Source organism: Nomascus leucogenys, chromosome X, assembly GCF_006542625.1.
Source record: "Nomascus leucogenys isolate Asia chromosome X, Asia_NLE_v1, whole genome shotgun sequence".
Taxonomy (NCBI): Eukaryota; Metazoa; Chordata; class Mammalia; order Primates; family Hylobatidae; genus Nomascus; species Nomascus leucogenys.
The window spans coordinates 98,822,731-98,894,819 of NC_044406.1; the positions used below are offsets into that span (position 1 = coordinate 98,822,731).

At 39.6% G+C, this 72,089-nt stretch overlaps 1 pseudogene; it reads left to right on the plus strand.

The window, feature by feature from the left end:
- The first annotated feature begins 40,557 nt into the window (after positions 1-40,557).
- LOC100597864 lies at positions 40,558-41,960 on the plus strand (annotated as a pseudogene).
- Positions 41,961-72,089: the final 30,129 nt, after the last annotated feature.

Below are 72,089 nucleotides of genomic sequence, written 5' to 3' on the forward strand. Positions count from 1 at the left end.
TGACCAAGTTTTCCTTTTATTTTTAATAGTTATTGTTTTACTTAGTTTTGTGCATACTAGTTTGTGCTTTTTACCATTGCTCAACATCCTCCTAATTCCGTCTTGTGCATTAAATCTCACATTCCTCTTGTTTGATATTTTGATTGCCAGTTATGCTTTTTCATTTTATCACTACAACCACTACAACCATAATGCCTATGTTTTGCCTAAATTGTTTATTGTTTTTTTGTTCTAAAACTGTACTGTGCAATACAGAAGCCAGTAGCCACAGATAACTTTAAATTTAAGATAATCAATTAAAATAAAAATTCAGTAACTCAGTCTAGCCACATGTCATATACTCAATAGCCACATGTGGCTAGTGGCCACTCTACTGGACAGCACATATATGGAACATTTCTATTATCACTGAGAAATTCTATTGAATAGCACTACTATAGAACAGGGATTGGCAAACTTCCCATAAAGAGCAAAACAGCAAATATTTTAGGCTTGACAGGGCTTGTCCCTATTGCAGCTACATAGCTCTGCTTTTCCCATAAACCAGAGATAATACATAAATGAATGAGTATGACTAGGTTCCAATAACATTTTATTTATGGATTCTAACACTTTAATTTTCTATAGTGTTCACATGTTATGAAATTCTCTTTTTAATATTTTTCCACAATTTAAAAATGTAAAAAATTTCCTCACTCACAGCCCACACAAAAACAGGTAGCAGGCCAGATTTGATCTGTGGGCTGAAGTTTGCCAGCTCTTGCTTTAGCCTGTTACAAAATTTCTCTCAAAGTATGTCACTTTGATTTTGAGTCCTTATTAAGCATTTTAAACATATTCCCAGTCTGCCTATCCTAATGTACATATACCAATTCATATAATAATAGTAGCCATCTTCTTTTTCAATTCATTTACAGAATTGGAAAGATAGAAAATAATTATTTATTTCATTTTATTTTAATTTATTTTTTGGGATGGAATCTGGCACTGTCACCCAGGCTGGAGTGCAGGGGCATGATCTCAGCTCACTGCAACCTCTGCCTCCTGGGTTCAAGCGATTCTCCTGTCTCAGCCTCTCGAGTAGCTGGGATTACAGGCACCTGCCACCATGCCCAGCTAATTTTTGTATTTTAGTAGAGACAGGGTTTCACCATGTTGGCCAGTCTGGTCTGGAACTCCAGACCTGAGGTGATCTGCCCGCCTTGGCCTCCCAAAGTGCTGGGACTACAGGCGTGAGCCACCATGCCTGGCCAAAAATAATTATTTTTTTTCCAGAAAACATTTTCTGTGATGCACTTGAATCTCCTTCAATGCTCTTGTTTCTTATTCAAGTTTTCATCTGTCCCTTCTAATAGTTTTAATTCTCTAAGAATGTATTCAGTTTGTTCTGCCTTATCTTCCTCTCTCTGGCTTCTAGGTACCCTGATATAGGGTTGTTTCTTTCTACCGTCAGCTCATTGGGATTTCAGTAGATGGCATGTCCTATGTGTCTGTAGTCCTATAGTGCATGCAAAGTGCTCTCTATCCCTGTAAGTCAAGAGTATGGAAGTAGGTAGGGCACTAGTCTCCCACGGAGGCACTTGGACAAATTCTCTAGGCTCTCTTATTTCCTTCTTATACTTCCTGTCTCAGAAAGGAAGGACTTGGATCACTTCTTTACTGTCTTTTTAGATTTTTAGGAGGCAGAGTGACTTGGCAATCTTATGCAAGTCCAATATCAACCTTCTCTATGAGGATTCATAAATCTGTAAAAGTCAAGATTTACCAATTTACAGTCTTCACCTAGAAGTTCCATGATAATCATTTTCATACACTCACACAATGGGCAGGGAAGAGATGAAATCCTATTATCACTTTTCTCACTAGGACCTAAGAAAGCCCAAGGCCTTACTTGCACCCAGTTGCCCGTGGGCACCATTACCCATTTGGTTCAGAAAAACAAATAGCTTGTAACTGGGAATTAAGGGAAAAGGCATGATATTCAGTTCACCATATTTTCAGAATCTCCCGCTCCCAAAATTTAATTAACCAGATCAGTTCATTATCAGAACATATGTATTTATTACATGCACAGTCCTGTGCACTCTAAATAAAATTTTTCTCTTTCAGAAACACATTTTGGAGTAAACTAAAAGTGACTGACAAAAAAATCAGTTTGACGTTGATAACTGAGGATGAATTCAGGTAGTTCTATGGAATATATTATAGTACTTATCCTAATCTATGTTTTACAAATCATCTATTAATTATATTAATTAATTATTTGAGTATGATATAGTTAGCTCTGGAAGTAAGCTAGTCCAATCTTGTTTCTTTGACAGATGAGCAAACCTGAGGCCTGAAGCATATTAGTAATTGTGATGGAGCCAAGAATAGAAACCCTAGTCCCATGATTTCATTGTCATCCCCTTTCTACTACACTCTTCTGAGAATGAAAATTGTCAAGCCTCTCTAGTTGAATGGGCAGGCCTCAAAAATCATTTGAAAATTAAAGATTTGTCAATAAAGTAATAGCAGAGAAGGGTTAATAGAATTGCATAAGCTATCATCATTTTAGATTATAAAGAATATAACTCCTTCTTTCAAGATGCATTTCCCATGTCATGATTGCATGACATATATATATAATTATATATAAATCAACGAGCAAATAAATATATGTACAGAAATAAATTTTATGTATGTGAGAGATAGTCTAGGAGCTAAATAAACAGGTACAAAATGTATGACATGGCTCCTAACTGAAGAGAGTGTATATTCTAATTGAGGGTCAATATTATAAAAGTAAAAAAAAAAAAAATCTAGTCTGAGACTCCATACCGTAAGTAACAGTGAGTGTTCTACATGCTAATCTTAAAAAAGAGAAAGAGCTCTGTCAGTTGAAGACATCATAGGCTTCATGGAATCAGTGGAGTTTCAAGTCATCCTTGAAGGAAGAATATAGCTGGGATAACTATGTAATTTGTTGTTCAAATGAGTACACTTCTGAGAGTGAAATGAGGCATCGTTAATAATTACATTAGGGTAACGTGTGCAAACTGAGATTGTCCCAGGTAAACAGGGACAGACGATCTCTGTGTTCATAAAGGCAGAAAGGAAGGTTCAGAGCATTCCAAATTAGAGAAATGGTTTAAAGGGAAAGGCAAAGATAAGAGTGAATTGAGTGTCTTCTGGATACAGAAAAGGTGGTTCATAAGAAAGAACAAATGAGAAAGGATTAGAAAGTATCTTGGATGTTAGGCTAAGGAGTTTTATTTTGTTCCGTGAAAATAAGAACCATTTAAGCATGAGTGATTCTCAAAATATTTAACAACCACCACGTCATGGGCGCTAACAATGAAAAGACTAAAGCCATAACAGTGTATAATAGCTGAATATCAATTGTGCATTAAGTTTTTTTGTGCAGGAAAACTGCAGGATTAAATTGGCATTTTAGAAAAGTAAAAATGGCAGTGATGTGCAGAATCAATGAGAAGAGACAAGAGTAGGTAATGGCAAATTAGTAATATCCCAGGTAGTGAATATTTTAGGCTTTGTAGGACATAAGGTCTCTGTTGCAACTATTCAACTCTGCTATTGTAGTCTGAAAGCAACATTAGTTAATATGTAAACAAATGAGTGTGGCTATGTGCCAATAAAACTTAATTTACAAAAACAGACAGCAAGGTGGATCTGGCCTGTGGGCCATAATTTGCTGACCCTTGAGCTACAGGTAGAGAGACTGATTAAATGGCAATTTCAGTAGTTCAGCCTTTAGCCAGGGCTAGGTTTGTCAGAGGGAATCAAAAAATAAAAACAGAAATATATAAATAAACCTCAAAAATATTAAATATTAAAAATATTAAATATAAAATATAAAAATATTAAATACTAAATATTAAATTTGTAGTTTACTGGGTAATTTAGGCAGAAGTTTATTTTTAGTAGTCTGAAGAGCCAAATAATTGCAAACAAACTGTTTTTACTTTTGTTATCCAAATCTCCCCTTTGCTTTCTCTCCATGAACACAGTCCTAGCCTTCAGAAAGGATCTGTTTATGCATATACCAAAGAGATTACCATGAATATAAGCAAACAACGAACCCAGTCACTTAAACAGATGCCATATAATCAGTTTAGCTGAAATTTTCACTACAGTGGATTATGAATCCAATTAGGATTATGAAAACGCAACCACAAACAGAATGAATCAATATATTCAGAGGGATTATTAAGTACCAAAAATTAGCCAGAGAAGGTGAATGAAATATCTGAGAAGCTAAGTCATCTTTGAAACAAAGACCCACGGAATAGTAATGCTATCTTTATCTTTTCATTTTTTCGGCAGGGGTGGGGGCGGCGGGGTAGGGAAACCTGTTTAGGCCGTTAGGACAAAAAAAAAAAAGCTCCCAAGAAGCTTTTGATGTCCTCAATTCACAGAGCATTTTTCCTCTGTTAAGGAGGAAATAAAAGCATTTTATTTTATTTCTGAGACAGAGTCTCATTCTGTCACCCAGGCTGGCGTGCAGTGGTGCGATCTCAGCTCACTGCTATTTCTGCCTCCCAGGTTCAAGTGATTCTTATGCCTCAGCCTCCTGAGTAGCTGGGATTATAGGCATGCACCACCACACCTGGCTAATTTTTGTATTTTTTGGTAGAGATGAGGTTTCACCATCTTGGCCAGGCTGGTCTCAAACTCCGGACCTCAAGTGATCCACCTGCCCTGGCCTCCCAAAGTGCTGGGATTGCAGGCATGAGCTACCACACCTGGCCTAGTAAAAGCATTTTGAACACGACTAATTGAGCATTATGTGACATGAAATTAACTAAAAAAACTTATTTATGAAATGCTTGATGTGGGCAAATGGAAATATTTAGAGGACAGAAAAAAATGATATCATTGAGACCTGATTGCATCCAAAAAAAAATGCAATTGTCAAATGACAGTTAAGTGTGGCTAACGAAGTTAGTGGTAGGAAGGAGGGAAGGTTGACTCAAGAGACTCTGGCAATAAAAGAAGTTCATTAATCATCCCTACTCATCCAGGATCCAGTGGACATCTGAAACTATCCCCTAAGATGTTAGAGCACCAAATCTTTAACCAGTTGTTTAGTCAGTGAATAAGCAATAAGTTGAGGAGATGTCAATGAGACTGCACCAACATGGTACCAGAACCTCTGTTCATTTTGGTCAGTTCCCTCAAATAGTTGGTCCTTTTGTGAGTGGGACCAGGGGATCAAATTGCCTTTTGGTATATGCTAAAGTTCACCATGTTGGTTTTATTAAATTGACTGGCTGTATCATCGGTTTGGTAGTTGGGTAATTTGGTGGCCTGTATAGATACAACCTATATTCTGACTTCATTGTTTAAGGTAGAAAATGACTGGAAGAAATTATTAACATCAAAAAATAGCTCTCTTATTCCAGTTCCTTTTAAGATTCCAAATATATTATCACATTTATGTACAAAATGGATAACAATGACTCACAGTTAGTTCACAAGCAGCAAATGTAGAGGGTCAGATGAGTAATCTTAAAACTGGAAGGGGAGAGCAATAGAGGAGTACATGAAAGGAAGACAGTAAACTTTTGATGCAGTTCTTGGCACAATCTCTATGTAAGTAATGTTTCTTTTCCTGTACCCTCCCTACTCCCTCCTGGCCTTGGTAGGTGACAGGCTGATCCATTATAGTACACGGTGCCAGTGACTAATGATAACTTTAATGTACTGCTTCTCCAGAGGGTATTCGCATTTTAAGAGGACTCCAGGGGCCTAACATAAAAGAACACATCTCTAAAGGGAGAGTTTCTAGCACTGTGGTTAGTCTGTAGAGAATTTAGGGGCACATGAGAGGTAAATCTACTGAGGGCCTCAAATCACCTCGTGTTGGCAGACACCTACTCTGGTTGAGTATAAATTCAGTGTAGAATAATAGAGTCGTGGTAGCTACCATACCAGGATCAACACTTTTAACAAAGGGTTAAAAATATCATCTAACTCAGCCATTCTTAACTCTGGATGCGTATTAGAATCATTCTGGGGCCTTTAAACAATAAGATGCCTGGGACCCACCACCACAGATTCTGATTCTGATTTTATTGGTCTGGAGTAGATCGTAGGCATTGGAATTTTCAAAAAACTTTCCAGGAGATTTTAATGCACGGAGATATTTGAGAACCATCCACCTAATTCTAGATTCTTAATGTTGGAAGAGACCTCACAAGTCATGAAGACCAATCTCTATCTCTATGACAATCTTGGCAAGTGATTGTTTACTTTTTGCTTGAACATATTCAGGGAAAGCATTCCTCCAGGAAGCTCTCCATCTCTAAACATGATTGTCATCATCAGCTACAGCCACGACAGTCTTCTGGAAGGCAAGAGAAACCATGGGAATGTTTCTATTTTTGAAAGCCAATGACAGATACACTCCAATCCTCAGTAACCAGGAATCAAACAAATTCAAAACAAATCCCACAAAATCCTTTCTGACACAGTTGCAAGAGAGCAAGTGGAGGGGTCAGAAAGTGAGTTTTACTATCAGGAGTTCAAATAAAAAGGGTACTTTCAGCCGGACGTGGTGGCTCATGCCTGTAATGCCAGCACTTTGGGAGGCCGAGGTGGGCAGATCACAGAGTTCGAGACCAGCCTGGCCAATATGGTGAAACCCCATCTTTACTAAAACTACAAAAAATTAGCCAGGTGTGGTGGCATGCGCCTGTAGTCCCAGCTACCTGGGAGGCTGAGGCAGAAGAATCGCTTGAACCTCAGAGGTGGAGGAGGTGGAGGTTGCAGTGAGCCAAGATCGCACCACTGCACTCCAGCGTGGGCAACAGAGTGAGATTCCGCCTTAAAAAAAAAAAAAAAAAAAAAAAAAAAGGTACTTTCATGTCTGTCTATTCTTATACTGTAGCTGAAGTGGTTATTTGCTCATCATACCTAACAAGTCTAAATGTCATTCATTGTAACCACCGCTAAAAAGATTTGAAATAGATATTGGCTTACAACAATGTTTTCCAACCATGATTCTGTAGATAATCCATCTTTTAAAATGCTTTGTGCCTGTTTCTTTTCTCTTCCACTCTTTAGTGATAGTAGTTGGAGCCTAACTCCTGAGACTCTTACCCTGTTTCCCATCTTATTATCCCTTACTTTTCGGGTTCTTGATAGAGGATTTAAATTGTTTACTCTTCTATAATGGTGTCTTCTATATATGTTCAGTAGCACACCAGCACCATGGAATGTTCATAATAATTTTTTCAAACAAAAGTTTCCATAGTCAAGTTGTTTGGAGAAATGCTCGGTTAGGCAAAATTAGAACTGATTTCTTTATTGTAGGACTTTTTGGACAGTTCAATATGCTAATATACTTGTGAATCTCCAAGAGGAAATTGCAGCATTTTCCAACTTGGACTATGAGAATCTTTTAAAATGAAGCAGGAGCCCAGGACTAGTGTATTGAAGAACATTCTTCAGGAAAACAACCTGGTCACCACTATAATCTGGTTTAAGGAATATTAGTTTGGAAAACATGGTCAGAAGTGGGAGGAAACTTGGTGCTGAGAGGTACCTTGTCCCTTTTCTTGTGTTTTATATACAAACCTTTCATATTCTTGATTTTTTCCTCTACCAGAAAGGCTTCTTCAGCCCCTCTAGCCAATACTGATCTCTAGATTCTCTTTGAATTCTTAAATGCTCACTGGCTATGGTGCTCTTGTCCTAAATACTGAATAATGAGTGTTTTTTCTGTCTAAATGTTTCATTTTTCTTCATCAAAAGAATAAGTTCTTTTAGGGAATAGTGGTACATTATTCTTTCATATATTCCACAGTAACTAGCCAAGTGCTAGCCTTAACATTTGTTAAATTTATTAAACAAATATTTACTGAACATCTACCATATGCCAGTCTTGAAAGTTAGCTTTTCTTCGTATGGTAAAGCCATGTGTCATTGTAACCAGACTTTCCAGTTAATCCACATTCCACAACTCCCTCAAGCCCACCTCCCCTCACCCTAACACCCACCTCTTTTACAGAGGATTTACAAGAGTTAAACCATACAAAATTGCTGTATTAGTTTGTCCTTACACTGCTATAAAGAAATACCTGAAACTGGGTAATTTATAAAGAAAAGAGGTTTAATTGGCTCAAGATTCTGCAGGCTGTACAGGAAGCATGGCTTGGAAGGCCTCAGGAAACTTACAATCATGGCAGAAGGCAAAGAGGAGGCAGGCACGTCTTGCATGGCAGGAGCAAAAGGAAGAGCACAAAGGGGGAGGTGCTACACACTTTAAAACAACCAGATCTCATGAGAACTTACTCACTATCACGAGAACAGCAAGGGGGAAATCTGCCCCCATGATCCAGTCAGCTCCCACCAGGCCCTTCCTCCAACACTGGGGATTACAATTTGACATGTGAGATTTGGGCAGGGAGACAAATCTAAACCATATCAAGTGCCATTACTTTTTATTCACAAAATTGGCAATTTCCATTTTTATATGGTTTTTGAAAAACTTACCAGGTGTATTATTCTATTCTCATGCTGCTGATAAAGACCTGCCTGAGACTGGGTAATTTATAAAGGAAAGAGGCTCAATGAATTCACAGTTCCACATGGCTGGGGAGGCCTCAGGATCATAGTGGAAGGTGAAAGAAAAGCAGACTTACATCTTACATGGCAGCAAGCAAGTGAGCTTGTGCAGGGGAACTCCCATTTATAAAACCATTAGAACTCATGAGACTTATTCACCACCACAAGAACAGTATGGGGGAAACTGCCTCCATGATTCAATTATCTCCACTTAGCCCTGCCCTTGAGACATAGGGATTATTTCAACTCAAGGTGAAATTTGGGTGGGGACACAGCCAAACCATATCACCATGCAAGGAGTGGTCTGCCTGTAGGTCACCCCCAGCCTAGCCTCCCATACTTCCCTTATGTCCATTGTTGGCTATTGATTGCTGATGGCTCCAGAGATGATGACGTGAGTGCTCTTGCTCTCAATCAGCAAGGAGAGCTTCTCTGGCTGTCACTGTTAGAACTCTCAGGACACCTCAGACTACAATTCCTTGAGTTCAATTCCCCGACTATATAGAGTTCTTACTGTACCCTTATTCGCCTTCACTAAGACTGCTGATATCCAAACAGCTCCTTTCCTGGGACTGGTTGTCACACTATTGTGTTGATATGCTCCCTGTGATACAGATCCCCAATTCCTGTGCTCAGTTTCCCTGTGTTTTCCAACAATTTGTTTATCCCTGTCTTGAATCCCCAACCTGGACCGATTTGTAGACTCAGACTCTATGCTGCCCTCCTACTTACATTTAGCCTTCTGGGCCTTGATCCCTGACCTATACCTCTACCTATGCTTGACCTCCAACTAATCTGGACCTCTCTGAGTATTGTCCTCAGCTTATACACTGGAGTTCAGAACTTTACCTATGCTCTTTCTGTTTTCTTCTGATCCCTCAGGTACTGTTCCCAGCATCATCCTTATGACTTACTTTGATATGGGAATAGCGTCCCCAATGGACCTCTTGTCAGATTACTAGCCACAGGCCCACCATCCCAACTTGACCCCTTGTTCTGGTCTGTTTTTGCTTGTCTTATTTTTCAAGATTCCCTGAACCAGGCATGATAGTCATTAGACTTTTTAAAACCAAGACAGGAATTTGATTTTAGGAGATTTAATGAAAAAGGATGTTTATGATGATTTATCATTAGGATAAAAGTCAAGATCCAAAAGCTTGTATACAGTATTGTTCTGTTAAAAAATACATATGTGTGTCTCTCTCTGTCTCTCACATATGCACACACACACACATACTTGCATAGAAAAAATGACTGAACAACTATATATAAAAATATTGACAGATTTTGTTTGAGTAATGGGGGTAAGTTTTTTCTCTGTTTTCTAAACAATTATGATGATTACATTGTATTTTTATAATTTTAAAAACACCTTATTTTAGGTAAATTTTTCTGACAAAAGTGTGACTGTGGTCATCATTTTAGTTTCCTTACTGTGGCCAAAGACATACTCCCCTTATCTATAATCTCACAGAGCATTCCTTCTATGGCCCAGCATGCATTTGGCTACCACTGTCTTCAATTTCTTCTATAAGCACATTTATCCCTGGGAGTCAATGGCAAGGAGCCAATGATGAGGGAAGGGCATACAGGAAGGGAAGGAAAATCTTATCAATGGACTCAAAAGCTGTTTTTCCTGTGAAGACAAAAAAGTCATACCCTTGTGACACCCCCTTTTTTAATGGAAAAGGTACAACACAAAAATGCTTGAAATTGGAGTCACAAAGAATGTCTGGGGTTCAGGGGGTGAGAATGTCCCTCTTTAGTATGAAATACAGATTGGTGTCTTCTCTGAAGCAGCAGATACCATTTGGCAATCACAATGAAGGAACAGGCTTACTGAATACTTCGGATGTGTGTAAAGCACTGAAGTATGCTGCGAGGAGGCCGTGCAGAAGAAACCATGTGTCTTAAACTTTAGTTAGGAGGCACAAGACATAAACCCATGTAAGGTTTACATATAGATATATAGATGTCAAAGGTCATCATGAGCATGATAACCTATACAAATACAAGGGAGTTGCTACTAGTAGTTTTTAGTACAGTGATTCTCACCAATTTCAATAGACATCTGAACCACTGGAAAATATTGAGGTTCCAGACTTACTCCTCAGAAATTGTTCTCCAGAAAGTTTGAGGTAAAATTCAGCAACCTGTATTTGGGTGATTTTAGTGCTTGTTATCTGTGAACTACACTCTGAAAAACAGTGTAGAAAAGCTAGAGACAGATAAAAACCCGTCTGAAGTCTGGCTTCGCCATTTACTAGTTATGTGACTAAAGAAAAGTGACCCAAATGCTCTGAGCCCATTTCTTCCTCTCCAAATAGAGATAACAAGAACCTACCTCATAAGGAAGAGGTGAAGAGTGAGATAATTCATGAAGACCTTCAAGTACAAGACAAACTCAACAATTTTTTTTCTTCTACAAATACCATCACTATCATCATCAAGGCATGTGCTAACTGTGAAAAGCATGACAAATATATGATATGCTATAGGAGTTGCAAAAGGGGAGAAATCATTTCTTCCTTCTGGAGTGGTCAAGAAACTCTTAGCCAGGAAAGTGCAACTTGAACTGAGTTTTGAAAGGATAAGAATGGTCTGGCTAGGTGGGGATAAGAGAAGATACTCAAAGATAGTATAGGAGTCAAACTTGACATACTCACCAATTATTCCAAGGTTCAAGCCTAGAGAAAAGCAGACCACAAAATCCAGGTGGATTGAGATACAATTAAGAAAACATCTTTGGCAAATTGGTAGCTGAGGTGAGATGGGGAACAGGAACTCTGAGATCTTCTATTCCTTTAACCAGATACTGCCACTAGGACCAATTGCACTGTTTAGGCAGAACTGAAAGTAAAATTTTGTGCTATATAACTGAGTGGCTAATCAACCATCAAATAAAAAGCCACAGAATCTGACCTCCAGTGAGGTATCTCCAACCTGATGTTGGAATGGAGACACAAGGCTGGGTAGTTAGTCCTGCAGGACTTTTGGGCAGTTCCTTATCCAAACATCAGACTATAATTTTTTAATGACTTTATACTTTTGAGATTACAGGTTTGGCATCTAAGAGATTCTTTGTTCCCCAAATTGTTTTCCTATAATTAGAGTAATTGTGACAGCACATCCCTTGCCTGATACAGTCTCATAAACTAAATGCTAAGTCATATATTTTATGTAATATACAGATAGGAACCAGGAAATGTTTTCAGAACTTTACTTTTCATCAAGATATAACTTTCCTAAATTCTAAGTTGAATCTTACAGAGCAGGCATAAATAATCAATGCCTAGAGATACTTTGGTATATGTCTCACTAGTTGATATTAACTCTTTTTTTTTAATCCTGGCCTTCGGTTTTTATTTAAATTTTCTGTTTTTGCATAGACACGGCCTCACAATTAGTTCAGATGCTAGAATTTTGTTAGGTTGACTCCCAACTGATTCCTTTAGCAGTTAGGCTTCTCTTCCTCTATCCTTGATAAGTGATATGATCGCTATACTTTGATTGCCACAAATTAAAGGAATAACCTTAAGTTGTGTTTTTTTGTGCTTTATATCCTTTAGGTGATCCTTGGTATTTCTTTAGTCTCATTTTCTCCTTTTTTCCACAAAATAAAAAATAAAAATCAACAAACCAGTAAGCAATCAAACACACACACACACACACACACACACACACACACAGAGAGAGAGAGAAGGAACAAACCACATAACTATCTTTTTGATAGTAACACAAACCTACCATGACTGGATTGTTGCCATCAGAAAGTGGTATTTTTTGACTTTTCAGGTAGCATCTGGGTATACTGTGTTCCTAAAGACTGTGTGTGCCTTAAAGTAGGTTCCATATGGCAAAATCTTAATTGTGCATGTGCTGAACAATGACTATATGTGTTGGTGCCTTTTCTTCTGTTTGATCATGGAAAGAAACCAAGGAAAAAGTGGTTAAAGGCAATTAGAAGTGAAACAAAGTCAATGTCCTGAGTAAATAGTGTGGTGAAGTGTATGGGTCATACAACAAGGAGAGACAATAACTCCCTGTGTAATTTTTCAATACCACCACTACTAGTAGCTAATATATAAAACATTTTCCACTGCCAGACACTTTTATAAGAACTTTAAATATAATATTTACTTCTGTAATTCTCACAACATGCCGTACATAATAGTTCATACTATTATTATCCTCATTTTAGAAATGAGGAAGTTGAATGACTTGTTTAGCATAACATAGTAGGTGGTAAAACTCAGATTTGAATGTATGAAGTCTGCTCAAGAGTCCATGCTCTTAAATACTACACTATTTAAAAAAGAATTACATTCAGTTTAAACATTTATATACAATGAACTATGAAGACTATATAATGGGTTCTGATACCAGCTTGTAGGTTCTCCTCCCTACAGAATGAATGTGACTTTGTTTTGTTGTCTGACATTGTTCTTACCTTTCTCTGAATCCAATTGCACGGCCCTTTTTGCTTCAGAATTCCTTGTCACTTGATAACCAGTTAAAGATGGAGCATAAAGCCTTTTTTTCTTTAAACAGGGAAATTGGTTGTCTAATCAAGAAGAGGTTTTGGTGTGCTGTGGGTTAGAATGTCCAGAAAGGGAAGACAAATGATTTTTTTAAATTAATCAGCAAATAATACAATATTTAGTATCTTATAATTGAAGCTAAAGTCATTTTCATGGTTCTGGCTACTACCTTTGCAGCTTTTGTGGGCAACTGTAGGATTGTTTCATGCCTCCCATGGGCCAACAGTTCTATTTCCTAAACAGGACACTAGACTAAGGTATGCATAATTTTGGTACCAGAAGTCTAAAGCTGGAGAGACTGTGGCATAGAGTGGGGAGTTACTTGAGGAAGCATTGGCCTCTTGAGGGGATGCAGTTGCATAAGGGAGGTCGCGCAGCATTATAGTATGGGACATGGACTTGGAACCAGGCTGCTTGGGTTTGAATCCAGGCTCTACTATATACTGGCTCCATGACAGTGGACCATTTGCCTAGCCCCTCTTTGCCTTAGGTTTCTCAACATTAAAATGGTGATGGCAATATAATAGTACCTAACCTACCTCATTGGGTTGTCATGAAGATTAAATGGATTAAAATTTGTAAATCCTTTATGTGCCTGTCACATGATTAGTGCCACATAACTTTTTATTAAAATAGAAACATGATCCCATAAATTGCTTTTCACAGTTGTTTATTACTTAATTTTTGCTCACTAGGTAAAGAGTTGTCTTTATGCGTTGATATAAATGGAAATCTCTGTGTCTCTAGAATATTGCAAAATAAGTTGTTTAGTGTTTTATAAAGGGAAACCTTGCCTTTCTTAGCATTTTCTTCCTGCAGTGGTTATGGATGACATTAATACAATAGCATTTTACTCCAGTAACCATTCCAGCTAGAACACTGCCCTTTTTTTGAGCCTCAGTGACAAATCCAACCTTGTGACAGAAGGAAAGTGAGATGATAGGTGTGAAAGCACTTCAAAACATTAAGAGGGCCTGAGATTCTGGTGCCAAAAACTCTCTGAGGTTCACCCTTTGGAGATGTCCAGTTTTCAAGGGTTTTTGCCCAGAACTATAAGTGTGAACACCTAAAACAACAATGACAACAGCAATAACTACTACTACTACCAGTAATAGTAGTAATATAAATAATCAACACTTTCTATGTTCTTACAATGTGCCAGGAAATATGTTAATGCTTCACATGAGTTATTTCATGTAAATGCTTCTTGAGTGCTGCTGTTTCTGCTGTTAAGTCTCTGAGAACTGGTTTGTTCCTTTTCTTCAGCTGGGAGGAAATAAGCAAGACTTCACAAAAAATAAACTTGGGTTCTATTTATCTGACAATGGGAAAAAAAGCTATTCCTCTCTCCTTTCTCTACTTCTAAGTTGTTTTAACAACACTTTGAATTATTAATTCCTTATATAACCTTGACAAAGTAGGCATTTTTTTTTTTTTTTTTTTTTGAGACGGAGTCTTGCTTTGTCTCCCAGGCTGGAGTGCAGTGGCGCGATCTCTGCTCACTGCAAGCTCCGCCTCCGGGGTTCACGCCATTCTCCTGCTTCAGCCTCCCGAGTAGCTGGGGCTTCAGCCTCCCGAGTAGCTGGGACTACAGGCGCCCGTCACTACGCCCTGCTAATTTTTTGTATTTTTAGTATAGACGGGGTTTCACCATGTTAGCCAGGATGGTCTCGATCTCCTGACCTTGTGATCCGCCCGCCTCGGCCTCCCAAAGTGCTGGGATTACAGGCGTGAGCCACCACGCCCAGCCAAAGTAGGCATTTTTAATGACAACAACTTCATTTTAATGATCTAGAAAAAAGCATCCCCCTCAAAGAAATGGAAGGGAGACTAAGAGGAGCAAGGAACAAAAGGAAAGGAGGGAAGAAGGACTAGTAAGGAAGGAAAGACAATTCTACCAAAATGATTAGAATGACAGGCTAGAACAGAATATCGTCAGTATTTAGGACATGTGTATGTTTTCTTTTTCTCATTTCGAGTTAGAAAAGGAGAGGATAGAAGAGTGTTTGAGTAAGCTCTGGGGTCAAAGAAAAAGACTGGAACTTTTCTTTCATGCCAACAAAAGTCATCCTTTTTGGGCCCTGTCTACTTCTCCAAGAGTTGAGCTGCTGGATGGGCCGCCTCAGGAAAGCCTTACAGAGAGATAGTGAGCAAGATGTGGCCAGAACTCCAGGATGTTTAGTTTTGTCTGCACTGGGGTGGGACGATCCTAAGGATGAATTTGATATTTGTCTGGCAGGCTAGAAGATGACCTTGAGTTAGTTGGTGAACCTGAATTTCACAGAAAGTGCCAGCCTGCTTTGGCCATGTGGTCCCATCCTTACGTGCATCTCTGAATCTTTTTATCTCCTCATGAGCATTTTGGTCTGCTTATTCTGTACAGCTGGAGAACAGACCAGGAACAGAATAATATCACATTTTAGGGCACTCATTTTCAGACTGTTTAAATTTACCTCATGTAGGACAATGAGAATCATCTGTTTTCCCTTAAATCTCAGACATCATCCCCTAAGCCATTCACAGCTAGCTGGGAAGGTGCCCATCAAATAAGGACTGGATCTCAATGTTGATGTTACCACAGTAGCCTTCTGAATACACACAGAGTTCATTTATTGATATGCAGAGTGCTCATTGATGTGTACACAGAGAGTAATTGAGATGATAATTTAAACATTGTTATAAACACTTGTGGGGGAGATTTTCCCTAGCACAAGTAAGCCAGTCCACAGATTTCAGGCTCCAAATTGAGAGTCAAGAAATTGAGGCATAGCAAGCCGTCTCCTTTATGCTCAAAATTCATGCTACAGACCAACCCACAGTCTTCTGCTTTTGAATGTATTTCCTCTAGTCCAGATTGATTTGTAATGCACTTTCCTCATCCTTTGCCTTAGTGCTGGATTCTTAGGTGAAAGGTTAATTACTTGCAAAGAATAGAATCCCACTTAGGCTAGTTCAAATCACAAAAAGGATTGTAATTAAAAGGATAAAGGAGAGAGGGAAGGTTCTGGAAGAAATGAAGTGAATACCACGTTGTGTGTAGAAAATAGGCACCTATATTATATCAATCAAATCCCATTTGATTTGGGGTGTGTGTGTGTGTGTGTGTAATATCATCTCTTCTTTGAATATATGTTTTCTAGTCTACTGTTTTCTCTTTATAGATTAGCTTTCTCTATTTACTCATGCTTCTCAGCTGTCCTATAACTTTAGCTTGTAAGTAACTTTGCCTTGCCATGGCACCGACTCTGGCCCAACTCTAGATGATGTTATAGCTAATTCATTTAGTCACCATGTCCAAATAATTATCTGAGTCCATTTTATGGATTGGTAAACCCTGAATCATGTGTTCATCTTAACCCAAAACATGACCATTGTCCTTTGATCAGGCACCAAGATTATGTGAACAATTTCAAAAACTGAAGCTTTGGCTAGTTGGCAATTCATATCTACTATATATGCCACCTGTGAATGTAAGAGAAATAAAAGTCTGCCATAGTCAGTACTCTTTTGGTGACAGAAAGCACAGTTCAAGCTAGTTTAATCAAGCAGGGAAATATATTAGATTATGTATCCACAAGTTTTAGGAGCACGGCTCACTGGAACAGAGAATTCAAATGATATCCTTAGAAATCTCTATCATTGCTCTGCATTTGTTTGTGCTGGAAGCTATTTCCAACAGTGATAAAGAAGACTTTCAGTACCTCTAATCTTACTTTCTACTAGCTTAACTACTTCACCAAAAATAAAAAAAGAGCTCCTCATCTGTGTTGATTCCAAGTGTCCCAGAATTTTCTTTGATTCAACTGATTGGATCACCTGCTCACTCCCAAGCTGATCACTGTGTCCAGGAAGATACTGTACTTTTATTGACCAATCCTGGGTCATTTGTCTATTTCTGGACCTGGAAGAGGGGATTAAGTCAACAGGAAGAGATAGACTCTTTAACCAGAAAAGAAGATGTTGGGCAAAAAATAACTAATGCTCACCTCATTGGCATACATAAGATTACAACAAACCAAAAAGATTGAAACAAAACAAAAAGATCAAACCAAAACAAAAAGATCAAAACCATGCCCTTAACCTCATCTGTACTGTGCTCAACCCAATAGCTACCTAGCTTTAAGGGCAGCATATAGCTTAAAACATCAAGCATGCTGCATTGATAGCAACTTTCCTAGTACCTTATCTATATATGCAAGAGGCTTATATATGACTGTACAAACAACACTGATATAATCAGAGCATGATGTTTGGCTACTAATGTCATGGCTAATTACCTCAGTTTGCCTATGTGTAAATTAACGTGCTTTTACTGGACAGGCTTGCTAAGGACCTTTCAAACACTGACGTGTATGCTAATCTCAGGTTCTCAGACTGCAACCACCAGAAAGAATATAAGGCAAGTATTTAAACATTTACTGATTCTTATGTTCAGAGCCCCAAAGTAATAGACAGTAATTCAATCTTTTTTTTATAAAATAAATACTATTGAGATACCTTGAATAGGGGCTTTGTGCTTTAAATTTTTCTTTGGAGTTATAGGAACAGGTTTCTATTGAATCATCCAAAATTATTTTCTTTTTTTCTTTCTTTCTTTTTTATTTGTTTATTTATTTATTTTTGAGGCAGGGTCTCACTCTGTTGTCCAGGCTGTGGCATGATCACAGCTGACTGCAGATTCAACCTCTGGGGTTCAGGTGATCCTCCCACCTCAGCCTCCAGAGTAACTGGGACTACAGGCATGTGCCACCATGGCCAGTTAACTTATGCATTTTTTTTTTTTTTTAGAGATGGGGTCTCTCCATGTTGGTCAGGCTGGTCTCCAGCTCCTGAACTCAAGTGACAAAATCACTTTCAACCAAAACTAGGATGCATCTGTGAAACAGGTGGTCACACTTAAGTGACAGATACAACATAGTCAAAGTCAATTTGCCATTTTTGTAGAATAGAACTTTATGTTTTAAGTGACTGAAAACACATCTCTAATTAATTTATGTAATAAAGGAAATATGGAGGGGCCCATATAACTTACAATTGCAGAGGTAAACAAAGCTTGATACAACAAGTCAAACAATGGCATGACAACCCAGTCGCTCTACATCTTTCTAATCTTGACTTCTGTAGTACTTGCTTTATCTTCATATTCCACATGATGGATACGTGGCAGCACTAACCTCTGCCACATCATGGTAGCAAAATGGTGGCTGCCATTCCAGATCTGTCACTCTCCCTATATTATTTAGGGAAAGACAAAGAATTTTTTCCAGTAGTTTCTGCACTTAGTCCTTTTCACTATCCATCACTGGTATGAATTTGATTGAGTGCTCATCCTTAAATTAATCACTTTGGTTAGGGGAATGAGATTTGGTGATTCATTTAGGTCAATCAGTGTCCATCCCTGGATTTAGGGGATAGAATCAACCCCGTCCAAACTATACTGACTTAAAGTCAAAGAGAAATGAATTCCTCAAAGGGTAATCAGTGCATCGTGGCTGGAAGAAGGGAGTACAGTTGCTGGAGACGCACATAAAAATGTCTATTTTTAGCTAATGAAAAGAGTGGGTCTATAATATATCAAACCTTCAGAACTATACCTTTTAATTAAATACATTTTTTAAAAAATCTAGGACCATACATTAACAATTTTTTGTGGGGGTACGTAGTAGGTGTGTATATTTATGGGTTACATGAGATATTTTGATAAAGGCACACAATGCATGATAATCACATCAGGATAAATGGGGTATCCATCATTTAAAGCATTCGTTCTTACTTTTTGCTATGAACAATTCAACTGTACTCTTTTAGTTATTTTAAAATGCAAAATAAATTATTGCTGACTATAGTCACTCTGTTGTGCTATCAGATAATCGATCTTATTCATTTCCCACTTTCCACCCCCTGACTACCCTTCCTAGTCTGATAACTATCATTCAGAAATGTTTTATTTTTTATGTAATGGAAATAGCTTTACTTTTCACCACCTCCTTGCTGCACAATGACTCCTTGGAAGATTGTGTACCTTCTCAAGTACTTTTATAAGGATAGCTACATTTTGAACATGGCAATTAGGAAGTAGGTAATCTCTCTTTCTCTATTCCTAATGAGTCTTCCGCTCCTTACACTTTCATTCCCCTATCTCTTGGGACTGAAGAAAAATAAGCAAAAGTCATTTTTTACTTAATTGGTGCTTCTGATAATTCTCTCTTGGCTAACTCTGGCTGCCCGTTGTGACAGGCATTGAAATCCAGGCTCTTTAATGAAGCAGGTTTATAGTTTCCCTGAAGCCACTTTCCCAGGTGCCACAACACCACACAGTTTTCTGATGTAGGCAATATATGCTCCTGCTGACTAGGACTAATGGACATTTTGAAAGCTACAATTTTTCAAATGGGAGCAGTAATTTATTAAATTAGAATGAAGTTCTTGTAGAAATATGGAAAGGCCCAGAGGCTCTTACATACACTTAATGCAGAATAATCATAATAATAGCAATTGCAAAGATGAAATATTGGTTATATAAGCACCCTGTTTTAACTCTCCTTTCACATGAGTTGTATACATAAGCCTCGTCTGTCTCAGGCTCACTGTCTGAACCTCGTTGTCTCATTCTAGATTTCTCATCACTTACTCATTCTTTCACAGATATGGTTCTACTACTGAACCTCTTTCTCCTTTGACCTCTTCTAATACTGATGCCATTTCTCTAGGTCCTTTTAAATCAAATTGTGGATTTGAGACACAAAGATTTTTTGAAGTTCCAGATCCACTTGTCCTTCCCTGTCTCAGGTTTCAAGTCCTAGATTCAGTTTATTGGCTCAGTATCAAGACCCAAATTCATAGTATAAGGATTCAAACAAAAGATATGTTATTTAGGAGTTTTAAAGTATAAGAGAATAGAACACAAACAAGAAATCTGAGAAAACCTAAGGCAACACAGACCCCGGTTAACCATTGTTTATGTTGCTTACCAAAGGACGCAGATCAGAATAGTCCTAAGAATTCTTTCAGAACATAGCATATCTAGTGTTTAAATTTTTTTTTACTTTGACTCTGTTTATATTCACTTGACAGGTCTTTGAACTTTTTGTCCTCCTTCTTCTATCATCATACTATATCACTACGTATGCCTGCCTTCTGTTATTTGATTCTGAAAACTCATTTCACCATTTTTATTTGGCCTCTTGTTCACAAGAATATTTTGGCAAGTTAGTTTATCATTACATTCCTCTCAGTAATTTTGTGGCATGTTTCCTACTGTATGCTTCTGAAAAAAAAAATGTAGAAGCAGCATTTCATTAAACCCGATAGTCACAATGAGTCATTTAAGATAGTTATGAAACTCAGTTAATCGTATGTCATATTCCAAGGTCCCTGGAGTTATTTATGGCCTAGGGAGGCAGCGTACTCTTTGTGTTACAGAAGAGAAACAGAACAATAAAAGAAAAAAAAGAGTTTCATTCTTCTAAATCAAACCAACTTTGAATTAGCCAAGACAAAGAAAGGACACATTTGTAGCACTTCACATAACAAAGAAAGAAAACATTCACAGCACTTAAACACATACACACACACACACACAACCTTACACAAAAACTAAATCCAAAATTTGCCTGAGAAGTTATTTTCCCAATTGCACAGGTATTTCTTTCTCTAGGGACAAAATTCTTCCCCAAATAAGTTGCTATTACAATTGGTGAAAAAGGACATGTGTTATATGCTACCACAAACATACACACACATATATACAATTAGCAACAGTTTTAGTTGATAGCTTCAGAAGAATTCAACTAACAGTCTCTCTACTCCTATTCTTGTTCCTAGGCTCTCTGTTTTTAGTCATTCCATGGTTCTTACTCCCACTGCCTCCTAATCTTACCCACGGGGATAGATAACTTTTACAGTTTACTTGTTGGTTTTAATCTCTAAAAAGTCAAACATGCTTTTCATCCTTTTTATTTCAAGACTGAGAATTCTAGGCTATGTTAGGATTCTAATTCGACAACTTCCTCTTCAAAGGCAGTTCCAAGAGTTTGCTAGAAGTGACCCCATGGATTTTATGGGGTTTCTTTCTTTCCACTCCCCTCTGCAATGCAACCTCTACACCCACCATCTTTTCTATCCAAGGGAGAGATTCCTCTGCCAAGTCTGGACAATCTCATGGAATGTCGTCCATGAGAAGAGTTCTGGTCTCGTGAATGTGTGAAGACCTTATCTCCTTGATCTCTTCTTTTCTTGCTTGCTCACTTGCTTGCTTGCTCTCCCCTTTAGTTATAGTGGCTCATTTTGGTTAATTGAAAATTCTGGTATCAGGAGGTTCTATCCCCAAATAGGAGACTTTACACCCCTTCATGGCAACTATGATTTCAGCAAAAGAGGATGGCCCTTCAATTGGAATTGACTAAATTCTTTCTTTCTTTCCCTATTATTCAGCTTCAACAATCTGCTTCTACCAATAATAGATGCCACTCCCAAATATTTATAGACTCACTTTTCCCTTTCATAGGTATTATCAAAGAGCCAGGGAATATTTCCAAGACACACACCTATTCAGATACCTTTTGTGCAAATATCCTTCTAAGAAGTTATTCAGATATGACCCTGAAATGTCAGCGACAATATCTCGGCTAATACTTCTGTAATGTCCTCAGCAAAGCCATGGGTCTTACAGTGCACAAGCACTTGGATTTGTTCATTCATGCAATGGATAGATATTGAGCTCTTGCTACTCTTCTGGATGCTGGACGTAGAGCAATGAACAAGAAAGGTGTGGTTCACCCCATTATGGAGCTTTCATGTAGTGGTGGAGATTACACAATAAACAAGTGAACAGATTAATAAGATCAGTTGTGGTAATACTAAACACTATGAAGAAAAGATGATAACATGTTAGAAAATGTTATTTTCTAACAGAAAGTAGAAGTAGCAGAAGTAGAGGTTTCTTAACCATCCATTTTACAATGAATGGTTAAAGAAAGTCTCTTTAATTATGTCTTTCTTCAGATCTTCATGTGAAGAAGACTGTCATCTGAAGAAAGAATGTTTTCAGGCAGAGGGAACAGCCTCAGTATGAATAAGCTTGTGGTGTTTGAGAAAAAGAAAGTACAGTGCGGCTGGAGCAAAATGACCACGGAGAGAGTAGTAACAAATGAGATTACAGAGGTGGACGGGGAAGCTTCTGTTGAGGCAAGTTTTGGATAAGGTTCATGATAACAAACACAGTTTGAGGGTCCATACAGACTAAGGTGACTATTACAGTCCCCTTCCCAACAGACTCCCTCAGTTCCTTACCCACGTCTAGGGTAGTCAACCATCCTAGTTTTCCTGGACTATCCTGATTTTATCAGTGAAAGTTCATGTCCTAGGAAATCCTTCAGTCTTGGGCAAATCAAGATGGTTAGTTATCCTGTGACATATCAGACCCTGCTCCTAACATGCAGAAATACCATCCCAAGGTCTGAACTGTATCTTCCCCAAGTTTGTATGGAAAAAGCACAAAGTGTGCTCTGCGAGCAGCCTTCCCTCCCTTCTCTTATTTCAATACTCAGTTCCCCTTTCTCTCTTCCCACGGAGGAGGAAAAGTTATCTGATCAGAAAAGGGTAAAGGTGGGAGAGAAGAAAGTTTCAGACTTAAGCAGAGATCAGTTCTGAAACAGCCTTTGTAATGGGAACACTTGGAAGTCAATGAAAAACAATGGGAGGCTCGCAGATTGTCAGCAAAAGCCCAGTTCATGCCAGACAGCGTGACTTGGAAGTGAACCAGCAAGTTTCTGTGACCCTTCCTATCTGCAGGGAAACGAAGACATACATAATCATTTCTTCCTGTTAAATGGTTGGAGGGTCTCCAGGGGAAAGTGCTATCTGCATTGACATTAAGGCCCAGAGGACAACTGCTTTTAAATTAAGGGCAAGAGGGAAATTATTTGGGGAATGGTAGGGTCATTTGTGAGATAAACTCCCTGCTTATTCTGGTATCACATCCAAGAGTCCATAGCAGTTTGCCAGTTGAACACAGAGGCAGAGAGTCTTGCATACTCATACTTATGCCAAGAGAAGGACCAGTAGTAAGCTTCTGTTTTTTCCATCCAGAGTGTAACTATTCGGAAAATATAAGCAAGAGACAGAAGTTGAGTCACAGCTTTTCTACAAAAATAGACACCTACTCCCTGTTCGATTACACTCTGTGAAATGCCCTTTAATTTAAGATGCTCCCATTTTTGCTGCAATTTTTTAAAAATAAAAGCTCATTATCTGAAGCACCATTAACCTTTGGCACCATTGACATAAATATGATGCACTCTCCATATTAAACACAACTTTTCAGCAGCTCGAGGACTGACCATAAGCAGGACATTGAGGATGTGACCACAGTGAGATACATAGCCAGATGGTGACCCAGAGGCTGTGATGTGGGGAGATTTTTGGAGGGATGGATGAGGAAAGAAGGGAGCAAAATCATTTCTGATTAGTAAGGCTCTTTGCTTTAGTTAACCATTATAGAAGCAGGAATATCTGTTGTTTCAGAAGCATTAGTGTCAACCCAAGTGTTCCCATCACACAATACCATGTATGTCATAGGGAGTCACTTAGTCAGGACTTGTTGAATTGAATGGAATGGGAAGAACATGGGTAATGGGAATCTACTTTATCTAATAGCTGCAGAGTTAATTTTAGCAGATATTCTGAATTCCTCTCAAAGAAGTAAATGACTTGGATATTTTTCTTCTGTGGATTCCCTAGCCCAAGACTGTAATTACAGTGAGACCACAGAGGCCATTGCTTAGGTGATTGTGTGGTTTGGAGGTGCCCCCTCCACAACACACCCTCTACTCCCCATGAGAACCCATTCATAAACGTGAAGTCTGACTGAAATTCCAGTATCCCAGATTTATTTCTCCTGATTAAGGCATCGAGGCTGCAGTAATTCACTATTTATATATAACCATTCTGAAAGTCCTAAGACTCAAACCAATTGTTGGATTAGGCCTCGGAATCTTGGTACAATTTAGTAACTTAGAACTGCATTTCATTATAACATCTTACTGAGATCTGGGAAACTAAGATGGATCTTTTTTGACTGGTGGGGGGTGGTGATGGTCGTGGGAGTACAGGCAGTAAAGATCAATCCCAAAGCATGGAGCATTGCTGAGAAGAGCAGGTGGAATGGCAACTCCGAGCAGCTATAGGTCTAGAGGTTGGGAAGTAGTAGAGAGCAGAAGTGATATTGAGAGGTAAGAGCAAGATGAAGAAACAGAAATACTAAAATGACCAGCAGATAGGGAAAATATAATGAACAAGGTTAAACAAAGTCTGGATTTTCCATTGGTATGGACTAATTAATATCCTACCACCATGAATGTTTTTGACACAGTACATTTTCTGAATTCAAATCATTGCTGATATTAATTCAATTCAACAAATATTTAGTGCATATTTAGAGTGTGTTACACATTGTGCCAGGTACAGGTATACCATAGTGACAGAGCCCCTAATGCAGCTTACAGTCTGGTAAAGATTTTCTGTAATTGCAATCAGTGTAATAGAGTGTAAGATGGTGGGTAGTCAATTGTGTAAAGGAGCATGGAGTAGGTGCCTAATCCAGTCTTTAATACGGAAAAAGAAAGCCTTTCAGAGGAATATACATCTAAGTTGATGCCTGAAGGATCAGTAGAAGTATGCCACGTTCACATGGTGGGGGTGGAAAGAGAGTTCCAGGCAGAAGAAACAGCATGTACGAAAGTCCATAGGCCAAGGATGTTGGCACTTTCAAGGAACTGAAAAGCAAAGTAGTCTGGTTAGAACACACACTGCAAGACAGAATGAGAGATTAGGTTGGAAAGATAGGCAGGGGCCAGATCACGAAGAGTCATGTTAGTGTACTTATACTTAATCTTAAAGCTGTAAGAAGTCAATCATTTCATAGAAGCTTTCCCAGATCACTGGGGGTCAGAAACTCAACTTATTTCTACTAGTGCTATTCCTCTGGCTAAGAGAGACTCAGTTATGTAAGGGTCATAGATTCAGGCTTTCAAACCACCAAAGTGAAATACTTTTTGACCAAGTTACTTAAATAAGTTTGTAGATTCCCTGGGAGGATCACATGACACAAGCTAGAAAGAGTTACCCAGAGAACCCGATGATGATATAGAAGATCTATCTAACCCATATATAGGAAAATGGCCCTTCTGACTTGAATGCCTCTGATTCTTGACCTAGATCTTCTGCCTTTCACTCCCGTGCTCTTTCTGTAATCCCATGCTGCCTGCCCACATAGGCAATGGGCCCAACTTCGTGCACTTGGCAAAAGGTGTTACTCCATTCTCTTAATCATTGCTATCTTTACCCAGTCAACTGAATTCCAGTTAGGGTCCTCCAACCCTGCTTATTCATGCCAGGTGCCCCTTTTGATCCCAGTCAATGCTTCTGGGTGGGCTTCTCCGGTTGTTCTGTCTCTGGTGAAGAGGACCTACTGAATTAAAGGCCTTACTTTTTTCCTTCACTTCAGACGTCCTCCTGAAAACTTAGTTTCTGCTTTGAGCTGTGGCTTATAGTAGCCCATGGGTATTGTCAACTTCCTGGAGGAGCCAGAAAGTCATCTCTCATTTGGCCATTAATATCAGTAAGTTATGACAGTTGAGGCAGTGTGATTGGATGGAAGACAAATGCACATTAGCAGATCTGAGCTTTAGTTCAGCTCTGCTCTGCTCTGACTGTGGGACCTTAAGTAAGTGACTTATTTTTGCTATGTCTTTGTTTACATTTGACTAAAAGGAAATAATAGATGTGAAAGTACTCTGAAAAGTAGAAATGTTCAGGAAACATAAAGTAATAATTAGTATAATCACCATCATCACCATCATCATTATGTACAAGCCTGACATATGCTACACAGATCGTACACTCCAATACATGCATTGGCAGGTGGTTCCTCACAAGCTCTGGATGTGCCCCAGTCCCCTCCCTGCCTAGAAGCTTCCCCTGGGGAGAGATGAAATGTGATGCAGTTTATGGCAGAATGTGTGCTCATGTAATGCAGTTTCTCCACCTGGACAACTGTTCTGCTCTTTGGAGACAAGTATTTGTTTATTGAATGGTTTATTTTATGAGTATGCTAGGCTGCCTTTCCAGGCTTTCTGACACACATTCCTCATGTGTCCCTGTCTGCTAAACTCTTCTTTTGAAGGTAGCCCCCCTATTTTTTTGTATCCACACTCCACAGGTTTGTGCAAACATCAAATATGTTTGTGTTTGCAGCATGCACAGGCAATAAATACCTGTGATGGTTTTCTCTGTGTGTACCTGATAAGAAAGAGTCAATATGACCACAGTCTTTCTTCCTTGGTTGTGCTCGGAAGTGGCAAATGTCAAGTCAAGGCTGGAGGCCTAGTCTAAGGCAGCTTTGATCAGCTCTGTAACAGAATCCTGGGAGGTACATTCTGACCTCAGCAAACCAGGCATAGGCTCTCTGCTACAGGGATAATAAATGATAGACAGTCACCTTTGAGGAAGCTTCTGCCTGGAGCACAGCTGAAAAGCAAGGAAGCTGTACAAAGAACTACGAATGGTCAAAATAGCTGCTACATGCCCTAAAGCTCATGTCCTTTACACAGGGAAAAAAAACCCACCTCTCCATCTTCACCCTATGCCAATATAGTTTAATTCTCTAAACAGTTTTAACATAATCAGCCACTTCCTTCTCCTGTAAATAGCAGATTAGAAGCAGAAAAATAGAGAACAGAGCATCAAACTTCCCCACTCCTATTGCTAGGTTATTAGTGTCAATCATGATGATAGCTGCAAGAAATGACACATGAGTTGAAACTGATAACTAAAAAGACCCAAGAAAAGAAAACTTCAACTGTCCTAGACTTTTGAGTGCTAGAGAAAATAATAATACCTGTACTAGTAGTTCCTAAAGGCATTATTGCATGAAAGCACCACACTGTGCTTAATGATGGCGTGAAGTTATCAGGAAAAAAACGCTAAATTATATTAGATATCTTCTGTTTTAGGAAGCCTAAATCTCTATCACACATTTCTTGTTTTTATACTTTTAATCTTATAAGGAGGCAGCATGTGAAAGTAAACAATATGCTGAAACTCAAAAAATACCAAGTTTCTTCCATTGATTGTTTTATTCATCAAATATGAATTAAGCACTCTGCTATATGCTGGACACTGGGGATCCAATGGTAAAAAAGACATAGTCCCTGTCATGGTGGAGATCACATTCTAGTGGGAGAAACTGACAAGGGAATGAGCAATTAAAACACAGAGTGATCAAGGGATTAACAGGGTGCTGAGAGACCACACAGGAAGGGACACTTAACCTGGACATTCAGGGAAGACTTCCTGCAGGATATGATGTCTAAGTTAATAAGTTATCCAGACAAAACTAAGTTGGATTGAGGAGTTCTATGCATAGAGCATATCATATATTCTAGTCTGAAAATGAAAAATAATTTGGCATGATTCTGAAAATGCTAGTAGTTTGGTGGTAAGGGAAATATAAACAAATGCCAGTTAGCTGGTTAAGATGTTGGACATTTTTCATGAAGACAATGGGATGCCATTGAAGGGTATAAACCTACTGAGTAACATGAATTAATTTTATACTTTAAAATGCTTACCCTGACTACAGTGTAGAGAATAGATTAGAAGGGGCAAGACTAGAGACAGGTAGTATGGTTGGGTGGCTGTGTTAGTGATCCAGGTGAAAGAAAATGATTGCCTGGTCTAAGACAGTGGATGTGTTAATGAAGAGAAGGTGGATTTGAAAAATATTTTGAACATGCTGTTGACAGAACATTGTGAACGTCTGGTGAAGGAGAAAGAAGAATCAGAGATAATGCCAAATTATCTGGCACAGACACAAAGTATTAATAGATGATGGTAGTGCCATTTCCTTTGGTAGTCACTATTTAATCACAAACTAGCCTTGAAATCGAATTCATTTTCCTCAATTGTAAAATAAATTTGAACTAGATAATTGGTTCTCAATATCAGGGATTTTGACCCCCACCCCTACCCAGGGTACTTGGGCAATGTCTGGAGACATTTTGGTTGTCACTTCTGGGAGGGGGTTACTGACATCTAGTGGACACAGGCTAGGGATGCTGCTAAACATCCGACAATGCGTAGGGTAACCTTTCCCTTCAACAATGAATTATTTGGCACCAAATGTCAATAGTACCAAGGCTATAAAATCTTGGGCTAGGCAACATAAAGAACTTAGACTAAATAAACTCAGAGCCCTCTTCAAAGCTTATGAACTGACAAGCTAAAGTGGTTAGTTACATTTTGACGCTTTAGGGGATAAGCCTTAGTGACCTGGAAGATTCTTTTCTGTGGACCAAATCGATAAATGAAGTATTGTTAGAATTCACCGATTAATAATAACCAGATGTTGATGTATGTGGTCCCAATAACCTAAGTCAGTTTTCAAGAGTATTGGGATGAATCGTACGCTACAAGTACTTGGAGTATGTGTGCACATGGCACTTAGAGTGCATCTGCAAACTTATTCTGATCTTCCAGAGACATAGAATGCCTCTTGCCCGTATTCTTTTTGGCCAGCATGCAATGTACCTACATAACACTTTGTGACAGCAAGAACATGTGAGAAATGATGAGGGCTGGTGGCAGCCTGAGTTATCTCCTGAAATAGCCTGATAGCCTGGTAGCCTGAGCTATCTCCTGAAATTCTCCTGGGCATCAGAAGCCCTACTTATATAGCTTTAGGCCCCATGTGTGGAACCACAGGCAGAGCCCTACAGAGTATTCACTCCAGGTAAAGATATTTTACACTTTTTTGGCATTAGAGTATAGCTTAACTTGTGATAGGTGCTACTTTCTCATTTCGTACTAAGAGACACCCTTCCTGAGGGTATGTCTCTCACCCTCAGGCTTGGACTATCCAAGGGCTTCCAAACAGTAGTGGAATTCAACCCCAGGCCATCTGTGGAAGACTATGGAGCTCCCATTCAGAATCTTTCATAGCCGTCTGGGCAGTGGAGTCCTTACCTCAGGTCTTCACAGCACATAGTAGGAATTCAACAAGTAAGTGCTTGTTGAATGAATGAATGAATGAATGAGATCCCTATATTAGGGGGTGGAAGAATGGGGGGAAAAGGAACCCCTGAGTTTTTTGGAAGAGAAAAAGAAGACAAATCTACTTTTTATTAGCAGATATTTAGAGTGCCCACTATGTGGAAGCACTATTTAAGGTGCTTAGGGGTTTTGAGCACAGCAAATCTGACTTATGCTTTAATACGATTCCTTTGGCTAGAAGCTAGAAGACCACCTAGGAGCCTATTGCAGTAATTGAGGCAACTACAATGGTGGTCAAAACCAGCATGGTAGAAACGAATGTGTTAAGAAATGGACAGATTCTGGGTATTTTTTGAACGCAGAGCCAGCGGGATTTCCTGATGGATTGAATGTCGCTGCAAGAGTGACTCTGAGATCAGAGACCTCCAAGGTTTTTGACTTGAGAAATAGGAAGTATGGAGTTGCCAACAGTTCACATGAGGAATGTTGTGTATGGGTTGGGAGTTTAGTTTTGAACTTGGTTTTAAATGTGTATTAGACATTCAACTAAAGATATCATTAAGTCAATTGGTTATATAAATCAAGTTTGGAGAGTGGTATGGGGTGAAGATGTAAAAGCCATGAAACTAAGTAAGATTATCGAGTATGAGTGTAAAGATGGAGAAAAGAACCAAGAATTGGACCCTGGGGGCCCCAACGTTGATAGGCAAAAGTCTCTTATTTGACCAGAGACTAACCCTCTCTGCCTCTTTTTTGTGGAGTGATGGTAGCAGCAGCCAACCTGCACCCAGCAGCCTCCTGAAAGAGGACTGGGAGTTTAGAGTCTTAGTTCTCTGGACTATGTCCCATTGTGCATTCCTCTCACGGTAACAACAGCTAAATTCTCCATGTGATATTTAAACCTCAAGAGGTTACTTGGTTATACATATTTATCATTTCCTCCAGGCTAATATAATGATTGTTAATTCCAGCCAAATAAGAATCCATTCTTACAAGGGTGAGAAGACATTTTTATCTGCATAATTCATATGCAAATATTTTGAAAAGCAGTTTGAAATGCAAGCTGCCACCTGTCAGTTTGCTTTTTGCAAGGAAGGGGGAGGCACCATTGTCCCTGAATTTTGAGAAGGGCAAGGATTCGCCTTGCTCCATGCATCTTCAGCTTATTGTTCGCGTGCTGAAAGGTTCATATTGTAGGTGTTATTTTAAGTAGAAGATCCACATCCAAAGTTGTTGCATAGTACTTATCATCACTGAGAAGCATTCCTCTCTTTCTTTGAGGGCACCCTTGTACACCTTCACTCCTCTTGGGATATAGGCAGAGTTTAGAGCATTGATTTCTAATTGAGGAGTGGGAAAAAGAGAAGCAACAAATGTCAGAGCTGAAGCATTGCTCTGAGGTCATCATGTTCCCTGCCCTGCCTCCCAGATAGGACTGCACCCAGAATTAGTCCTAATTCCCTTGAAACTGTTCAGGTGTATTTCATATTGGTCCTGGCTCTGCAGGGCCCAAGTGAATCAATCCTGATTTCTAAGCTCCATGGCTCTGGTGACAATGGCAATTCACAAGACAGGGGTGCAGAAATACACTTGCTTTCTAAGATAGTTTTCAGCCTGGGATGTGTGTACCTTTGAGGGTACATGAAGATGTTTCAAGGGACATTTAGACACAGTTTTAAGAAAATCAATTACCAGATTCTTAATTTTCGTTGGTATTATTTCTTAAAAAACATCGGTAGTTGGGGTGTCATACCAGTTCTTCTTTGGTATATCTCCTGTCAATGTCACTCTTCAATTGCTTTCTCTACAAAAGAAAGACACACCCATCATCCATTCTAAATCTTACTATGATGTAGTCTATCCTCTCATTACTGTTACAGAATGCAGTATTCTAATGGAAGACCTGTTAAGAAAACAAATAAACTTTGGTAAGAAACATGTTTTCTAAGTTCTACATTTACTGGTGACCCGATACCTTCTCTTCTCAAAGTTAATTTCCACAAAGTACATTAAACTGAAGTCTTACAAGCAGAACATATACTTATATATAGAAGTAGGACAAGATGTTCGCCAAACGTGCCATCTAATGTGTAATGACTTGAACTTTAGAATATCAACTTCATTTGATTAGGGTTAATTTCTCCTTCTCAGATATGTTCTATTTCTGTCAAATTGTTTTCAACCATAAAATAAAATTACTGACTTATCAATGTCTAATAATTCTCATGTCCATCTCTCTATTCATCCATCACACCATTTAAAGGCACTTTGAAACCCTCTATATCAGAAATTAAAATTTGGCATGAAATATTTAGATCCTAATTCACAACCTGTGGGAAAAACAATAATATGCATACTTTTTATTTTATGTTTTTAGGATTCTTCAATTTTGTCTAATTTTAGCTCCATTGACAAGGTGCCACTAAGCAAGTTACATATATAACTAATATGTTTTTAATTTTTAAAATAAATTGCTATTATTTGAGGTATAATATGCATACATAAAAGTATACAGATGATAAATGTGCGTCTTAACAAATCATCACAAAGTGAACAGACTCATGTAACTAATCAAAAATTAAAAAATAATTTATGGCACTGCAGAAGGCCCCTTTATCTTTCCAATCACTATCTCATTCTTCTTTCTCACTGGTAACCACTCTCCTGACTTCTAACAGCATAGATCTGTCTGGTTTGTTTTTTAATTTTTTTTTAAATTGAAGTCTACAGCATGTGTTCTAGTGTACTTGGTTTCTTTTGCTCAAAATATTTGCTTGGTTCATGTATGTTATTTAGTGTAGCAGTATCCATTTATTTTCTTTGCTATATAATATCCTGTTGGATGGCTATAACACAGTTAATTAATCACTTCTACTGTTGATGGACATTACAGCTGTTTCCAGTTTTGGGCTATTACAAACAATGTTACTATGCATGCGTCCTGAGGGTAAGAGCATGTTCTATACCTGCCCTTGAGGATTTTTCTCCTATTCCTGTCCCAGAAGCAGTGAGTTTTTGCCTGGGCTTTGGGGGAGGAAGGACGTGTTGCCCCTCCACCAATAGCTTAACCTTCACATTGTAGGAAAGAAGGATCCTGGGAAGCAACTGAGCTTCTTGCCTATCTGCCAGCAGCAGCCAATCACATACTGCACCACTAAGGAAAGAAGTTTCTCTCCTTTTCTGCTCTCCTACTTTGCCCCCAGTCTTCTTCACAAGCACCTGGAGACTTCCCTAAAACAGTTTGTGAGTGAGGCTGAGCTCTTCTTGTATCTAAAACTTTTAGTTCTCCCAAATTGAGTCTTTCACTCATACTTGCCTTTAAGAATTGGATAAAATTTTAGCTTATTTCATCTTGCCTGTATGTGTGGTGGTACCTTTTCTCTTGTGCTCTGCCAAAGATGAAAAAGTTCTATGTTGTGTCTTTCCTTGGAGATACTTGTCACTCTTTTGAGTATTTATTTGGTTGTCCTGCAACCTTAACTCTCTGACAGGCTCAAGAAAAGTTATTTTGTAGATTCCCCATCTTCTTCTCACTGTAAGAGTGAGAACAGTTTACTCCTGTGTCTTTCTGTATCCTAAGCATAAATGGAACTGTCAACTACGGACATTCTTGTACATATTTTTAGTGTAATTCATGTACACATTACTGTTGGGTATATACCTAGAAGTAGAATAGGTGAGCCATGTATGTATGTATACATTCAACTTTACTGCACATTGCCAGTCTCCTAAAGTGTTTTACCAATTTACACTCCCACCAGTAGTGTATGAGAGCACCATGAACAACTTGGTATGATCATCTGCTGTTGTTATTGTTTTGGCCATCCTCATAGGCATATAGTGGTAACTCACTGTGATTTAACTTGAATTTCTCTGTGGAGAACATTGTCACTTGCACCTTTTAATTTCTTTCGTGATTTTTTCTCTAGTTGCTTGTCAGTTTTCTTTTGAGTGTTCATCTTTTGCATATTGATTTGTAGGAATTCTTTATATAACCTAGAAATGAGCTATGAAAGTTATATGTGTTACAAATACTGTCCCTCACTTTGTGGCTTGTTTCTTTGCTCTCTTAATAGTATCTTTTTAAAAAGTCCGATTTATTGAAGTTTAACTTATATACAACAAGTACAATGGAATACATACAATAAAATGTACCCATTTTAATTATACTGCTCAATGAATTTTGAAATATATATATATATATATATACCACCACAATCAAGATATAGAACATTTTTAACACTTCAAAAATTTATCTCCTGCCTCCTCAGTCAATCTCAATCCCCTACTCCCAGCTTCAGGCCAACAATGGTCTACTTTCTGTTGCTATACATTAGATCTGTCTTTTCTAGAGATTCAGATCAAAGGAATTATATGGTATGTTTTGTTTCTTTATTCTTTTCTTTGTTCTTTGCTCAACACAAAGTTTTTTAGATTCATCCATGTTTTATCAGTAGTTTGTTTCTTTTTATTGATGAGTAGTTTAATGTTGACTGTTGATGCATACTCTTCCTAATATAAATTAGGAAATTTATCAATCATTTCCTTTATTGCTAATGTTTTTGAGTTTTTTGAGTGTGAGAAATGTTTGCCTACCCTAAATTTCGTGAAGATATTCTCATATTATCTTTTAGAAGCTTTATTATGTTACCTTTCACATTTAGATCAAAATATATCTAGAAGTGATTTTTGTGTCTATATTGTGATAGAGGTCAAATTTTTATATTCAATATAGATAACTGAATTATCTCACACCATTTATTGAAAATAACTACCCTTGACTCAATGCCACCTTTGTCATAAAACAGTGCTCCAATAGTGTGGATACTCTCTATCTGCTCGATTGATCTATTTGTCTATCTTTATGGCAATACCACACAACCTTGATTATTGTAACTTTATAGTAAAATTTAAAATCAGGTTAGTTTAATTCATCCAAATTTGTTCCTCTTTAATATTTTCCTGGCTATTTGTGGTCCTTTGAATTTCTAAATACATTTTAGAATGAGGTTATCATTTTTCCACAAAAAAGTACCTGCTGCAATTTTCATTGATTTATAGATCCATTTAGGAATGATTAACATTTTCATAGTATCAAGCCTTCCAATCCATGAACATGTAATGTCCCTCTGTTTATTTAAAGTTTTTTGAATTTTGTCTCCAAATTTTTCTACAATTTTCTGTGTAGACACCTTGCACATTGTTTGCTAGATTTGCTACTATGGTGAAGTGGAAACTGTGCTTCCCATCTCTCTCTTCCTTCAAAACTGAGGAACTCATTCGCCTAGGTGCTGGGAGTTTGGTGGTTAAAGGCTATTGGCTGGAGATTTTCCAGACATTGCCCTCAGCTGAAGAGAATTGCCTAGCCACAGGTCTTCCTCCCTCCCAATGACTGGTTGATGCCAGAGGAAAGTTATAAAGCCTTGTTACCTTGCAACAAGGGGTAGTGTTGTCAGATAAAATACAGGACACCCAGTTAAAATTTAAATTTCAGATAATGAGTACTTATACTAATACTTAGGAGGGAATTTTTAATATTGAATGTCTTTTCTTGGTCCTGCAAAGCCAGGCCAGGTGTGAGGGTCTTACACTTGTCTTCTCAAGGATGTTGCCCTAAAATGCTTAAGTATGCCTTCCCCAATACCACAGAGTCAATCTGACTGTCTGCATGAGACACTTGCGCTTGTCATCCATAGGGTTATGCTAAGGGAGCTGGCTAGGAGGAAGAGGGATGGAAAGACATGCAGAGCATCTGGGGTGATCATGACCCAGTTGAGGCGGGGGAGAAAGTCTACAGGCAAGTTCTCTCAAGTGGTTCTCAGGCAAGCTTTCTGCTTGAGTTTGCAGAGTGGTTATTAAGGTTCTGCAGCCTCTCTTTCCTGCTCACAGTCTCTCCTAACCACTCAGCTGTGCAGATCACTTCAGTAATCTGGATGAGTTCAGAAAGAACTGGGCCTCTTTGATAGCATCTTGTATAATGGGGGGAGCCAGGTGCTCATTCACTACATTCTCACTTTTTTCCATGGGGGAAATCACAGGTTGAGGGTGTCTCTGTTAGCACTAAACTTTGTTGCCTTGGAGGAGGGATGATGTGGGTAAATTAACACTGTTCTTACCCTCTTCAAGGCATCTATTCATGATTTTTTTGCGCCAACAGTGTGCTGAAAGTTCTCTGCTGGACTGTCAGACTCCAACAAAGATGCTCTAATCTGTGGGTACTTGTCAAAATTGATGCTTCTGTGGGGAGTGATGACGGTAGAGTGCTTCTATTTTGCCATCTTGCTGACATCCATAACCATGCCTATTTGTTTTCACACTGGTTATGACTGCTTTCACACTTAAATGGCAGAACTGAGTAGTTGTGACAGAGACAAAATAGCCTGTGAATCTAAGCTATTTACTATAGGGACTTTTAAATAAAAAGTTTTCTGAACCCTGATCTATATAATCAAGAGAAATCGCAGATGGATAATCAGAGGGCTGAGGACAATCAGACCAATAAGAAGTCATAATACCTGGCCCAGTTTCAGGACTGGATATGAGTAAGTTTTTAGATCATTTTTGATAATCATGATTGGGGGGATGCTACTGGAATCTCGTGGATAGAGGCCAGAGATGCTACTAAACATTTTACAATGCATAGGACAGCCCCTCAAAACAAAGATTATCCAGCTCCAAATCCAGTAGTGCTTAGGTTGAGAAACTCTGCTCTAAATGTATGTATGGTCATTTACTAAGATAACTGCACACTGGGGAAAAGGGAATATCCAAATATGTCAAAGTCTATTGAATCTGAGTTGACATTAATACCCAAAGACTAAAATCAGTATTATTGACTCACTCCTAGTTGAAGTGGGGATGCATGGGAACCAAGTAATAAATGGAATTCTAGGCCAAGTTCAACTTATGATGTATCCACAGACCAAGCCAATAGTTATTTCCCAAGATCCAGTGGAAGTCTCTGAAACTCTCCTCCACTAAAACCCAGTCAAAATAGTAAATAAAAAAATAATATTACAACTCAGATGGAATGGCACTGATTAGTGCCTTCCTTTAAGACCTTAAGGATGTAAGGGTACTAGTCACTATCATGTCCTCATTTAATTCATCAGTCTGGCCTTAGAATAACTGGATATTTACTGCAGGTTTACAGTGGACTCAAGCAAATAATAAGCCTCAATACTAGCTTTGCACCGTCATTTGTATCTTTGCTAGAGCTAACTGAAAAGGCCTCAGCTACTCGGTATATGGCCACTGAACTGGTGAATATATTCATTTCCATTCCTATCAAGGAGGATTAGAAGCAGTTTGCATTCGGTTGAACACAGAGCATCTACATTTATTTTCTTGCCACAGGCATTGTTAGGTAATCTATTCTGTTTAATGTAGTTCTAAGAATTCTGAATTTTCTGAGTGTTTTGCAGAGCATTATATTGGTGCACTATATCAATGATGTCATGTTAATCAGACAAGATGGTAAATAAGTGGCAAGTATTTTGAAAGCGTTAGAAAGAAATGTTAGTACCAGGAAGTGGGAGATAAACTCTATAAACATTAAGCTCCTGACATTATTAATTTTTTTAGAGTCTAGTGATCTGCAGTATGGTAAAACAACCCCTTCAAAGTAAAACGAAACTTATTTCATTATCCCTCTCACCACTAAGAAGAGAGAACAACAATGCCCAGTAGAGGTTCTAGAGGCAGCATATTCCATATTTTAGGATACAGATGCCCCTCAGCTTATGATGTGGTTATGTCCCAATAAACCCATCATAAGTTGAAAATATTGTAAGTCAAAAATGCATTTAATATACCAAACTTACCAAACATCATAGCTTAGCATAGCTTACCTTAAACATGCTCAGGACACTTAGCCTACAATTGGGCAACATCATCTTGCAATACAGTATACTTTAGACTATCAGTTGTATATCCTTGTTATTGTGTGACTGACTGGGAACTGTGGCTCACTGCTGCTGCCCAGTATTGAGAGAGTATTGTGCCACATATCACTAGCACAGGAAAAGACCAAAAATCTAAGTACAATTTCTACTGAATTCATATGACTTTCCACTATAGTAAAGTTAAAGAATCGTTAAGTCAGGGCATCATAAATTGGAGACCATCTGTACTACTCAATACACCACATGATGATGTGAAAGGCTGCCAACTTTGTACAGGGTTTAGAACATAAAAAGGCTCTGGAGCAGGACCAGGCTACCATGTAAGCAGCCTTGTTGTTTGAGATATATGACACAACACACACTATGGTATTCAAGATACCAGAGACGGGAAAAGATGCCATGTTGAATTTATCACACATTCCCAATAGCAGAATCACAATTTAGACCCCACGTGTTTTAGTGCAAGGTTATACCACCTGAAGTGGAAAATTATTTACCATTTGAAATGCTTTTGAGCCACAGTAGAAATGGAGCATCTCATCATGGAACATCAAGTGATCTTGTCATATAGCCAGAACTGCCCAATATGAGTAAGATTCTAAGAGATCCTAGACTGGATTGTAAGGTTTGATGGACCTAAATGCAGATGTGGTACATCTGGAATTGGTCATGATCAGGGCCAGAGGGCACAAGTAAGCTGCACGAGTAGATGGACCAGGTTTCCATGTCATCCATCACTATCGCATTTGCACCTCTCCCTCAGCCCACATTGAGGCCACATTATTTATGGTGGTGGTAGTTATAGGGTATCCTTTAGGGTTGCCTGAGGGGTGAGGAAAAATACCAAGCTTGGTTCATAGATGGGTTAATTCAGTATGGGGATGTAAGCCAAAAGTGTACTTCTGGTGTACAATAGCCCTGCTCAGAATGACATTGAGCCTGAACACACTGAGTCATTCACTCTGTCTAGAAGACAGATTTCAGGGGAAATTCTTCCAAGGAACATATCTTCAGGTAGTACACTTAGTTATTCATTTTGTGTGGAAAAAGAAGTGGTCTGAGTTGACAATGTGTAACAGAAAGATCAACGACAAGAAAGTCCAAGAAAGAGGCATGTGATATACCCAGGAGAATGTGGATAGACCTACAGGAGTGGGCATCAGATCTGAAGATGTTTGAATCACATATTAAAATTCACCAAAAATAGTCTGACATTTAAAAGGCACTAACAAGCAAGTAGACAGAATGATTTGGTAAGGTGACACTGCCTAGCCTTTGTCATTGACAACCTCAGTGCAGACACAATGGGAACATAAATGGAGCAATCAAGGTGGCAGGAATGAAGGCTATGCACGGTCCAAATACAGTGGAGTGCCACTACCAAAGCTGATTTAGCTACTGCCTCTACCAAAAATCCAACCTGCCAGCAATAGAGACCAATGTTGAGTCTCCAACAGGGTACCATCCCTCAAGGAAACCAGCCAGTGTTTAGGTGGCAAATTGATTACATCAAATGTCTTCTGTGTTGGAAGCGCAACAATTCATGTTGACTGAAACTGACTCCTATCCTGGTTATGAATATGATTTTTCTGTATACAGAGCCTCAAATACCACTGTTTGAGTGCTCACAGAATGTTTGATCCACTGACATGTGATCCCACATGTATTACGTAGACTATGAAACTTATTTTACAGCAAAGGAAGTGCAGCAGTGGGTGTCTCACCATAAGATGCACTGGTCTTATCATATCTACAATACCCAGAAGTTGCTAGCCTGATAGAGCAATAGTGCAGCTTTTTGAAAGTGATAACCAGATTGAAGATGATATCCTATGAGAATGAAGTGCCGTCCTCTAGAATGTAGTATACACCCTAAATCAATGACCACTATATTGTGTTGAATCCCTAATAAGTAGATTACATAGGCCTGGAAAACAAAGGATTGAAGTAGCCTTGCTTACCATAAACTCCAAGTCACCCACTTATTAATTCTAGTAGTTTGTCTAGAGAAGATTTTTCCTCTATTTTCTACTTACGTAATCATATTCTTCATGAATAATAATACTTTTGTCTTCTTTTTTAATTCTTCTGCCTTTTCTATCTTTTTCTTGCCTAATTGTACTGGCTAAGACATCAAGTACAATGTTGAATAGAGGTGGTAATAGCAAACCTCTTTGTCTTATTTCTCATCTCAGAAGGAAATTTATAACATTTCACCACTGAATATGATGTCTGCTGCATATGTTTTAAATGTGTGTTGATCAAAGACACTTCTTTTTATTTATAATTTTCTGGCAATTCATTTTTTGCTTCTCAGTAGTTGTTGATATTTATCACACTTTTTATGCATCTGTTGACATGATCATAAGATTTTATGTTTTTAATGTGATATACATTAGCTGATTTTAGTTGGAATATTTTAATAGTAATTATTAATTTATATACAGTAAATTTCACTCTTATGGGGTACGGTTCTATGATTTTTGTGTAAAGCATGCAGTCCACTAACCATCATCATCAATCAAGATAAAGAACAATTCAATCACCTGAAAAAATTTCCTCATACTCCTTATTGTACTAAACTCACATATCTCAACCTCTGGAAATCACTGATCTGTTCTTGATCCTTATAGGCTTGGCTTTTCCAAAATGTCATATGAATTCAATCATACAACCTTTTGACTCTCACTTCTTTCACTAAGAATAATTGATTTGAGATTCATTCAAGCATGAGGATCAATTTTTTTTTTTTTTTTTTTGAGATGGAGTCTCACTCTGTTGCCCAGGCTGGAGTGCAGTGGCACAAACTCGACTCAACGGAAGCTCCGCCTCCCGGGTTCACGCCATTCTCCCGCCTCAGCCTCCCGAGTAGCTGGGACTACAGGCGCCCACTACCACGCCCAGCTAATTTTGTTTTTGTATTTTTAGTAGAGATGGGGTTTCACTGTGTTTTAGCCAGGATGGTCTCAATCCAATAACCTCGTGATCCGCCCGCCTCGGCCTCCCAAAGTGCTGGGATTACAGGCGTGAGCCACCGCACCCGGCCCGGGATCAATTTTTTTAAATCTTTTATCAAAGAGTAGTATTTCATTATAAGGAGGAACTACAGTTTGTTTACCCATGCAGCCACTGAAGGAAGTTTGGATTGTTTCCAGTTTTGTGATTATGGATTATCAATAAAAATCACTCAAAATATTTCTGGGGCCCCGCCCACCCGACCATAGAGACACTGCATGGCTAGAGAAACTTCCCCGATGTTCTGGGCTGCGAACGAAAACAGAACCAAAGCGTCAGAAAGGAGCGGGTGAACGGGCGCTGCGGTTGCCAGGGCATCTTCTTAGCGTCGGGCAGGGCTGGTGAGTCAACTAGTGACAGTGGCGAGGAAGTGGGGGCGCTGAGCAAGCGAGAGGAAGGCTGAAGGGAGCTAAGAAAAGGGCGCTGATCTCTGCAGCCTGGGAGGGCTTTTGTCCCCTGGAGGAAGGCCGGAAGACATGGGGTCCCGAGGGCAGGGCTTACACAGCAAGAAAACGAGGAGCATGCCTGGCATTTTGAGCCCACAGAGAACGGGGAGCGGAGCCACTGGAGGACCGGCTGCTCGGGTTTATTCGGTAGCCGAGGCGGTTAAACAGTTCAGGGCTGGACCAGCTCGGACTGGAGCAGGGTGCAGCCTCCAGGGTTGCTGGGTGGCACCGAGACCCTTTGAGCACCGAACGGATAAACTACTGGAGCTTTCCGCACTTGCACATTGTTCCCGCGAGTTGCAGACGCAGGTTCCTGATGCTAGCGCTCATTCCTTGGCAGTCACCCTCAGTGAACTACACAGTTGCCCCGTGACCTTCAGGAGGAATGCTTGGATTTCAGGTGCGAGTAGGTTTGCTGAGGGCCCCAGAAGGCTCCTTCCACCGTATCATAGTCTAATAAATAATTTTGTCAAGCCAGAGAAGCTAACAAAGGTAGAGACAAGCCTTAAAGAAAAGATAGTGGCGGAAATGACGGATCTGAACAAGCATATAAAACAAGCTCAGACCCAGTGGGAACAGCTACTGGAGAAATCCAGGGAGCTACACCGAGAAAAGTTACTTGTCCAGGCTGAAAACAGATTCTTTCTGGAATACCTGACTAACAAAACTGAAGAGTACACAAAGCAACGTGAGAAGCTATGGAACAGCTATTTACAAAAAAGTGGAGAGATTGAATGAAGAAGACAAGAATCAGCCTCCAGATATGCAGAACAAATTTCAGTGCTTAAAACAGCGCTCTTGCAAAAGGAAAATATCCAATCCAGTTTGAAGCGGAAGTTGCAGGCAATGAGGGACATTGCTATATTAAAGGAAAAGCAGGAGAAAGAAATACAGACATTACAGGACGAGACAAAGAAAGTCCAAGCTGAGACAGCTGCAAAGACACGGGAAGTACAGGCCCAGCTCCTCCAGGAGAAAAGATTACTGGAGAAACAACTGAGCGAGCCACACAGGAGGCTACTGGGAAAGAGAAAAAGAAGAGAGCTTAATATGAAGGCCCAGGCCTTGAAGTTGGCAGCAAAGCGGTTTATTTTTGAATACTCCTGTGGCATCAAGAGAGAGAACTAGCAGTTCAAGAAGGAATTACTGCAGCTAATTGAGCAAGCCCAGAAACTTAACGGCTACTCAAAACCACTTAGGAAGCAGCAGCTGCAGCAGGAACAGTGGTATCTGGAGTCCTTAATCCGGGCGAGGCAGAGACTGCAAGGAAGTCATAATCAGTGCCTAAATAGACAGGATGTTCCAAAGACCACACCCAGTCTTCCCCAAGGCACCAAATCAAGGATTAATCCAAAGTAACTCCTAAAATAACATTGATTAAATAAGAACTGGAGCAAGTACTCTTAAGTGCTACATTAACCTGGTTAGAAAGGCTTTTGGATTCCAGATTGCTGTTGTAAAATCTCCACCATGATGTGTTGGAGTGAAGGATTAGATGGTTTTATCCAACAGTCCTACTAGATATTTGGTAACCAGCTTCCCTTAACTAGCTTTTTCTTTAAATATTCTTGTTAATAAGCTATTCCACAAACCTCCTGTTAACCTAACACATGACCCTAACCTAACCATTTACCGTACATCAAACTAGCTAAAGGAAACCAACCTAAGGAAGTGAAAACAGTTGTGATTTATTTCATCTAGCTAAATTATATTTCTTTATAGAGAAAGTGCCTTTAAGGATAGCATTCCAAATAGACTTTGAATAGCGTTCTGCTCAGTAAATAACCAGTATCAGTTTATCCTCATTCCTTTTGACCAACTTAGCAGACAAAAGCAGTTTGTATAAGCTCTTTGTGAGTTTGTGCCAGTGACCAGGTAGCTCCTTCTAGTTTTCTCATGAGTGAAAAAGCATTCTGATAACAGCAAGTCCAGTAAGTGCTAGGCAGAGTGACCTTTCATCTGATGCTAAGCCCCTACAAGTGTAATTGAGAAGGTAAGAAAAGATGAAGGAGACATATATTAGGTCAGCTCTTACTTTTGAAAATGTTTTATTTGAAGAAACACCTGTAGCATTGAGGCGACTGAATGCCTCCGCTTATTTCAGGAAAACGTATCCAAAAAAAGTTGAAATATTTGGACAACTTTTTTTTAAGTGCCATCGATTTCCCTAGCAGCATTCTAAAAGATAGCAAGTAAAATGATGTTTGGTAATTATTAGTTCTGGTGGGTTACAGTGACCGGCAGCACAGGAGGGGTTGGCTTCCCCCTTCTGAAGATAAACCGGGTCCTTTTTGTTCTTTTTCCAAGTAGCCCAAATAACACATGGCCAATAGGCACAATTTTCACAAACCCGTGACTCATGACAAACATATTTATTTTCTACTTTGTGGCTCCTTTCCCAGTTAAGAGAACCACATCCTATTTCTAGCATTTTACTATTAATGGCAGTACAAGCATCAAATCTTAAAGTTATTTGTTTGGGGATTCCTTTTTCTTCTGTTCTAGTTGTTATTTTATTTTCACCTAGGAAAAGACCAGTTCTTATTCTTATTTTAAAAACGGTGGTTGCAGGGGGCTCAGATGGATTATAACACACATCAGGTCGGTCATTTCCCGGGCTACATACCTTGTACTGAGTGGCATTATACAAACAAGTTTCTTTTAATGTTCCCATACATTCCTAATAACTATAGAACAGAAAGATTGTTTTAATTTGCTGTCCTACCTCGGTGACCTGATGAATACACTGGGAACAGTCCCCAGTTTGAGTAAGGTCAGTTGAAGCCCTTACTGTATAAGTCCAAAATTTAAGAAAAATGAATCCCACGATGAGCCTCCTCATGCTTCGGCCGTGCGTGGACCAGTCAGCTTCCGGGTGTGACTGGAGCAGGGCTTGTTGTCTTCTTCAGGGTCACTCTGCAAGGGTTGTCTGGGCTTGGTCTTGCCTCCCAGGTTTCAGGCGCTGCAGGTTTTACACGGCTGTGGTGGATCCAGGCTGGGATTCCCTCTACCTTCACAGCGGTGGGAGTGGTCAGGATGACAGTCTGGGGTCCTTTCCACCGTGGACACAAAGAGGCTACGTTCCAGTCCTTGATCCACACTCCATCACCTGGGGAGAAAGGGTGAACTGGGGAGAATAAGCTAACAGGGCATCTCTCATTTACCCAGGCTGAGATTGTTTGTGTAATTTTTTCTAAAGCCTGTAGCTGTCGCTGTAACTCAATTTCACCTAACTTTCGGGGAGTGCCTGGAAGTCCCTGCAATATAGGAGGGGGCCTATGATATAATATTTCATAAGGGGAATATCTTGTTCTTTTAGAAGGGGTACATCTAATTTTAAATAATACCATAGGGAGAGCCTGTATCCATTTTAATCCTGTTTCCTGACATGCTTTCCCTAAACTATTTTTGATAGTCCGATTCATCTGCTCACCTTTCCGGAACTCTGAGGCCGGTAGGCAGCATGAGCCTGTATCCATTTTAATCCTGTTTCCTGACATACTTTCCCTAAACTATTTTTGATAGTCCGATTCATCTGCTCACCTTTCCGGAACTCTGAGGCCGGTAGGCAGCATGCAGTTGCCATGTGATTCCCCAATACCTTTGCCGTCTTTTGTACCAAGTCAGCCACAAACGCCGGCCCGTTATCTGAGCCGATCCGTAAGGGCAGTCCAAATCTAGGAATAAGATCTCGAAGAAGCACACCAGTTACTCCACGAGCTTTCTCAGTTTGTGTTGGATAAGCCTCCACCCACCCAGAGTAGGTACACACAAGAACTAGTAAATACCTGTTACCTCCACGCTTTGGCATCTCTGTGAAGTCCACCCGGAGATCTTCAAAGGGGGCTGCTCCATAAGCTCGTATGCCGGGCGGAACAGCTGGACCTTGCCTCGCATTATGCTGTCGGCAGGTAACACACCGCTGCGTCACCGTTTTGGCAAGGGCTGACAAATGTGAGTTGTAGAAATACCGGCCTAACAACTTTTCCAGTGATTGCTGACCTAGATGGGTGGTTTCATGCACAGCCAGTACAACTGCAGCTCCTAACAGCTGTGGCACAGCTACTGTCCCATCTGGTAACCGAATCCATCCTTCCTCCATCACTTGTCCTCCCTCTGCCTGGAGAACGTCCTTTTCTTCTTTAGAATAAGTAGGTACAAGATCAGGTGCTTGAGGGAGCAGTGGGGCTGTGACTGATGCCCGAAGGTGGCCGATGCTGCTTTTCGAGCCTCTAAGTCAGCGCGGGAATTCCCCAAACCCACCAAGGTGGAAGCTCGCTGGTGTCCTCTGCAATGTATAACTGCCACCTTGTGGAGTTTCCGTACTGCTTCTAATAATTGCAAGATTTCTTGTTGATATTTTATGTCTTTTCCCCCAGAGTTCAATAGGCCCTTTTCTTTATATAATGCTCCATGCACTTGAAGGGTTAAAAAGGCATATTGAGAGTCAGTGTAAATGTTTACAGTCTTACCTTCACTGAGTTCTAAGGCCCGAATTAAGGCAATGAGTTCAGCTTTCTGAGCTGAAGTGCCCTGGGGCAACGATCTGGCTTCAACGACAGTGTCCAGAGTTACCACTGCATACCCTGCACATCTCTCTCCTTGTGGGTTGATGCAGCTGCTCCCATCCACGTATAGTTCCCAGTCTACTGATGCCCAAGGCTGGTCCCGGAGGTCAGGTCTGCTAGAGTAAGCTGAGTCCAACACTTCTACACAGTCATGCTCGACAGGGCTCTCTGATACTGGGAGCAAGGTAGCAGGGTTCAGGGTGTTACAAACTTCAATGGTTATACGGGGATTTTCACAGAGCAAACTTTGGTACTTAGTGAGTCTAGCATTCATTAGCCAATGACGTCCTTTAGTATTCATTAAAGTCACCACAGCATGGGGGGCCTTTATGTTCAGGTTTTGCCCAAGAGTCAGCTTATCTTCTTCTTGTACTAGCAGGGCAGTTGCTGCCAAGGCCCTCAAACATGGGGGCCATCCTTTAGAAACCCCATCTAGTTGTTTAGAGAGGTAGGCCACCGGCCTCGGCCAGGGCCCCACAGTTTGGGTTAAAACTCCAACTGCCATCTTTTCTCTCTCTGACACATGCAATGTAAAAGGCTTTGTCAGATCAGGTAGCCCCAGGGCTGGGGCTGACATAAGTCTTTCCTTTAACTCATGAAAGGCTTGCTGTTGCTGGGATCCCCATTCAAATGGTTCCCGGTCCCCTCCCCACTTTGTGACCTCATACAAAGGCTTAGCTAATACTGCATAGTTTGGGATCCACAGTCTGCAAAACCCCCAGCTCCTAAGGATTCTCTCACCTGCCTTCTGGTCTTAGGCTCCAGTAGATTACAAATGACCTGTTTTCTTTCTGATCCCAGGCTGCGCTCCGCCTGTTGGATAGTAAATCCCAAGTAACGTACCTGCTGTCGGCAGATCTGAGCTTTTTTCTTGGACATTTTATGCCCACAGTCCTCCAGGTGCCAGAGTAGAGCATCTGTTCCCTTGGCGCACCCGCCTGCCGTGGGGTGTCCCAGCAAAAGGTCAATGTACTGGAGCAACACGCAGCCTAGGTCTCTGGTGGGAAACTTCTGGAGGTCTCGAGCCAACGCCTCCCCAAAGATGGTGGGGGAGTTCTTGAACCCTTGGGGAAGCCGGGTCCAAGTGTGCTGAGTAGTGACACCTGACTCCGGATCTTCCTACTGAAAGGCAAATAGCTTCTGGCTCTCAGGGGCTAATCTGATGCTAAAGAAAGCATCTTTCAGGTCCAAGCAGGTGAACCAGCTCTCCTCAGCTGGCAGCAACCCCAGCAATGTGTACGGGTTAGGTACTGTTGGATGTAAAGTCACTGTAGCCTGATTAACCAAGCGCAAATCCTCTACCAGCCTGTAGTCCTTGGTCCTAGGCTTGGGAACAGGCAGGAGGGGAGTGTTCCATGGAGACTGACAAGGAACTGTAATTCCTAAGGTTCTTAGGCGCTTGAGATGGACCTGGATGCCTTCAAGAGGTTCTCTGGGGACCGGGTACTATTTTTGCCTAACCAGCTGGGCCCCAGGCTTAACTTCTATAAGTACGGGGGCTTGGTTGACTGCCAACCCTGAAGGGTTGTCTTCTGCCTACACTCTTGGCCACCACTTAGCTAGAGCTGGTCTTATCTCTTGGCCCGGCTCAGTTAAGAAAAGTCTCCATTCCTCCTCTCGGGGGACCATAAGGGTCATAATGACTCCCGTTCCGGGTAACTTTAGCAGCAAAGAGCCATGCTCTGTAAAAGAGATAGTGGCTCTCACTTTGCTAAGCAAGTCGCTTCCCAACAAGGGCAAGGGACAATCAGGCATGTACAAAAACTGATGACTCACTTTATGTCCTCCTACAGTACAAGTCCAGGGCAAGCAGAAAGCTTGTTTTGCTGAAACTCCCATGGCTCTGATGATGTCAATAGTCTTTTTGGATAAGGGGCGACCGGGGCAGTTACTACCGAATGTTCAGCACCGGTATCTACAAGAAAATCAATGTCTTTACCCCCAGTTGTCATCCTGACCATAGGCTCTTTGGAGGTCCTTGAGCCTGGTTCCCCTCAGTCCAATAACCCTTCTGCCAGGTTGAGCAGGACCCCTTCCTCCTTGTCTGGAGCCTCCTGCTCCGAGTCACCTTCTTTTCCTTTTGGCTGAGGGCATTTGTTCTTTCAATGTCCTATTTTTTTACAATAAGCACACTGATTATGCTGCAAGCTCTGACAGCCAGGCTGAGTTTCTTTCCCAGGGCCCCCCTTCCCCTGACTCTTTGGGGGGACTCCTCTGATTGCTGCAGCTAACAGGTCGGCGTTTCGCCTAAGTTACTTCACTTAGAATAATAGTTTTCCAGTTCCATTTAGGTTACTGCAAATGCCATTAATTCATTCCTTTTTATGGCTGAGTAGTATTCCATCATATATGTATGCCACAATTTCTTTATCCATTCATTGAATGATGGGCTTTTGGGCTGCTTTCATATTTTTTTCAATTGGGAATTGTGCTGCTGTAAACATGCATGTGCAAGTATCTTCTTCAAATAATGACTTATTTTCCTATGGGTAGATACCCAGTAGTGGGATTTCTGGATCAAATGGTAGTTCTACTTTTAGCTCTTTATGGAATCTCCACACTGTTTCCAAAGTGGTTGTACTAGTTTACATTCCCACCAGCAGTGTGTAAGTGTTCCCTTTTCACCACATTCATGCCAACATCTATTTTTTTTTATTTTTTTGATTATGGCCATTCTTGAAGGAGTAAGGTGGTATCGCATTGTGGTTTTGATTTGCATTTCCCTGATCGTTAGTGATGTTGAGCATTTTTTTCATATGTTTGTTGGCCATTTGTATATCTTCTTTTGAAAATTGTCTATTCATGTCCTTAGCCCACTTTTTGATTTTTTTTTTTTCTGATTTGTTTGAGTTCGTTGTAGATTCTGGATATCAGTGCTTTGTTGGATGTATAGATTGTGAAATTTTCTCCCACTCTGTGGGTTTTCTGTTTACTCTGCTGACTGTTCTTTTTTCTGTGCAGAAGCTCTTTAATTAAGTCCCACCTATTTATCTTTTTTTTTTTCACTGCTAGTATCCATGGCTGAGAGACCTAAAGACAGATCACATCACAGGACTTTTTGCAGACATTTCTCAGCACCATCCTGGAGCCCGGTAGCCCTGCTAGATGGCCAGACCCAGAAGGGCAATAAAAATCACTGCAGTCTGGCTCTCAGGAAGACTCATTCCTAGGGAAAGGGAAAGAGCACCAGATCAAGGGATCACCCAGTGGGACAAAAGAATCTGAATGCGATGAAGGGGTCCAGCTTCACTCTTTTACATATGACTAGCCAGTTATCTCAGCACCATTTATTGAATAAGGAGTCTTTTCCCCATTGCTTGTTTTTGTTTTTGTCAGCTATGTTGAATATCAGATGGTTGTAGTTGTACAGCCTTATTCCTGGGCTGTCTGTTCTCTTCCATTGGTCTACGTGTCTGGTTCCATACCAGTACCATGCTGTTTTGGTTAGTGTATCCCCGTAGTATAGTTTGAAGTTGGGTAACATGATGCCTCCAGCTTTGCTGTTTTTGTTTATGATTGCCTTGGCTATCTGAGCTCTTTTATGGTTCTTTATGAATTTTAAAATAGGTTTTTTCTAGTTCTATGAAGAATGCCATTAGTAGTTTGATAGAAGAGCATGGAATTTATATATTGTTTGGGGCATTATGGCCATTTTAATAATATTGATTCTTCCTATTCATGAGCATGGAATGTTTTCCATTTGTTTCTGTTATTTCTGATTTCTTTGAGTAATGTTGTGGTTCTAATTGTAGGAATCTTTCACCTCTCTGGTTAGCTATATTCCTACATATTTTATTTTTGTGGCAATTATGAACAGGATTGCCTTCCAGATTTGGCTTTTAGCTTAGCTGCTGTTGGTGTATAGGAATGCTAGTAATTTTTGTACATTGATTTTGTATCCTGAGACTTTGCTGAAATTGTTTATCATCTGTAGGAGATTTGGGGCTGAGATTATGGGTTTTTCTAGATATAGAATCATGTCATCTACAAACAGGGATAGTTTGACTTCTCTTTGTATTTGAATGCACGCTATTGTTTTCTCTTGCCTAATTGCTCTAGCTAAGACGTTCAATTATATGTTGAATTGGAGTGGTGAGAGAGGGCATCCTCATCTTGTGCCAGTTTTCAAGGGAAATGCTTCCAGTTTTTACCCATTCAGTATGATGTTGGTTGTGGGCTTGCCATAGATGGCTCTTCTTATTTTGAGGTATGTTACTTTGATACCTAGTTTATTGAGAGATTTTAACATGAAGGGTCATTGAATTCTACCGAAAGTCTTTTCTGCATCTATTGAGATAATCCTGTGGTTTTTGCCTTTAATTCACTTTATATGATGAATCACATTTGTTGAGTTATGTAGGTTGAACAAACCTCACATCCCAGGGATGAAGCCTGCTTGGTTGTGGTGGAATAGCTTTTCGATGTGCTGTTAAATTCTGTTTGCAAGTATTTTGTTGAGGATTTTTGCATCGATGTACATCAAGGATATTGGCCTGCTGTTTTCTTTCTTTGTTGTGTCTCTGCCTGATTTTGGTACCAGGATGATACTGGCATTGTAGAATGAGTTGGGGAGGAGTCCCTTCTCCTCAATTTTTTGAAATAGTTTTAGTAGGAATGCTACCAGCTCTCTTTTTTTGTACATATGGTACAATTTGGCTGTGGATCCATTCAGGTCCTGGGCTTTTCTTTTTTTTTTGGTTGGTAAATTATTTATTACTGATTAAATTTCAGTGCTTGTTATTAGTCTGCTCAGGGAATCAATTTCTTCCTGGTTCAGTCTTGGGAGGGTGTATGTGTCCAGGAATTTATCCATCTTTTCTAGGTTTTCTAGTTTGTGTGCATAGTTTATTTCTGTGGGGTCAGTGGTAACATTTCCTTCATCATTTCTAATTGTGTTTACTTAGATCTTCTCTCTTTTTTTCTTAATTATTCTAGCTAGTGTTCCATCTATCATGTTAATTTTTTCAAAAAAAAAAACAACTCCTGGATTTGTTGATATTTTGAATGGTTTTTCATGTCTCAATTTTCTCCAGTTCAGGTCTGATATTTGTTATTTCTTGTCTTCTGCTAGCTTTGGGGTTGATTTGTTCTTGCTTATCTAATTTTTTAGTTGTGATGTTAGGTTTTTAATTTGAGATCTTTCTAACTTTTTGATGTGGGCATTTAGTTCTATGAATTTCCCCCTTAACATTGCCTTAGCTTTGTCCCAGAGATTCTGGTATATTGTATTTTTGTTCTTATTATTAGTTTCAAATAACTTCTTGATTTCTGCCTTAATTTCATTATTTACCTAAAAGTCATTCAGGAGCATGTTGTTTAATTTCCATGTAATTGCATGGTTTTGAGTAACTTTCATAGTTTTGACTTTTATTTTTATTGCCCTGTGGTCTGAGAATGTTTTTGGTATGATTTCACTTGTGTTTCATTTGCTCAGGATTCTTTTATGTCCAATTATGTAGTTGATTTTAGAGTGTGTGTCATATGGTGATGAGAAGAATGTATAATCTGTTGTTTTGAGGTGGAGAGTTCTTTAGAGGTCCATCAGATCCATTTTGTCCAAAGTTGAGTTCAGGTGCTGAATATCTTTGTTAATTTTCTGCCTCAATGATCTAATAGTGTCAGTGAAGTATTGAAGTCTCCCACTATTATTGTGTGGGAGTCTGTGGCTCTTTGTAGGTCTCTAAGGATTTGCTTTATGAACCTGGGTGCCCCTCTGTTGGGTATTTATATATATTTAGGATCGTGGCCAGGTGCCATGGCTCATGTTTGCAACCCCAGCAATTTGGGAGGCTGAGGGAAGTGGATCTCTTGAGGCCAGGAGTTTGAGAGAAGCCTGGCCAACATGGTGAAAACCCATCTCTACTAAAAATAAAAAAATTAGATGGGCATGGTGGTGCACTCCTGTAGACCCAGCTACTCAGGAGGCTAAGGCACGAGATTCGCTTGAACCCAGGAGACGGATTTTGTAGTGAGCCCAGATCATGCCACTGCAGTCCAGCCTGGGTGACACAGTGAGACTCTGTTTCAAAAAAAAAAAAGAAAAAAATATATCTTATAAGGCATGTCTGGTGGTAACAAACTCCTGCAACATTTGCTTGTCTGAAAGGAATCTTATTTCTCCTTCATTTAGGAAGCTTAGTTTGGCTGGATATGAAATTTTCAGTTGAAGATTTTTTTTAAGAATGTTGAATATATGCCCCAAATCTCTTCTGACTTGTAGGGTTTCAGTTGAGAAGTCTGCAGGTAGCCTGCTGGGGTTCCCTTTGGTAACCTGATGGGGTTCCCTTTGTCAGTGACCTGTCCTTTCTCTCTGGCTGCCTTTAACATTCTTTCTTTCATTTTGACCTTGGAAAATCTGCTGATTATGTGTTTAGAGGATAATCTTATGTAGAATCTTACAGGAGTTCTCTGTATTTTCTGAATTTGACTCTTGGCTGCTGTAGCAAGGTTGAGGAAGTTTTCATGGACAATATCCTGAAATATGTTTTCCAGGTTGTTTGCTTTCTCCCTCTCCCTTTTAAGGGTGCCAATGATTTGTATATTTGGCCTTTTTACATAATCCTATACTTCTCAGAGTTTTTGTTCATTTCTTTTTATTCTTTTTTATTTTTGTCTGTCTTATTTCAGAAAGCCAGTCTTCAATTTCTGAGATTCTTTCCTCAGCTTGGTTTATTCTGCTATTAATACTTGATTGCCTTGTGAAATTCTTGTATTGTGTTTTTCAGATGTCTCAGATTCGTTGGGTTCTTTTTTACATTGGCTGTTTTGTCCTTCAGCTCCTGTATTGTTTTATTATGATTCTTAGTTTCCTTGGATTGGGTGTTGCCATTCTACTGAATCTCGATGATCTTCATTCCTATATTTATTCTGAATTATATTTCTGTCATTCCAGCCAGCTCAGCCTGCTTAAGAACTCAGTGGAGAACTGATGTGGTTGTTTGGAGGACATACAACATTCTGGCCATTTGAGTTACTGGAGTTCTTGAATTGGTTCTTTCTCATCTCTGTGTGTGGGTGCTCCTTTAACTGCACTGGAGATTGAGTACAGTCAATAGTCTTTTTTTATGAATGTTTTCACAGGGCCAAGGCTTTGTGTAGGATCTTTATTTGTAGCTGACTTCTTGTCTTTGGTTTCAGAGGTGAGTGTGTTAGTGAGGTTATTTTTGGTGTTGAAGCTTTGGGGTGTGATCTAGTAGGTGGCACTTAGGTGTTTTGGTCAGTTGGTAGACTCTTGCTTGATTGTGTAGCTCCTCTGTTTCCTCACAGTTGGAGCTGTGTTCCCTCTCAATGCTCCAAAAGTGTAGGTTCCTCTCCTCGTTGAGTGCTGGCTATAGATTATGGCTTGGCACTCCTGGGCTGCCCACTGCAGCTCTAGGTGCAATCTCAGTGTTTATGTTCCTTCCAGAAAAGAAAGGGATATTAGTAGTGGTTGTGACCAAGGGTCTTTTGTTGTCTCCTGGGGGCTCCACCCCCAGAGAGATGCATGTTAGCAATTGTTCAGTCCAATCAGCCCAGGATGGAGGGTCTGTGTTTAGGGCTCAAGCCAGGAGTTTTCTGTCTGGTGATGAGCAGGGTGTGGGTGGGTTGGACCTCTGGGAGATGGAATGGCCTCCTCTCCTTGGGTTGACAGTAGCTTGTTAGAGGTATGGATAAGGAACTTAGGGTCTTTGCTCCTTCATTAGTCTGAGGGTAGCAAGGGCAGTTCCACAGCGGAGGCAGTGGCAGAGAGATTTTCAGTTGCCCCTGGGGGCTCTGTCCAGGGAGTTACAGAGCTGCTACTGGTTCCATAGCTCTGGTGGATGGTGGCTGGAGGCCCAGGCCTGGAGAACCTGCATGGTGAGGAGATATGGGAATGGGCACCCACATAACAGTTGGGGCACTTACCCATAGGGCTGCTGTGGTTTGCTGGGGGCCCACTCTTTTCCCTAGTCACCTCGGAATTTTTAGTAACTGGAGGTATCAATAGTGAAGGCTGCAAAACAGCAAAGATGGTGGCCTTTTCCTCCCTCTGGGAACTCCATCCCAGGGAGGTATGGACCTGTTGCCATTCAGAACACACTTGTAGGAGGTGGCTGGAGACCCCAGTCAGAAGGTGTCAACAGTGAGGAGGAATGGGATCAGGGATCTGCTTTAAAAACAAGTTTGGCCACATTTTCATAGAGCAGCAGTCCTGTGCTGGGGGTCTACTTTAGCCCCTGGTCACCTCGAACACTTCAAAGCCCAAAGGCCTGAACAGCTGAGTTGCCCGAACAGCAAAGATGGTGGCTCACCCCTCCCATCTCAGAGAAGTTGGAAACCTTTGTCAACTGGAGAACACCGGTGGGGATAGCTGGAGACCCCAGTTAGGAAGTCTTGCCCAGAGAGGAGGAATGAGATTGAATACCCTCTTTAAAAAGCAATCTGGCCACATTTTCATAGAGCAGCTGTGCTTTGCTGGGGGACTGCTTCAGCCTCCAATTACCTTGGACTCTCCAAAGCCCAAGGGCTGAAAGAGCCAGGTCACCCAAACAGCAAAGACAATGGCCCACCCCTCCTTCTGGGAGCTCTGTCCCAGGGAGGTTTAAAGTCTCTGTTGGCCAGAGAGCACTGGCAGGGGTGGCTGGAGACATCAGTTGGGAAGTCCCACCCAGTGAAGAGGAATGGGATTGAGGACCCGCTTATAAAAGCAGTCTGTCCATTTTTCTTTTCTTTCTTCTCTCTCTTTTTTTTTTTTTTTTTTTTTGACAGTCTCGCTATGTCACGAGGCTGGAGTGCAGTGGCGCTATCTTGGCGCACTGCAACCTCCGCCTCCCGGGTTCATGTGATTCTCCTGCATCAGCCTCCTGAGTAGCTGGGACAGTCTGACCATTGTTCATAGAGCAGCTGTGTTGTGCTGGGGTACCACTTCTGCCCCCAGTCAGCTGGTGCTCTTCAAAGCCCAGAAGCTGGAATGGCTAAGTCACCGAAATCACAAAGATGGCAGCCCACCCATCCTTCTGGGATCTTTATCCCCAGGAGGTTTCAAATCTTTGTCAGCTGGAGAGCATCAATAGGGGTGGCTGGAGATCCCAGCTGGGAGGTCCTTCCCAGTGAGTAGGAACAAGATTGGAGACCCACTTTAAAAAGCAGTCTGACCTTGTTTTCATAGAGCAGATGTGCTGTGCTGGGGAATCGCTTCAGCCCCGGTTGGCTTGGACTCCCCAAAGCCTTAAAGCTGGAATGGCTAAGTCAGCCAAACAGCAATGATGGCGGCAAACTCCCTCCCTGTGGGAGCTCCGTCTCAGGGAGGTGCAGTGCTGCTACCTGTGGCTGGCTGGAATTCCAAACCAGTGGGTCTTATCCTGTGGGGTGTCACGGAAGCTGAGTCTACAGACTGTTGCTGCTCAGCCCGCTGGATTCAGCTTCTTTCCTACAAGTATGTATGAGGGCCTAACCACTCAGTTTGTTAGAGTTGCAGCTACTTTTGCTGGGAAGCCTGGAAAGCGTGTGTATCCAAGGCTTTTGGGTCTCTGCGTGTGCCAGAGCAGCTGCTCTGTCAAGACTCCATGTAGCTCTTATGTGAGATCGAAGGCCCTGGAGGAGTGGGCTCACAAGGGGGAAATCTCCTGACCTGAGAGTTGCATAGATCGATGGGTGAAGTGTGGGTTCCCAGGGTCTCACGTTTACTCACTGGTTCCCTGGATGGGGGAGGTTCTCTGGGTTGGGGAGGTTCCCTGGCTCCATGTCACTCCAGGTGGGTTGTCTTCTTGCCTTCTTGCCTTGCTTTTCTCCACTCTCCGTGGGTTGGGTTGTTTCCTTGATTAGTACCAATAATGCATGTACCTGAATGTTTCAGTTGAAGGTGCTGTATTTACTCATTCCTTCCATTCCTGTCCATGAGAGATGCACACACTAGTTACTTCTCTTATAGTCAGCCATCTTTCTTTAATTGTTCTTTTTTTATTTTTATTCTTTTTTCTTTTGCCTCCTCTGACTATACGTTTTTTATGAAATAGAATTTTTATACTGGTATGATTTGTAAGACTATTGATTTGATTATTTAAAAGATGAGATATAAAATAATTATCTTTAAAGTAATTTTAATTTTCCTACTGAGCCTAACACACCAGACTATAAATTATCAAATTAGTTGTAGCTCTCTTACTTTCATTTGTGCATTAGTTTCATGCAAGCAAATTAGCTATGGAATAACAAGAGGGTACCTTGAATAAAGTTCAAATTTAAAGATGATATTTTGCAGGAGATAATTTTTTTCTTTCATTTGCACACACTTTTATAAGAAGTGAAGATATTGAAACATTTAAATCTATTTTTTTAATAAATAAGATTTCCCCATTACCCACTTTATCTCATGATAAAATGATTTGAAAGTATGGTAAATTCTTTTTATGATTAATATTAAATTTTATGTACTAATGATTTACAAGGAGATTTAAAATTTCCACTATTGCTACCTTAATACTTTTAGTTCATCAGCGTGTGGGTGTTTTGTTAACTGAATTTTTTGGTTTCTTGACTTTTTAAGTTCAGCAACAAAACTCCGCAAATATTAGAAATGTTTTGACTTTTGTCTCAGCTAGTTATTTTCAGAAAGAGATGTTATCTACTGTAAATCTACCATTAGAACCAACCAATTAATGATGGAGTCAGTGTACGCTGAAGACTTCATGACACACTAGTTGAAAGCTATTATTGATGCTAGCCAAACAGAAAAAAAAATCTAGTGACAAAAGAAATTTCATTCCTCAAATACAGAAACCTTTAAAACATTAGCATGCTATGAAAAATAGTATTTAAAAAATTGAAAATCAGCTAAAATATACTTATTTAACAAAAATCCCTGATAAAATTTGCTGCACTTGTCACAAAAAAGTAACTATAGGAGAGAATAGATGTATCAATGTGCTTCATATTAATCTATTTTACTATGTTTTACTATCTATTTGTATCCTATAACATCACGTTGTAAACTTCAAATATATAAAATAAAATTTACTTAAAAAGTTTAAAACTAACATAATTCCTAAAATCAACAAAAATAGAAACTATTTAATATTAAAGAACTCTTTATATTACTTAATAAATAAAATTTATTCTCACCCTGAAATAGAAAGCTGACAGGCCACTATATTAATTAAAATACATGGTTATCTTAGTTAGAAGAGTCCTGAAAAAATGATTTTAGTAGACTTGCCTATCTTTCAACAAGTTCCCACCTCTGGCTCATTCTGTCATGCATGACTCTTTAACACAAGAAGCCTGTGTCAAAGTGGCACATAAACGGCTTCAGAGAAGCAACTTTAGAGGGCAGAATTATCCTCTCAGTAATTAGATTGAGCCTCTTGGCTGAGCCTCAACGATTGCTTTGGGACAACATTTCACTAGCATGTCCTGGGACTTATAACCCAATACAAAAGTCAAACATGGCACTAGTGTGTCATGTACCTATTGTTAATTGAGGTTGAGATTGATGAGGGATATTCTTATGTGTCAAATAAAAATTTGTTTAATTATATGATTTTCCAGATTGTTATGGTAAGATTTTAGAAATTTGATTCTTTTAAACTCCAAGATCCTATCTACTATTTAACTCTATATTATCAAACAGCAATCTGGAAAAATCATATAAATAAACAAATTTTTATTTGACACATAAGGCTTGCCAGAGTTCCAATTCTGATTACTGGAATGGGCAGTTCTCTTTTGGCTAGGGTTAGTTTGAGTACTCTGTCCACGGGTGCATGTCAGCGAATTTCAGCATGGTTTTACTTTCTGCTGTGAGTTCAATGTCTCAATTGCTGTGCTGTCCCTCTCCCAAATGCACAGATTCTCTCTATTCATCATGTGGCCAATACCCACTACCAAGGCATAGTGGAAAAGTGGCATCAGTTATTCAAGTCTGTCTTTCCTACCCTCATCAGTGCCTCTTTTTGCAATATGAAGTCAAAATCAGGTACTGTGAGTGCTCACCTGATTTTTCGTTATTATAAAGGTGCTTTTTGTGTGTAGATAGTTGTTAAATTTGGTGTTCTTGTTGTGGGGGTGGTGATACTCAGTGGAGCTTTTTACTTGGCCACCTTGTTCTGACCCTCCTAGACTAGTTTTAGACATACAGAAAAATTGAGCAGAAAGTACAGGGTTCTCATATTATATCCCCCCCGCCCATAATTTCTCCTATTATTAATATCTTATGTTAGTATGAGACATTTGGTACAACTAATTAAACAATATTGACGCATTATTATGAATTGAAGTTCATACATTTTTTTCAGATTGCCTTCGTTTTTGTCTATTGTTCTATTTCTATTTAAGATCCCAACCAGTATACTACATTACTTTTCATTATCAGGTATCCTTAGCCTCCTCTTGGCTGTGGCGGGTTCTCAGACTTCTGGTTTTTGATGGCCTTGACAGTGTTGAGGAATACTGGTCAAGTTTATTGTAGCATGCCCCTTCTGGGGAATTTGTCTGATGTTTTTCTTATAATTAGACTGGGTTCTGGAATTTGAGGAGGAATATCACAGAGGTAAATTGCATGAGTTTACAATGACTTGCAATCACCTAGACAAAACAGATTTCTCCATGTAAAGTTATTCTACCATCTCTACTCCCGTTTTTCATACTATTGTCTTTGGAAAGATGGCACTATGCACAGCACCTGCTTAAGGTGTGGAGCGTCTACATACAGTCGTCTCTTGGTATCTATTGGAGATTTCTTCCAGTATCCCCATTATACCAAAATTTGGATGCTCAATTATCTTATATAAGTGGTGTAGTATTTTCATATAACCTATATACATTTTCCTGAATACTTTAAATCATCTCTAGATTACTTAAAATACCTAATACAGAGTAAATGCTGTGTAAATAGGTGTTCTATTATATTGTTTTTATTTGTTCTTTATTTTTATATTATTATTGTTCTAGGCTTTTTTTCCATCCACGGTTAGTTGAATTAATTGATGCAGACCCTGTGATATGGAGGGCCAACTGTAATTTATTTGGAATTCTGTATGATTCTTCTTGATCACATTTTAAATTCTGCCATATACATTTTAAAATCAGATTACCAATTTCCACAAAAATTTCTGCTGAGATTTTTGTTACATTGAGTGGAATTTATAGATCATTGAGAAGAAAACAGACATCTTAAGTGTTGAGCTTTCCAATTCATGAACATAATACATATTTCCACTTATTTGTTTTCATTGACTTCTTTCATCAGTGTCTTACACTTTCCAGCCTATAGATCTTATACATGTTTTAGAAAGTTTATACTTAAGAATTTTATATCTTTAGTCATATTGTACATGGAACTGAATTTAAAATTTTGCTTACAATTGTATGTTGCTTATATATAGAAATACACTAGATTCCTGTAAATTGACCTTATACCCTTTAACACTGCTAAATTCACTTATTTCTAGTAGCTTTTTAAAGATTCCTTGGGATTTTTTACCTGAGCAATCATATTGTCTGGTGATAGGAACAGATTTACTTCTTTTTCTATTCAGTTGCCTTTTATCCCTTTTCTTGCCTTATCAAATTGCTAGATCTTCCTATATAGTGCTCATTAAGAGTGTTGAGAGTAGATGTTCTTACATTCTTAGGGTAATATTAGGGAGGAATCATTCACTTTTTCACCAAAGTATGATGTTAGCTTCAGGTTTTTTGTAGGTGCTCTTTATCATGTTGAGGAAATTTCCTACTATTATTAGTTTGCATAGAGCTTTTATCAGGAACTGGTGCCGGCTTTTGTCAAATTCTTCTTCTGTGTCTATTGAGATGGTCATGTGGTTTTGCTTTTGCGATCTGAGAAGATGGTGAATTGTAATACATTTTTTGCTTTCTAAATGTTTGTTATACTAAACTTTTATTCCTGAGACAAACTCCACTTGGTCACACTGTCCCTTTTGTATATTGTTGGATCAGATTTTCTTTCTTTCTTTTTTTTTTTTTTTGAGACGGAGTCTCCCTCTGTCGCCCAGGCTGGAGTGCAGTGGTGTGATCTCGGCTCACTGCAAGCTCCACTTTCCTGGTTCGTGCCATTCTCCTGCCTCAGCCTCCCAAGTAGCTGGGACCACAGGTGCCCGCCACCACACCCGGCTAATGTTTTGTATTTTTAGTACAGACGGGTTTTCACCGTGTTAGCCAGGATGGTCTCAATTTCCCGACCTCATGATCCACCAGCCTCGGCCTCCCAAAGTGCTGGGATTACAGGCGTGAGCCACCGCACCTGGCCTGTTGGATCAGATTTTCTAAAATGTTGTTAACTTTTTTTGTTTCTATCTTCATGAAGGATAGTGAATAGTAGTTTTCTTTTCTTGTAAAGCCTTTGTTTTTCATATCAGAGTAATGCTAGCCTCATAGACTAATTAGAGAACAAGTCTCACCTCTTCAGTTTTCGGGATGAGTTGTAGAATTGTTATTATTTCTTTTTTAAATATTTCATAGATTTTCCCAGTAAAGCTATCTGGACCAAAAGATGTCTTTGTGGTAAGGTTTCAAAGTGTGAAGTTAATTCCTTTAAATAATGACAGGCTATTGAGATTTTCTATGTCTTCTTGGTTGAACCTTGATAGTTTGTGTCTTTCAAGGAATTCATTCATTTCATTTAGGTTGTTGGATTTAGCAGCATAAAAATGTTCATTATAGTTCCTCATTTTTGTAACTATAGAATCTTTAGTAATGTTGCCACTCTCATTTCTGATATTGATTATGTAAGTCTTTGCTCTCTTTCTGCCTTCAACCCTCTTTTTTATTTGCTGAAGAATCTGGCTAAAGGTTTACTTATTTTATTGATATTCTCAGTGAGTCAACTTTTGATTTCATTGATTTTCTCTATTGTTTTTCTATTTTGTAGATTTCAGCTCTGGCCTCTATTATAGCTTCTCTTTGTATTTTGGTGTGTGTTTGCTCTTTTTTTCTAGTTTCTAGTTTTTTAAGGTGGACTCTGAAGTTGTTGATTTGATTTATTTCTTTTCTAGTGTAAAAGAAATCATAATGCTGTAAATTTCCCTCTAATTACCGCTCTAGCTGCATCCCTTGAATTTTGATATATTGTGTCTTGATTTTGATGCAGCTCAAAATAATTTCCCATTTGGTTTCTTCCTTGACCCGTGTTTTTTAAAGAATGTTGTTATCTAGTTTCCAATTTTTTTTCTTCAAACAGTTGATTATCTTTAAAAGTGACTTAGGCGATAAGAAAAGTCTGTATATTTATCCATGTTGTTGCTATTCTTGGGGCTCTTCATTCATTTTGATGAATCTAGATTTCCATGTAGTATCATTTTTCTTCTCTACAAAAGACCTCCTTTTACATTTCTTATAGAATGGGTCTGTTGGAGAGGAATTATTTCAGCTTTTATATAGCTCAAAAAGCCTTGATATCTTTTTTGTTTTGGGAAGATATTTTCTCTGGGTAAAGTATTGTGGTTTGACAGGTTATTTCATTCTTCATTTTCTAATATTAAAAAGCTACTACTCTACTGTGTTCTTCTGGTTTTGAAGAGATATCTGCTGTCGTTTTTATAATATCTTCGTTCCTCTGTAATTAATGTGTCCTTTTTCCCTGCTTGTGAGATTTTCTCTTTATCAGTTGCTTTGCTATAATTTTCTTAATATTTATTGTTCTTAGGGTTTTTGAGCTTCTTATATCTACTGATTTATAGTTTTCATCGAACATAGAAAAATTTTGGAAATTATTTCTTCAAATATATTTTCTATCCCTCTGCTTTCTCCTCTACTTCAGAGACCCCCAATTATACTTACAGCAATTATTTGAGGTGATTTCACAGCTCTGTCTGATGCTCTATTTTCCCCAATATTATCTCTATTATGTTTCATTTTGGATCATTTTTATTGCTATTTATTCAAGTTCACCAATCTTTTCTTCTGTAATATCTGCTCTGACATTAATTAAGTTTACATATCTAGAACTTCATTGTGTTCTTTTTTATTTTTCAAATCTTTTTTAGCATGTCCAATCCTTCTTCTAGTTTCTTGAACATATGGAATACAGTTAACTTTAAAGGTCACTGTCTACTAATTCTGCCATCTGTGTCATTTCTGTGTCAGTTTTGATTAACTGTCTTCTTCCCTTAAAATGTATATTTACCTCCTTTTTTGTCTGCCTAGTAATTTTTGTTTGGAAGACAGACATTGTGAATTTTATTTTACTGGATGCTGGATATTTCTCTATTTTGATAGTCTTGAGCTTTGTTCTTGGACATGTACTTTAAAACAGAATAATCTTTCTGGGCTTGCTTTAAAGATTTAATAGGTGGAATATTGCAGCAGTGCTTAGTCTAGGGCTAATTATTTCCATTACTAAGGTAAGTACTCAGTTGAATACCTGAAGGGACACTCTGCAAATCTCTATAGTTCTCCTTTTGTGAAGCTCTTCCTTCTTTGGTACTCTTTTCTGCAAACTCAAGCTGCCTTGGTCTCCCTAGACTCTCAGCTCTGTCTCTTCAACTCAAGGAGATGATCAAAATTGACTCAGGTTCCCACTCCTTGTACGGGGGCTTGGAAACACTTTCAAGGCAGCAAGATGAGCCAATAATAGGGCTCCCCTTGTTTTTCGTCCATCTCTCAGGGATCACTGCATTTCATTGTCTGACATCAAATATCTTGGTAACTGTTATTTCATATATTTTGTTCATTGTTTTCATTGTTTCAGTCCAGAGGGCAAATCTAGTCTTAGTTATTCCATCTTAGCCCAAAGTAGGAAGTTTTCTATCCTTTACTTTTGAAAATCTCCTGTCTCTTAGTTCCTGTGACTTGATTTCCTCTTGATTATCCCCTTGTTTTTTGTAATTACCCTTCTTCCACTCACCCCATAATCTGTATGTCTCTATTCTTATCTCTACATTTTCCCCTCTTAAGGCTCATCCACCACTGTGGGTCCAGGTACCATCCCATCTGTGTGTCTATATCCTATCTACTGCTGCCTGAAAGGATTTTCCTTTGAACATCTGGCTCTCATTTCAATTCAACAGCTTGGTGTATTGCAAAGTGCACTTTTTTTTTTTTTTTTTTTTTGAGACGGAGTCTCACTCTGTCGCCCAGGCTGGAGTGCAGTGGCGCGATCTTGGCACACTGCAAGCTCCGCCTCCCGGGTTCACGCCATTCTCCTGCCTCAACCTCTGGAGTAGCTGGGACTACAGGCGCCCGCCACTGCGCCTGGCTAATTTTTTGTATTTTTTTTAGTACAGACGGGGTTTCACCGTGGTCTCGATCTCCTGACCTCGTGATCCACCTGCCTCGGCCTCCCAAAGTGCTGGGATTACAGGCGTGAGCTACCGCGCAAAGTGCACTTTTTAAGGTGTCAAAATGCCTGGATTCTAGTCCATGCTGTGCCACTAACTACCTAGTTAGATAAACTTAGAGAGAAATAACATACATTCTTGGCTTCAATTTAACCTATAAAGTGAATACCCTCTTTAGAAAAATTCTAGTCTTTTTTTTTTAACATTAACACCCTTTAATTCTAAGTAACTCTGATTAAAACTGTTAAATTTTCATTACCTCACCCACTTCCTGTCTCTGAAAACTAGCTGCCTTCACCTCAAATTTGCATTAATGCTATAGCCTAACAAACTTCATTTCTTTCTTCCCACTCTGTTGGATGTTACTGCCAGATATTCTTCCTTAAATACTTTAATCAACTCAGATCCCTGTGCAAGAAATTTCAATAGCTCTCTGTTGTCAGACACATTAAACATCCACCCTTCTGCCTTACTTTTAGGACACTTATTCCATGTTTCTGTACAATTTTCTATCCCACTACTCACCTACATGAATATTCAGCCTCATTCTGGACCGGTTTTTCCCTATTGTCCATCCTACTATTTCTGCCCCCATACCTGCTATTCTTCTAGTTTACTGTACCTTCTTCTCCATCCATCCAAGTCCTATCTATCTCTCAAGAACCAACTCAAGCCTCTCTTCTTCCATGAAGTTTTGCTTAATGCTTCAGAATATGCGGATGTCTTTATTTTATAAGTTCTTATTGTACTTGCTCAGGATACCTCATACTCTAACTGCTAAGTATCTATGTGATTATTTCATGCCTGGTAAGTTTTTGGCTCCTCATATACATAAGGTTTGGCTTATTTGGCTCCTCATAAGGTTCTTGGAGATGCAAATCATACCTTTTCCTTCTCTCGGTATCTTGCAAGCACATGGTGTTTATCAATAAATCCTCATTGACTAGTGAAAAGCCATTCAACTGAGGTTTAAGCTCATTTCTTTGCTGAATTATTGTGTGTGTGTGTGTGTGTGTGTGTGTGTGTGTGTAAAAATGCTGTTTTCTAAGACAGTCTGAGACCATGTTTATCCATGTTATGCTGAAATTCACTTGCGCTTTCTGACCACTGCTCATCTTAAGTTTTCAGAAGTAAATCCTTGATTAGTGAGTCTGAGCTGGGAATTTGGAATACAGACCTGTCTTGATGGCAGGAGCTGTGCTTGCATCGCTTCACTCATTCTTTAGTGAATTTAGCAGCTCCTTCTTGGGAAATCTGTAAGTGAATCATTGTGATAAAGAAGGAGAGAAAAGCTCAGAGCTCTAGACCTTGATGGCTTAGGAATAAACATCCATCTATAGAAAAGGAAGAGAGAAAGCGAAAGATGACACAACTATGTCATGGTACCTCTAGGATGAGCAATCAGGTACTGGCCAAAATCTGAAGAACCAGACAGCTTTAAGGAAGGGCAGAAAAAAAAAAATTTGTCAGCCGACTTTCTTGGAAATGAAAGTGTGCTAAATAAAGGAAAGGAAGCAGAGAACTGTGAAAGGATTTCACAGAAGCGAACGTCTTGAATTTGTTTTGAGTAACTTAGTATGCGGTATGAATAGTATTTTAAGGCTTCTGAAATCACACTTTGCCCTGTTAAACTCAGAATTCATTCTTAGGCTTCTGAAGTAGTGAAATGGAAACAATGCAGCTTCTTGGTTTTATGTACATGTGGTTGGAATAAATGCATCCTCCCCCAACCTTTGCAACCATTGCCCCTTTCCCTACCAAAAGAAAATGCTCACAGTTTTGCCCTTCTTTCTTTTTCATTTACTTGCCCCACCAAATTGGCTTTAGTAAACAGACTATAATCCACCAAGCTGTTTGTTGTGCACAGGAACCACAAATTTCACCCACAATCAGGTGTTTCACAGCCAGCTACGAGGAGAAAAATAATCAAAGGCATGTCAATTGAATTGCTAGAAGATATTGGTCATCTCTTTTTCCACAGATGCTTCATTAGTGAGTTCACTGAACTGACCCCTACAGAAAGCTTTGTCTAGTGGAATGACTGAGCATCATGAGACTGAGGCCCTCACTGGCTATTTGACTTTCAGAAACCCACTTAACCTCTGTGCTTTAGGTGTCTCATCTGTAAAATTAGAGGGCTGAACTGTACAATCTCTGAGGTACCATCCAGGATTGACAAATGATTTGTGACCACTCTGCTGCCTCCAGTGCTCCTGATATTTATCGCTCCTGATATTTATCTCTGCCTTCACGTTCTATCTACTCTTAGATTCTGAGGAAACTCTTCTTTTCTCACCTCCTAGACAAATTCTTGGTTTTATCACCTGGCTCTTATTTTTGTTAGTTTATTTTTTCTTGATGGTTGAAAACTATAAATGGGTTAAATGTTCCTCAGTTCAGAAGTCAGAAACAGTCAGCCCTGACAAACACAGTGTTTAGTTTTTTTCTTTTTTGAACTTTTTTTTGAAAGATGGAATTAGTTACCAGCATTTAAAAATCAAGAGATCACACATAAATATCCAGATTTTTAACTTTTCTGAATGAATCATAAAATCAAGAAACAAAAGGTGCTCATTTCTTAAGGGATCAGCTAGAGGAGTGATACTCCCTTTTAGCCTGATCTCTCCAGTTTACACCCCCCATTTCTCCCTTCTCATTATCTTCCTGGCACTGAGGCCAAGTGTAGTTGCCATTTATTATTATGCCTTGTGTTGCTGGTTCACTGTTTATGTGGGGCATGGGCTCCTCCAGTTTACTACAACCCCCACCACTTCTTATGACATTGAGGATGAATGTCAGTTACTGTTTATTAGCACAATTACATTGTTGTATTCATATGCTATATTGAAAATGAAACTGATATTTTATACCTGCATCTCCATCAAAAGTAAGAAAATATATTAAACTAAAAGAGCCGAGTGTTTTATTTGTCCAACCCATTGTACAGTTTTCTTTTCCCTTCCTGACTTCATTTGTGTTTGTAACCTCTGCTCTAAGTTGAATATATTCTCAATATATTCCACCTTCACAAAAGACATTTATCCCAGAGTCACCGTTTTTTCTCTTTGCATCCCCTTCTTATGGCTGCCTGCTCCACATAAAGAAGTAGGGGGAGTTTGTTGGTGGCTGTAATAGAAGAAGCCAGCTAGAAGATGTAAAGTTTTATAGTAAAAAAGAAAGTACTAACCTGGTTTTGTTTCAAGACAGAATATTTGTTTGAACTCACCTAAATCTGCCACATCACTTCCAAAGGGACCAAGAAGAAATACTGCAGATTAGCTGCAAAGGCAGAAAAAGTGCTTTAATAGCATTCTAGTCATAGCTTTGCACCATGGGAGTTTCTGTTCCCAGTTGTCACAGCTGAAGTATGCTGATTTTCCTTGACATTTTTTGGGTCTATTTCCCTGGAGCACACATTTAAAGAGTTTAAGAAAGTATAATACCTGGACAGATGCTTCCTTCCAATAGTAATCTTGACATAGTTGCTAACTTCTTTTTGCGTCAAAATCACCTAGGTGATGCAGATTCCAAGGCCTCATCCTCAGAAATTCTGATTGTGCAGGTCAGGGTGGAGTATATGTGTCTGCATATGTCAGTGGAGGTGCTGATCCAGGTGATCAGTGGCTCACACTTTAAGAAACAATCATCTATGAAGGGTTAGCCATGCTGCCTCAGCATGGAAAGGCAAACCTTGCCTTTTTCTTTAAGTTTATCTGGACAAACATTTAAACAATTTCTCAGTAACTCACTTTAGGGCCATACACTCAAAAAAAGAGTCAGAAACCAGATTAACACAATACTACTACAATTTGAGAACTTCAACAAGAAAATAAAAACCCTAGACACAGAGTAGAGCTTCCTATCTCCATTTTCTGGCCACTAATAGGCATAGATCAGAAAAAAGCATCACTTACTTTTCTCCATATTACACAACCCCAACACATAAAGGTGTCTAAAGGACGAGGATGTGGGGAGATCACACTCCAAACCTCAAATGAACTATTTTCCCATTTACAAATGCAGGGCAAATATTATAACACAGTTCCTGTGGTGTTATTTCTTCTGGTGTGGGTGTTCTTTAAGCGAATAAAGTAGCTTGCTTCTCTTTCCAGGACATGCTTTGCTTTTCTCTGAACAAAGTTCAGAAGTTTGTAGCAGCTTGTGCTTGGAAAAATTAGCTGCTTGAGGTAGTAGATGGAGGCTATGCATTCTAAATGCTTATTAACAATACAGGTTCTGGAGGCGGAGCAAGATAGTGGAAGAGAAGGCTCTACCAATTGTCCTCCCCCTGCAAGGACAGCAATTTAACAGCTATCTACACAAAAAAGCACCTTTATAAGAACCAAAATACAGGTGACCACTAACGCTCCTTGGTTTTAACTTCATATCACTGAAAGAGGCACTAAAGGGGCAGGAAAAAAAGACTTGAATCACCAACACCACCCCTCCTCCACCTCCCAGCAGCAGTGGCATAGTGAAGAGAGTGTTTTTGTCCCCTGGGGAGAGGGAGAATTCAGCAACTGTGAGGCATTGAATTCAGTGCTCTCCTGTTATTGCAGAATGAAAAACCATACTTAACTCAGCTGACCCTCCATGTGGAGGGAGCATTTAAACCACTCCTAGCCAGAGGGAAAATTCTGATCCCAACAGCTGGAACTTGAGTTCCTGTAACACTTGCCACCGTGAGCCAAAGTGCCCTAGGGACCTAAATAAACTTAAAAGGAAGTCTAAGCCACAATGACTGCAACTTCTAGGCAAGTCCTAGTGCTGAACTGGGCTCAGAGTCTACATTAGTCTGTTCTCACATTGCTATAAAGAAATATCTGAAACTGGATCATTTGTAAAGAAAAGTGGTTTAATTGATTCATGGTTCCACAGGCTGTACAGAAAGCATGTTGCTGGCATCTGTTGAGTTTCTGGGGAGGCCTCAAGAAACATACAATATGGCGGGAGGCAAAGTGGGAGCAGGCACTTCACATGGCCGGAGCAGGAGAAAGAGAGAGCGAGGGGAGCGGTGTCACACGGTTTTAAATTACCAAATCTCATGAGAATGAACTCACTATCATGAGGACAGTACAAGGGGACGGTGCTAAACCATTCACAAGAAACCACCCCTATAATCCAGTCACCTCCCACCATGGCCCCCTCCAACACTGGGGATTACATATTGACATGTGATTTGGTGGGAAAACATCTAAGCTGCACCAGAGCCAGAGAACTGGGGGACATGCAACCTACTGAGACACCAACTGAAGTGGCTAAGGGAGTGATGGCATCACCTCTACCCTAACCCCAGGCTGCACAGCTTGCAGCTGCAAAAGAGACTCCTTCCATCTGCTTGAGGAGAGGAGAGGACAGAGTGGGGAGCACGTTGTCCTGCATCTTGGATAGCAGCTCAGCCACAGCAAGATAGAACACTAGTCAGAGTCTTGAGGCACCCTTTCCAGGCCCTAGCTCCCAGATGACATTTCCAGATATATGCTGGGACAGAAGGGTACCTGCTTCCTTGAAGGGAAGGACCCAGTTCTGGTAGACTTCATTACCTGCTAACTGAAGAGCCCTGTGTCCCTGAATAATCAGCAGTGACACCCAGATACTACATCGAGGGCCTTGGGTGAGATACACAGACTTGCTGGCTTCAGATGAGACTCCGCACATCCCCAGATATGATGGCTATGAGGCAAGACTTCTGCTTGAAAAAAGCAAAGGCAAAGGTAAAGTGGACTTTGTCTTATACCTAAGGAACCAGCTCGGCCACAGGAGAGTAAAGCACGAAGTGGGCTCTTGGGGTCCCTGATTCCAAGACTTCACCTTTGGATAGCAGTTTTGGACCTTGCCTGAACCAAAGGGAAGCCCAGTGCTCTGAAGGATGAGTCCCAGGCCAGGCAGAATTGACCACAGCTGACTGAAGAGGCCTTGGACTTCAAGGGAACATTGGTGGTAGTCTGGTAGTACTCCCTGTGGGCCTGTGGTGGCAGTAACCATGGAGTGAGGCTCCTCTACCTTTGGAAATGGTAGCAAAGAGTAGGACTGCATCTTGTAGTTTGAGTGCCACTTCAGCCACAATATACTAGAACACCAGGTAGACTAGTAAGGTTTTTGACTGCAGTCCCTGGCCCCTGGATGGCGACTCTTGACACACCTGGGGCCTGGAGGCACTCATCACCCTGAAGGTAAGGAAACAAGCCTTACTGTATTTGCCACCTGCTGGATCGTACAGCCCCAGAGCCTTGAGTGAACACAAATGGTAGGCAAAGAGTGATTATAGCAAGCCTTGTATGAGACACAGGGCTGTGATGGCCTCAGATGTGACCCAGCACAGTCCTAGTAGTGATGGCCACAATGGTGCTTGTGTTACTCTACCCCCAGCTCCAGGAAGCTCAGAACAGACAGAGAGACTCTGTTTGGGAGAAAGTGAGAGAAGAGAACAATACTTTCTGCCTGCTAAACCTAACAATTCTTCCGAATTTTGTCCGAGCATGAAAGCGGTACCTTAGTGAGTCTGCAGGAACAACAGCATTACTGGGCTGGAGGTTCCCCATAAAGTAATCACAGCTTAGGTGATAACACCAAAGTCCTTTTGAATTTCTGGAAAGCCTTCCCAAGAAGGATGGGTAGAAACGAGCCCAGACTGCAAAGAGAAAAATCAATATGTAACTCTTCAATGACTAGAAACTAACAAATATCCACAAGCATCAAGACCATCCATCAAAACATGACCTCACAGAACAAACTAAATAAGACACCAAGGACCAATTCTAAAAAGACGGAGACGGGCCGGGCGCGGTGGCTCACGCCTGTAATCCCAGCACTTTGGGAGGCCGAGGCGGGTGGATCACGAGGTCAGGAGATCGAGACCAGCCTGGCTAAAACGGTGAAACCCCGTCTCTACTAAAAATACAAAAAAAAAAAATTAGCCGGGCGTGGTGGCGGGCGGCTGTAGTCCCAGCTACTCGGGAGGCTGAGGCAGGAGAATGGCGTGAACCCGGGAGGCGGAGCTTGCAGTGAGCCGAGATGGCGCCACTGCACTCCAGCCTGGGCGACAGAGCGAGACTCTGTCTCAAAAAAAAAATAAAAAATAAAAAAAAAATAAAAAGACGGAGACATGTGACCTTTCAGATAGATAATTCAAAATAGCTGTGTTGAGGAGACTCAAAGAAATTCCAGGTAACACAGAGAAGGAATTCAGAATCTTATAAGATAAATTTAATGAAGAGATTGAAATAATTAAAAAGAGTCAAATAGAAATTCTGGAGTTGAAAAAATGCAATTGATATACTGAATAATGCATTAGAGTCTATTAATAGCAGGATTGATCAAGCAGAAGAAAGAATTAGTGAATGTGGAGACAGGCTATTTGAAAATTAACAGTCAGCAGGGATAAAAGAAAAAAGAATTAAAAAAATGAAGCACACCTACAAGATTAGGAAAATAGTCTCAAAAGGGCAAATATAAAATTTATTGACCTTATGAAGTAGGTAGAGAAAGAGATGGGGTAGAAAGTTTATTCAAAGGGATAATATCAGAGGCATTCCCAAACTTTGAGAAATATATCAATATGCAAGTACAAAAAGATGATAGAACACCAAGCAGATTTAATCTAAAGAAGATTACCTCAAGGCATTTAATATTCAAACTCCCAAAGGTAAAAGATAAAGAAAAGATTCTAAAAGCAGCAGGAGAAAAGGAACAAATAAGATACAATGGAGTGCCAGTATGTCTGGCAGCAGACTTTTCAGTGGAAACCTTACAGGAAACCTTTCCGTGGAGAAAGTGGCATGACATATTTAAAGTGCTGAAGGAAAAATCTTTCAGCCTAGAATAGTATATCCAGTGAAAGTATCCTTCAAAAATGAAGAGAAATAAAGACTTTCCCAGACAAACAAAAGCTGAGGGATATCATCAACACCAGATATTACGTACAAGAAATGCTGAAGGGCATTTTTCAGTCTGAAAGAAAAGGATGATAATGAGCAAGAAGCAATTGTCTGAAGTTATAAAACTGACTGTTAATTGTAAGTGCACAGAGAAACACAGAATATTATAACACTGTATCTGTGGTGTGTAAACTACTATTAAGTAGAAAGACTAAACCAGGAAAAAATCAAAATAATAACTACAACTTTTAAAGACATAAGCAATACAATAGAAACAAATAGAAACAACCAAAAGTTAAAAAGCTTGGAGTCAAAGTTAAGGTGTAGAATTTTTATGTTTTTGCTTTGTTTATTTATTCAGTGTTAAGTTGTTAATCAGTTTAAAATAATGGGTTATAAGGTGTTATTTGCAAGCCTCATGGTAACCTCAAATCAAAAAACATACAATGGAGACTTAAAAATTAAAAGCAATAAGGCCAGGCGCAGTGGCTCACGCCTATAATCCCCAGCACTTTGGGAGGCTGCAGTGGGCGGATCACGAGGTCAGGAGTTCAAAACCAGCTTGATCAACATGGTGAAACCCCGTCTCTACTAAAAATACAAAAAATTACCTGGGTGTGATAGCGGGCACCTGTAATCCCAGCTACTCAGGAGGCTGAGGCAGGAGAATCACTTGAACATGGGAGGTGGAGGTTGCAGTGAACCGAGACAGCACTACTGCACTCCAGCCTAGGCGACAGAGTGAGGCTTCATCTCGAAAAAAAAAAAATTAAAAGCAGTAAATTAAAGCATACCACCAGGGAAAACCATCTTCACTAAAAAGAAGACAGGAAAGAAGGGAAGAAGGAAGAGAAGACCCAAACCACAGGAAAACAAATAACAAAATAGCAAGTGTAAGTTCTTACTTATCAATAATTACATTGAATGTAAATGGACTAAAATCTCCAATCAAAAGACATAAAGTGGATGAATGAATTTAAAAAAAAACAAGACTCAACAATGTATTGTCTACAAGAATAACGCTGTACCTGTAAAGACACAGGTAGATTAAACATAAAGGAATGGCAAGAGATATTCCATGCAAATAGAAATTTTAAAAATCAGGAGTAGCCATAGTTATATCAGACAAAATAGACTTTAGGACAAAAAACTATAAAAAGAGACAAGGAAGTTTATATAGTGATAAAGGGGTCGATTCAGCAAGAGGATATAACAATTGTTAATGTATATGCACCCAACACTGGAGTACATAGATATATAAAGATATGAAGCAAATATTATTAATCTAGAGAGAGATAGACCCCAGTACAATAATTTTTGCGGAATTCAACAACCCACTTTCAGGATTGGACAGCTTATCCAGATAGGAAATCAATAAAGAAACATTGAACTTAATCTGCACTATAGACCAAGTGGACCTAATAGATATTTATAGAACATTTCATCCATTGGCTGCAGAATACACATTATTCTCCTCATCACATAGATCATTCTCAAGGACAGACTATATGTTACTTCACAAAACTAGTCTTAAATCTTTTTAAAAAATAAAATTATATCAAGTATCTTCTCTGAAGAAAAGTGAATAAAATGAGGAATCAATAACAAGAGGAATTTTGGAAACTATAAAAACACATGGAAATTAAACAATATGCTCTGGAATGACAGGTTGGTGTATGAAGAAATAAACAAGGACATTTAAAAATTTATTGAAACAAATGATAATGGAAACACAATATGCCAAAACCTGTGGGATACAGCAAAAGTAGTACTAAGAAGAAAGTGTATAGCTAGAAGTGCCTACATCAAAAAATAAGAAAAACTTCAAATAAACAACATAACGATGTATCTTAAAGAATGAGAAATGC